General features: G+C 37.6%; 2 protein-coding genes across 2 annotated transcripts; one reads left to right on the top strand and one right to left on the bottom strand.

Moving 5' to 3' along the window:
- Positions 1-10,487: 10,487 nt before the first annotated feature.
- LOC149841789 (glutamate receptor 2.9-like) lies at positions 10,488-15,651 on the top strand. Its single transcript, XM_090001164.1, has 5 exons — positions 10,488-10,798; positions 10,942-12,212; positions 12,795-13,107; positions 14,243-14,637; positions 14,872-15,651. The coding sequence occupies exons 1-5, from the start codon at positions 10,543-10,545 to the stop codon at positions 15,412-15,414; spliced, it is 2,778 nt and encodes a 925-aa protein (XP_089857290.1). The 5' UTR covers positions 10,488-10,542; the 3' UTR covers positions 15,415-15,651.
- A 22,654-nt stretch (positions 15,652-38,305) lies between these two features.
- HK5 (histidine kinase 5) lies at positions 38,306-61,806 on the bottom strand. The gene is made up of 13 exons (XM_089998523.1): positions 61,680-61,806; positions 59,383-60,235; positions 58,591-58,647; positions 58,131-58,358; positions 56,952-57,045; positions 56,622-56,828; positions 50,099-50,229; positions 47,933-47,982; positions 45,810-46,162; positions 45,574-45,677; positions 42,677-43,486; positions 40,843-41,022; positions 38,306-38,431 (listed from the first exon to the last, which is right to left on the bottom strand). The coding sequence occupies exons 2-13, from the start codon at positions 60,085-60,087 to the stop codon at positions 38,306-38,308; spliced, it is 3,045 nt and encodes a 1,014-aa protein (XP_089854649.1). The 5' UTR covers positions 60,088-60,235; positions 61,680-61,806.
- Positions 61,807-72,089: the final 10,283 nt, after the last annotated feature.

Here is a 72,089-nt window from a genome sequence, read left to right as displayed (position 1 = left end):
AGAATAGTTAGAATGTCAATCATTTCTAGCTCACCGGAGATCACAATGAGCCGATCATATTCATTTCTAATCATTCTTGCCAAAACGAGTTTATTTCCTCAGAAATGAGCTTATTTCTAGTTCAAATCCAAGCCAATTGTCTCTAAGTCAGTTATTCTTAGTCAATCTTATTCCCATGAGTCTAGCTTGAGCTCATCAGGAGTTTAAGTGCTCCAGTTTCAGTTCAAATCCATTTCCACAGTCTAGGAACCCACTTTAGCCCATTTCAGCTCATTTTAGCTAAAATTGAGCTAAATCCAATCAGTTAAGCTAGTGTTTGAGCTCCAGTTTTAGTTCATCTCAATATTACTGACCTTTGTTTCAGCTCGAACCCAGTTCTTGTCCACAACTCACTTCACTCGAGTGACCATTTCTCATCATTTCTCTGAAAATGACATTATTTCTCGATCATTCAGTCTGGAAGTTTAGTTAAGCCAGTGTTTTGTCAGTCTATTTGAGTTCTGAAACCCTATAACCCAGTTCATTTCTGTTTAAACCAGTTAAAACCCCAATTTTTAGTGTCACTCTTGGCCCGGTAGGGACAAAAGCCATTTCTTGAACTATTTTGCATGTTTTTATCAAATTTATCACTTTTTAAATTGATACAACTGTCAATCAGGGTCTAATACCTTAAATTCTTAATACAGGGTTTGCATTTCGCATGACATTCCATATCATTTCTCACCATTTTCCATTATTTCATCTCATTTTCGAGATTCAGAACTCCAGTTTTGAAAATTCCGATCCAGATTCGAATTTTAAAGCTTTTCAAAATTAATTTCAAACCTTGGGTTTCTAAAATTGATATTTTTACCCCCAAGACTCTAAATTTAGAAATATTTTCTCGAGAAAACAATATGGATTTCTTTTCAAACTCGATTTTCGAATTTTTAAATTAGATCTACTCTGCAAAGGGTTATAGAATTTCAAATTCTGAGTTTTATTTCAAAATTGCCAAAAATATTTGATTTAATCCAAAAAAAATTCTGAGAAATCATTCTACCCCTTTGGCTTTCAAAATTAAATGTGGGCCCACTCCAAGATGGTGCCACCACTGATTTCAATTGCTTTTCTTTTTGATGAAAAAAAAAGGTTTCTTTCATTCTCTTCCTATTTTCCTTTTATTTTTTTATTTCACTTTATTTTTAATTTAGATAGGAGAAGTGAGTCCCACCAAGGTGGTTGACCCCCTCTTCCTTCTTTCCTTTTCTTTTTTTCCCATTTTTCTTTCCTTTCTCTTCTTTTCCCTCCTCTTTTTCCTTCCTCTCTTCTCTTTTTTTCTTTTTTTTCCTCTTCTTCCTTCTTTCCTTTTCTTTCTTTATTTTCTTTCCTTTCTTCCTTCTCCTTCCTCCCTCTTCCTCCTTGTCGCCAGCCACTCCTCTCTTTCTTTTTCCCTCTCCTTCTTTCTTCCTTCTTCCCTTTCTTCCTTCTTTCCTTTTTCCTTTCCTCCCTTTCTTTCCTTCTTTCTTCACTTCCTTTCCTTCTTTCTTCATTTTTCCTTAAAGCCTTTTCCTCTTACTAAATCACACAAGAAGACCACACGGCTGGGCATTGGAGCCTCTCCCAATCTCATTTCATGCCTATGCTCTCTCTCTCTCTCTCTCTCTCTCTCTCTCGCTTGCCTTCAGTAGCCCTCATTATTGCATCTCTTCCAGCCACTTCAACAGCTTACCTCCACCATCTTCAACCTTCTTCCAGCAAGAAGCAGCTCCCCTCCAACCAGTGCCCCCGTCACCATTGCTCCAGCACCTTAAAGGGGATGCCCAGCCATTGCAGCCCTCTTCGTTGGTGTCACAGCCACCACGGGCCAATCACTTCAAGATCTCCAACCTTCTTTGTGTAGCAGCCATCTTCTGCAGCTCCATCATCACATCTAGTTTCCTCAAGGTAATGAATCTCCGCTCCTTTTTATATTTTACATTGGTTTAGGGCTATATGGATGAGATGATCCATCCATTCAATGAATGAAATCCCTCATTCTGAGTAGCTAAAATGAATTTCAAGCATGCCACCCCGATTGTTTTTCATTTTTTTATTATTTCTCATATAGCTTTCATGTTTTAGACAGTATGTTTAGTTTTATTGTATTGTTTTCATTTATTTAATTTAGTCTTATTGAAGTTTCATTGGTAGTTTATAAATTTAATCCATGTGTGTAGTTCAGTCGTCAATTCATGCTTATTCTTTTGCCAATAAATCCTGAAAATTTTGTTATGAATGCCTCTATTTGTCTGTGATCTCCTGCCAAAAAATTGGATTAATTTGATATATTTAACCTTATTTTAAAAATCTAAAAAAGAACCAGGTTTTCAACTCTGAGAAAATGTTGGGCATATCTGTTGCAGACTTGTTAATTCGAGATCTCCCTCATGGAAGATCTGATTCACCCTCTGTAAAACACAGTGGATTTATGGAAAGACCTACTATTTTACTAGATTTTATGTTATTTTACTAATAAGGCTTACTGTCTGTCAAAATTTGAGATTTGCAGACCACTGTGTTATACCTGTTACAGGTTTGTCGGGGCCTAGATCGACTTAAATTGATCATGGCACTCCGACCGGTAAGTCAGATGCTCTAACTGTCAAAATAGAAATTGTTTATCTTGGTATTTTTTATCATTTACTAGAATTTCAAGATTTTAGAATGCTTATTTCTATTTGTTTTAGATTTTATAAGTTTACTGGTCGATTGTCTATTGTTTCAATTTTGTCAGAATTAGGGGTCTGATAATCCAATGTATACTCTATAACCGTGAGTCAGATGCCAACACCGTAAAAAGAGAAGTTGTTCCTCTGTGTGTATTAAAAATTCTCCTAATTTTTCATAAATTTTGGATGCGGTTTGCTATTTTTTCTATAATTTTTATGAAAACCTATCATTTTGCCTTCAATCTCAAACTCACCAGATTCTGACCTAGGTTGTCGGAGTTGTAGCTCTCCGACCATAGGTCAAATTCCAAGTATGTAAAAGGCAAAAATCATTGCCTAACTGTCCTCTGTCTCCCTAAAAAATTTGGTGCATTTCCATGGTAAGTTATTATTCGAAATTAGGTTATAATTAGAGCAAATATAGGCTAAAAGGCAAAATTCTTGTATTTTAGGGTTTTTTACTGAATTTCCATATTGAAAAATACCAAAAATTTTAATTTTCATATTTCTTTCCATTTTTAGGGTTAATATAGGTGTCCATGCCAAATTTGGTTTCATTTTGAGTTAAATTGCCATGTGTGTTAGTTAAACTATAAAAATTCAGGCGAAAATCAGTGTTTTTGTGACGTTTTTGCATTTTTAGGGTTTTAGCATGCATATAATCATATTATATACTATTATGTTTGATTTCAATCTCATTTGCATTCATTTGAATTTCAAAATCTTCATTTTTGCAAAAAATATTTCTGAAAACCCTAATTTCAAGGCCATAGTCTTGTTATCAGGGGCATTTTAGTTATTTTCACCTCAATTTTGAATTTCCAAACTTTTATTTTTTGTATTTTCATGCATACAATCATGTCATATCATCTTGTATTTAATTTTATCTTCATTTGCATTTATTTGGATTTTAAAACTCTCATTTCTATAAAATATCTTTCTGAAAACCCTAATTTCAAGGCCATAGTCATGTTATCAGGGGGATTTTGGTTATTTTCATCCCAATTCTGAATTTCCAAATCTTATTTTCAAATTTTTCATACTTTAGCATCATTCATTTTTTATGTTTATATCAGGGAGGTATGAATTGGGTTCATATCTGGATAAAATCTGATAATTTCTTAATATTTTTGGATAAATCCAAATAAACTTACATATCTGTGCTAATTTGTTTTCTAGTTTTGCCGGGATATTCAAGTGAAAGACTTTATTCTTTTATTTTTTTCTTATTTAGTTCAATGTAAATATCAGATGTTATATTGGAATAAGAGTTACATTTCTGCATAGAATAGGATGCATTGCATATAATTTGCTTTTTATAATTTTTAATATCTAATTGAATGATGATTCATGCATTTTTGAAATTTACAATGGTTGACACGAATGACACATGCACTAGCTTTTAGAGAGTTGACCAACTCGGTGGAGTTTGTATTTATGGCCATAGTTAGAATACGAATGAGACCCAGATTCGTCATCTTCGTATTAGCCATATTCAGCCTACACTCTTAGGATATCTTCGAAAACCATTGCATATTTCAATTTTTCATAAATATCTTCTCAAAGTAGCATTCATTCATTTAAGTTAGAGTGCATCATGAAAATCTTTCACAGGGCGACACGCCCCTTTTTCTGACTTATTTTCCAATTTCATTTCAGAGAAATCGATTTTCTCAAAATTTTCTGAGTCTTTCTCAGAAAATAATTTTCTCAAAACTCTGAGTTTTCAAATGATGTTTCAAGTATTTTTCCAGTTCAAATTATGATTTTCCAATGTTCTAACATCATCAAATTTCAAAATCCAAAGTTTTTAAAAATCGATTTTCTCAAAAAACTTTGAATTACCTCTGAAACTGGTTTTCCCAGAATTCTCAAATCTTCTTTAGAAATCAATTTTCATTTAAAAAAGCAATCCAAATCTCAAAAAAATCAATTTTCTCATAGTTTCAATTGTCCAGAGAATCTATTTTCAATTCAAAAGTTATTTTCCAATGTAAGTCATGATTTTCTCAAAATCATCACTTTTCCAAAGTATTTTTCAAGCACATTTCAATATTCCAAGCAAACAACATATTTCTCAAATGTGCATTTCTCAAAATTTTTATAGTACATGCCTGATTCTTTGTGCATTTAGGAAATAGAGTATAATTTAGATATTTGAGCCTAGCTAAGCACACTTTTGATCATTGGTTCAATTACCCCTAGTATAGGTGCTAGGAACGGTTGAATCTCGTACCGGCAGACGAGTCTCATTCTACGGAATTTTTCCCCAAATTTCAAAAATGCAGGCGAGTAATTTTCAAAAAAAAACATTTTTAAAACTTTGGTCGAGTTTGACTCACAGAATCGTTTCTCTCTCTCATAGAGGGAGGGAAAAAATTGCGATGATAATAGGCGCCCTCTCGACCTGGTTTCTTGCTTGTCCAGCCCGACCCACCACTGTAAAGAAAAGCAAAAGTCGTATCTCATCCATAACGAAAATATGCAAAGAAAACCAAGGAAACACAAGCCGAAATAGAGTGAAGTTGGACGAAATAGAGTGAGATCAAGCTGCAGTTTGATAAAAAAAGACGTCGGAGATCTGACGAAGACGAAATAGAGTGAGATCAAGCTTTTTCGGAAAAGGAAACAATGACAACGAGGAGGATGATGATGATGATGATACAGCTGGACGTCATAATAGAAAAGGAGCTAGCATGTGAAGCGCAGCTGCAGATCGCCCATTATTCTTGCGAGAGTTCTCCCATTCGACGGACCTCGATGACCTCATATTCTGGCCATCACCTGCGAGGCTTCTCTGGGAAGCCGAACGATCTAAAAGAGAAGCACGTCGTCTGGTGCTTTAATTGAATGACTTTTGGGTCGGTTTAAATTTCGCACGGGGAGAGAGAAAAATTTTTGTGCCTTAGATGGGTCGGTTTAAATCGAAAAGTAGTGACAAAATTTTTTTGTTGCTAATTAGGGACAGATTAGAGACAAAAAAAATCCATCGTTAATTAGCGACTGATTAGTGACAGAATAATTCCATCGCTAATTTTGTCACTAATTAGCATTTTTCTTGTAATGTTTGGCAACAGAAAAATGCCATCGCTAATCCGTCTCGACTTAGCGATGGAAAACTTTTCGTCGCTAAGTTGTGACGGAGTTTGAGACATAATTTTTCTGTCGCGAATCCGTTGCTAATTAGTAATGGATTCACGACAAATTTTTTTTTGTCGCTAATTTTGCAAATATTTTGAATGTTAGCGACAAAGAGTTTTCTCTCACTAATCCGTCGTAAATTTGCGATGGAAAAATTCGTCACAAATTTTCGTCGCTAATTAGCATTTTTCTTGTAGTGGCTCCCATGTGGCCTCATTTTTTTTTTGTGATGGTTTCATCTGACTAATACCAACAATATTTCTTTATTTTTCTGCTTGTGTACTTTTGCATCCAGGGTTTCTATGGGTTTCTCACTCATGCTCAGATTATTCTAGATTTTCACTATTGACTCAACTGCATCCAGTATGAGGGAGAGATCAAGCACATACTTTTGTAATATAGAGACATCAATTATGAATTTGTGATAAAGAATGTAGCAAAGTCAATCACTATGTCGTCTGACCAACTCTCGCGAGTATCTCAAAGGGTCCAATATATCTTGGACTCAATTTTCTTCTTTGCTCAAAGTGCATCACTCTCTTAAATGGAGATATCTTCAAAAATACATGATCACCTTGCTCAAATTCTAACCCGTGACATCTTTAATTTGCATAACTTTTTTGTCAGCTTTCCACTGCCAGAAGACACTCTCGAATAAATCTCACTTGATCTATCATATGCTGCACTAAATCAGGCCTTAACAATCTTTTTTCGTTGACCTCATTCCAACACACGGGAGTTCGATATCGTTGACCATACAATGTCTCAGATAGAGTCATGCCTATGCTTGCCTAAAAGTTATTGTTGTAGGCAAACTCCATTAGAAGTAGGATGTTATTGTACGAGTCACTATACTATAAGGTACATGCTCGCAAGATATTTTCAAATGTCTGAATGGTTCACTTTGACTGCTCGTCTGTCTGAGAGTAAAATGCTGTATTCATTTTTAACTGTGTCTCCATTGTCTCCTGAAAGCTCTGTCAGAATCATAACATAAACTTAAAGTATTGATATGAAACAATCAAATCGGGTACTTCATGAAGTTACAATGCTCGTCAAGCGCACACACAATGCATATGTTTGCTGTATAATGTAATATTTCAAAAATCTCTGCAATTGACTCGATTCAGCCACACTCAAGTCTTGAGCTTCAAAATTGTAACTTCTGTTCCGACGCTCAAGCTACTGCTGCTATGCAGAGTTCAATAACAGAGATGGAGGTTTGATTATGAACTTAGCTTGCACAGAAAATCATGACGTATTCAAGCTGGAGCTCGGCATAACATCAGTAGCCAGAGATGCGATCTTTGCTCAGGTCGGTTCCATATCAACTTTCGGCAGCGTCCACTGACTCTAACAATGTATACCAGAATTCAACATCTAAGCAGTTCAGAAAATTCAGAAAATGACGTCTACAACTTAATGACTTAGCTTTGGTGTTCTTGATAACGATCTAGGGTCTACATTGCAGGAAAACGGGCCCATTAAGTGACGTGGTTCTCTGTGGAGGTTCCTCATCATTGAAAACAAGAACCACGTAAACTTTTGTGCCTATACATGATCATATCATATTTAATTTTTGAGAAGTTCCATTAACCCATGAGGTTGGATGATGGCATAGGCTTAAATCCAATTACATTATCAATAGAACAGTGCCGAATAGTTCGTCAAAATAGAATGAATTCTTTTCTGGCTATATGATGATGCACGAAAAACAAAAGGAGAGAGCAAGCACTAACATTTTCTTCCACCTATTTACCTTCAAATGGGTAAGTCATAGGGCTTTCCTAGCGAAGAAAGCACTTTGAGCTTCCGGGTGAGTTTACGCTGTCTCTCTACCTCTTTTTATTTTTATTTGTAAAGCAAACCGAGGTTAGGCAGACCCCACCAGTTGTTATTCAACGTCCCACTACAGGCAAACGTTCACTGACAGCTCTTATCAACCGCACGGTGCCCCCGTTGGTAGGCTCTCTGCCTCTTTGATTGGTAGAGGACAGGCAAAACCCCTTCTAATAAAAAGGTTAACTTCTCTCTCTTGTTCACACAATCAATTTACATGCCATTACAATCTTTCTAGAACATAAAGGTTTTTAATAATAATTTTATTTGTTAAAAAGTTCAAAAAATCCATGTCCTCATCTTCTATTGTTCAAAAATGTATGAACCCCCAATTGGACTCGAAGATTAATTCAAAATGTGCCACATGCAAATTTATAGGAAGACTAGGACAAGGAGGTAAGGATGCAAAACGAACCGAGCTAGCTCGGGCTCGAACTTGTTCAAAAAAATAAATGAGCCGAGGTTGAACACACGTCCAGGCTCGGTGTGGATAAACAAGCCAAGTTTGATCAAGTTGCTGAGCTTGATTAATCTCGAAAAGCTCGATTAAGCTGGCATAAGTTATATATAAAATATGTTTGCAAAGTATAACTCAAGAGTTGTTTTCTTAATGGGTAGGGTGTTAATCAGCTTTTTAAAAGATGATGAGTTTGAATCTCATTCCGGCCCGTAACTTTTTTCTAGTGCATTTTTAGTATATGTAAATTTTTTGGGTCATAGTATTCACAACTCACAGTGTGGCCTAATGGTGTATCATTTGTCCACTGTTTTGAGTGATCGGGGATTGAATCTCACTTTTTCATAAACCTTTATTGGTAAAAAAAAAAATTGGAACAATGGTCAAGCTCGGCTTGGCTTGAGCTCATAGCCGAACCGAGTCTGAACAATGTTGTTCAAGCTTGGTTCCGAGTTCGAACGGCCCAGACTCGGCTCATGTGCATGACTACAAGGAGGTAAAGAAAAAAGCTAGTGGTCTGCATTCTGGGATTATGTCAACGTAACCATATACAGGCACACACACATATTATATGTGGTATCAAACTGTATAGTTTGTTCAATCCAACAGGCAATTTTATGAAATCATGCATGTAGATCACATCCTTATGGTAAACACTTGAGAAAAATCTGGTAAAAGCCATTTGAATTTTTTTTTAAAAAAGAGTTTGCCAAATGGGTTTTATGAGATTTTTCTTAAAGGTTTACCATATGGATGTGATCTATTTCATAAAATCGGCTGTTGGATTGTCCAATTCCAATATGTTGGTAGATTTCTATAAGGTTTGAAGAATCAACAACTTAAAATCTTCACAAATTTGCAATGCATAAAAAACCAGCCGATTTTTTAAGAAGGGGTGGGGGGGGGGGGGGGGGGGAGGGCGAGTCAACCCCATCATCGTTTCAATAAGGGACCGGTTCAACCCGATTTTAACAAAGCATTAGCCATCGTCATTATCCTAATCTGTTTTTTAATTCTTTCTATTTGAATTAATTGTTACCTTTCTTTAAAAACAATTTTATTTTTTAGAGAAATCAAAGCTCTGAGATTGAATCAATGAGGTCAAAATCATATTTTGACTAATGGAAGTACTTGTGAAGAGACGTGAATGACTGTCTAGTCTTTATCTTTTGATTCAATAATGTATGGGGTTCCATAGGTGGGGTCTACCCAGCAGGCTATCATCAAAAGGAAAGCGTCCTCCCCTTTTATCTGTCCTAGAAAAAATGCATATGGCTGCTAATCACTACAAAATGAATTAATATGTGGGCACAAAGCTGACAAGGACCATGGACCTACGGGAATTTAGGGTTTTGATTTGGTTTTTTATAAAAAATGGCATAAATTTTTATTGTTTCAGGGTTGTGATTGGATACTTTAAGTGTGCCGCTGCAGCTATTCACCTTCCATCTCGGGGATAGGGAGATGGAGGGCCATCAGGTGCTGCGGCACACTAAAAGTGTGCAATCACACTGCACCTTATCCTCCCTCGCCATTTTGAAGCAGTGAAACAGCTAGAATAGGTGAAATCATAGGGTAGGGCATGCCGTAGACATAGACTCAACGAACCAATTTATTAGAGGTGGTTAAAGTGGTAGAAGTCAAAATTCTCCCTAGCCATTTGGACACGAAATTTTTTGTAACTTAAAATAACAAGGGACTTCTTTTTAATCTATACGAACTTTCAAAAAAAAAGCAAAGGAAAATTCTTTGTTGTCCAATTTGAAAAATAACTTTTCCCTTGTTCAAAATCTGTGCTTCGTAGTCTGTTCAACGTACCACTGGGTTTTGAACCTGCAACGTCCCACCAAGGAGATGTGCACTAACAGCTCCAACCAACCACGCCCAGTTGGTAAAAAAAATAACAAAAAAGACAGATACCTTTGTTGATAATAAAAGCAACAAATACCTCTGTCATCCTTCATTAATGCAAGGGGTTGATGCCCACGGGAATGGAACCCACGCAGTGATTTATATTCATTCTATCAAACTAAAAAGCGTTAAATATTACTTTTACTGTCTCAGCTCTATAATCCAAAACTTGGGGAAAAAAAGAAAGCACCTCTCAACGTCAATTTACTCACTTGACCAACAACCACATAACTTCACCGAGAATCATTTATCAAGTTTCACCTCGACCGATAAGATCACAACTCAAGATCGATCATTTATCAAGCTTCCTGTTCTGCTGAGCTGTAACTAAATTAATATTCAAAACTTAGGGTCAAGTCAATTATAAATGGTGATTTCCAAGAAGATTCGTCCCCTCGTGGAGTATACCATCCGTGTATATATACATGTTCGTGAGGTTGAAAGTCTGAAACTCTCGGGATCTCATAAAATCTTTGGCACTGTTCATAGCCACCTAATCTCAAAATGCCGACACCGAAGTTCTTTCTTCTCCTTCTCTTCCTCCTCTTCCCATCACTTCATGTTTTCTCTGCTGTGAACCAATCCGCGATTCCAGTAAAAGTAGGGTTGATTCTGAATATGAACTCTCTGGTGGGGAAGATTAGCAATCTGTGTGTGTCAATGGCTCTAGATGACTTCTACTCCAAAGGAAACCACACCAAGCGATTGATTCTCTACCCTCGTGACTCCCAAGAGGACGCTCTTGCAGCAGCATCCGCCGGTCTGCATGCTTCGCTCATATTTAATTTTTCTTAACAAATCCTTGACATGCTAACTGCCCACTGCACCAATTCTCTTCTTTCACTTTTCCAGTCACCAAATTCTCTGCTCTTTTTTATTCTTTTTCCGTTTCTCAATTTGTAGGCATCGAACTTTTGAAGAACATAGAGGTGGAAGCGATAGTTGGGCCACAAAACTCAGGAGAGGCAGACTTCATAGCCAATTTGGGAGACAAAACTCAAGTGCCCATCATTTCTTTCAGTGCAACAAGTCCCTTAATGTCCTCCATGAAGACACCATATTTTGTTCGAGCTGCACAAGATGACTCCTCTCAGGTCAACGCGGTCGCCGAAGTCGTCAAATCCAAAGGGTGGAGGGGAGTGGTTCTAGTCTATGAAGACAACGATTATGGGCGAGGTATGATCCCATATCTAGCTGATGCGTTTCAGAGAAACGGTATCAGGGTTACCTATAGGTCTCTCCTTCCACCTGCTGCTTCGGACCTGTACATAGAACGTGAGCTCTACAAGCTCATGACGATGCAGACGAGGGTCTTTGTGGTGCACATGGGTCCGGTCCTCGGAGCCCAGTTCTTCAAGCGTGTGCAGAAGGTTGGGATGATGAGCACAGGCTGTGCATGGATCATCACTAATGGTATGGGCGATCTATTGGGCAACATGGACCCATCTGTGATTGCTTCCATGAGAGGGGTTCTTGGACTCGAAACATATGTAAACGGATCCAAAGAATTGGATGACTTCAGAGTGAGGTGGACAAACAAATTCAAATCCGAGAACCCGGAGATCCAAAATCCGAACCTCAATATCTATGGATTATGGGCCTACGACACTGCATGGGCGCTAGCTTCGGCTGTCGAGAGGTCGAATGCCGGAAGCTCCAAGTTCCAGCATCCGAAGGGGACCGCGAATTCGTCGGACCTCTTCTCTCTTGGTGTTTCTCCGACGGGTCCAAAACTCCGCGAAGCGATCTTGGGGTCCGACTTCCAGGGGCTGAGTGGAAATTTCCGGCTTGTCGATGGGGAATTGCGGCCGGCAATGTTTCAAGTGGTGAACATAGTGGGGAACGAACCGGTTAAGGTCGGATTCTGGAGCCCGAATGGTTCAGATCTCGGGTCCGTCGTTTGGCCCGGAGGTGTGAAGGAGGCACCCAGGGGTTGGGTGATACCAACCAACGATAGGAAACTGAAGGTCTTGGTCCCAGTGAAGGATGGGTTCAGTGAGTTCGTGAAGGTCCAAGACAGTTCGCCCAAGGTGACCGGGTACAGCATAGACATATTTGAGGTTGTAGTGAAGGCCCTGCCTTATGCTGTCTCCTACGAGTACGTCCCATATGGAAACAAGAGTGGAGTTAGCGACTGGTCCTACAACTTGCTCATTGATCAAATATATTATAAGGTACGCTCTTCATTGTTCTCTTCCTCTCTCTGGCATTCTATGCTACCAGGCATTACATCATAGGATATGTAATGCAATTCATTAGCCGTTCAACCGACGGTTAGGATCAGTCCACATTCTCACCGAGAATGTAGACTCATTCAAACATAGATGCAGGTGGTTTTTGCTTAGTGTGATGCATAGATTTGTTCGTTTGTTTACTAGAAAACATACATTAGATTTTACAATTTCTATGATCAAACGTGATTTTTTTTTTTTAAAAAATCGTAAATTTTTGCTGCAATATGCGCCGTTGAAATTTAGATCTTCAAAAATCTCATTTAAACATATAAAATTTCCTAGTCTAATACATGTTTTTCACCAAATAATAAATAAACATTGTAGTTGTGGGGTCAGATTAATCAAAAACTCCTGTAACTATATATGACTTTCTAAACTGGTAACAATCATTAGGATATTAATGAGGTTAGGAATTGAAACATCGAAAAAAAAGACAGACAACTCTAATGTGTTGAAGTGGTCTAAGCCGTCATAGTGCATGCGTGAAGTAATTTAATGACATTTATTTCTTGAACAAAGCAGGAGTTCGATGTATTGGTTGGGGACGTGACCATCATAGGGAACCGATCCAATTATGTGGACTTCACCCTACCATACTCAGACTCTGGGTGGACCATGGTCGCGCCTGTCCGAGCATACAACAAGAAGAAGGCATCGGTGTTCCTGGAACCATTGACAACGGAGCTCTGGTGGGTCTCTGGAGTCTCCTTCGTCTTCACCGGGATCGTGATTTGGGCACTAGAACACAGAATTAATCCAAGCTTCAGGGGTCCACCCCTCGAGCAGATCGGCTTGATCTTCTACTATGCCTTCTCCACTATGGTCTTTGCACATAGTAAGCATTTCTCAACCGGACACCACCTAATACTTTACATACCTTGCTATTAGAAACACAGGGACCGTTTGAATCGCGGACAGGGGAGGACAGGGACAGCGTGTCCTGTACATCCTGAGTGCGGTCAGGACAGCATGCACTGTCTTCCCCTGTCCAGATGCCCTTTTTTCTTGGCACGCATCCCGCTCTGTCCGGTCTCCTGTCCTCTCTGTTCCACGGGGAGAGGGGGACCGAACAGTGGAGGACGCTGAAAAAGGGCGCACTTCTGCGGCATTCGTGCATCCTGCGTTTCTGATTCCAGTTATGACTAAGTCCGATGCTAAATTCTGTCATCCCCAATTGTTTTTGTTTTTAAAGCTGGTTTGGTATAATATGTAATTGAGCTCCTCCTATGGAAGAGGTGCCGTGGCAAATGATGCAACTACCATTGATTAATCGCTTACTAGAAGATACTATACCTCTTACATATGTTGAATAACTTGCTTTCTCAGGAAGAAACCCATACGATAAAGTCATTGCCTTACTAGCTCCCAAAGTCAATGATCATTTTAGACTTTTCTTTGTCTCCAAGGAACTATATCTATGACCGTTGACTTTGAAAAATAGGTGATGCTGCCTTGAATGCTAATGGTAAAAAAAAAAAAAACTGTTAAAATTTGTTTTTTAATTATTCAACAAAAAAGAAAATGAAAAAAAAAAGTCATTCACTTGGGTACTCTCGATGACTTTGAGAGTCTAGGCTTGACCGATAGCTCGATTATATTTGACTTGACCAAGTCTTGTGAGTAACCATTTTGGTTTTTTGTTTTGTTTTGTTTTTGTAACAACGGGGTCTCTGATTGTCTGGGACATTGCAGGTTCAAAACCCAATGCTATAGTTGTATAGCTGGTAGGGGTCTGCCTAACCCCAGCTTGGCTTTTAAAAAAAAAAAATCGCAAATGTTATTTTTTTTTAACCACCAAGGAAAACCCGGGTCACTTAATGGGCTCGTCTTCCTGCCAAATAAAACTCTGGGTCGAGGACACGACCACCCAAGGCCCCTTGAAAGAGTTTAATTTTATTTTTTTAATAATTAATTGAAAGAATTTAAATCATGGAACAGCTTTTGATGGAAATGCAATTTCACCAATGCAGCCGAGAGACTTGCTAGCAACTTGGCCCGCATCGTGGTTGTGATTTGGGTGTTTGTGGTGTTGATACTCACATCGAGTTACACGGCTAGTTTGGCATCCATTCTCACTGTTCAGCAGTTGCAGCCAACTGTCACCGACCTCCAAACCTTGATCAACAATGGGGAAAGGATTGGCTACCAGTCAGGGTCTTTTACAAAGGATATCTTGGAGGCAAAGGGTGCCAATGGCTCCCAAGTCATGGGCCTCAGCACTGACCAAGAGTATGCTGAGGCTCTCATTAATGGAAGTGTGGCTGCCATCGTGGACGAGATCCCTTACATCAAAGTGTTCCTCTCCAAACACTGCAATGGCTTTGCGATGGTTGGCCCCACCTACAAAACCGATGGGTTTGGCTTTGTAAGTCTCTCTCTCTCTCTCTCTCATCGGTGGTGCCTTCTAGTCCAACGGATCCTGGTTGAGCTCGGCTTTGTTGTCTGTTGTTTCGTTTTCTTTAGCTTCTTATTTTTCTATTTTTGTTTTCTTTCTTGTTCGGTTCATGGGTTCAACATTTTGTTGATCTTCGTGAGTGGTAATGTTCTCTCTCTCTCTGGTATCAGCATCACCAACAATAGTTAGTGCCATGTTGTGCAGGTTTTCCCAAAAGGGTCCCCACTGGTTGCTGATATTTCCAGCGCAATTTTAACTGTTACCGAGAGTGATTTGATGGGTCAGATAGAGAAGGCTTGGCTTGGTACACAAACCACTTGTGCAGATGCCCAAGACAAGTTGACATCGAATAGTTTGCCACTGTACAGTTTTAGAGGTCTCTTCTGGCTGACTGGAACAGTTTCGTTTGGGGCTGTCATCATCTTCTTCTCTCTCTTGTTACTGGATTACCTTAGGAGCGACAGACCAAGAGGAGTTGGCTTTTGGCAAAAGATACGGTCACTGATCAAGCACTTTGATGACAAGGATTTGTCCTCCCATACATTTAAGAAGGAAAGGGAGATGAAGACTGTGAAAAGAAACAGTTCTAGAGTTGCGCCAATGGAGAATCAGGATGAGAATCAAGGCCTTGGAAGCCCTCCAAGGGCTTCTTTTCAAACGGAAGCGGGCCAAGTTCCCGATGGGGAGACCATTGTAGATAACAGTTCAGTTCACAATGACTCGATTCGTGTTGTGATAGAGCATTGAAAAGTGATCATCCCTGGTACAACCTTCTAGTTCCGGTATAGTACTATCAGGTTCTTTGTGGCAAGCTGAATAGTCCACAAAGATATGTCAATATATCAGTCTAGATCTCAAATAATTGTAACCTGTGTTCTATCCAAAACCCCTTGACAGTATTTAATGCAAAGGGGCTACAAATCTAACCCCTTTTCTGGAGGGACATGTAAAATCTTTAAAACTAAGACTAGAAGTGGCTACTAATGATATTCTTTCGCCATGTCCATGAAAACGCATGCATCAAACTTGCCTTGTGCCAGCACCTCCTTCCGCAAGGCAAAGCAGGAGGCTCCCTGGGGCCGAGGGAGCGCACCCACAAAGTTTTTCACTGCCAAAAAAGTGATCGTAGGCACGGCAAGCTAAGACCAGCGACCAGGTCTCCATTTCGAACGCATATTACTAAGAAACGTTCCACAAATGATGCTGCTTTTCTTTTTCCCTTTCTTATCAGCAATGTTGGGGTTCAGTTCAGTAATAACCTGCTAATTTATATTCAATGACAAGTAGGGAGCCTCCTCTGGAGGTCGGATCAGGTGATATGCCCAAAACACAATTTTTTTATGAAATCATCACTGTCCATGGTCTTCATCTTTGTGCAGTGATTCTTAGTGTTCACGATATTCAATTATCGTGAGACCAGAATAATCCCATGACATTTGGTTTCACGGTAATCATAAGCTATCAACACAACAACCGTATAGCTGAAAATGTGGAAGGACAGTTGGTGAGATGGCGTCAAATGAAAGCAGCTTTAGATAAAGATCACGTCAAACGTGATCAACAGATAGCAGAAAATGTGATAACGATAACAATTATCGTATCTTACTGTTTCTTGTTGTAACTGTCAGATATTTTGTAAATGTATATATGTAACAATGTTTTGCGTTAGTTTAATATATCAAAAATAAATTATATAATGATTTACCGATTCTCTCTAAGTATCAATCTTCACATGGTATCAGAGTAGGTTTTCTAACTCGATGATCTAGCAAATCATTTGCCTCACTCCCAATCCGCAGCAGATCATCTGCAGACCGTCCCTACACAACAGTCGTGATATTACATTCATGTTTCCCTAACCACAACTTTCCATGGTTTGTGAAAATGTTTTAGCCAATATTCAGAATCAAGAGAGAGATCTAGATTCATCTCCATACTACATCCACCACTCCGACAATCCCAGTGCAGTCTTAGTGTCAGCCCAATTAGATGCGAACAACTATTCAACATGAAAACGAGTCATGAAAATAGCATTAAGTGAGAAAAATAAGTATGGATTTGTGAATGGAAGTATCTCTCAACCACCCAGTGACTCTTCTGAATGACCACAATGGAGTTTCTGCAATGACATGATTTTGTCATGGATCCTCAATGCGTTAACAAAAGACATTGCTTACAGTGTCATATATGTCGAGACAACCAGAGATGTATGGGTCAACCTCGAGGAAAGATTCTCTCAAGGTAATGCCACCCGCATATTCCATCTAAAGAAATTAATTACAAAACATCAACAAGAAAAATCGCCCTTGTCTACATATTTCACCGGGCTAAAAGCCTTACGGGATGAACTCTCTTCCTACTCTGGAGTCACCACATGCACATATGGTGCGTCCAAGGAACAAAGTGTTGCCCAACAACAGGAGAAAGTATTTCAATTCTTCATGGGTCTGAACGAGAGTTTCACCAACATTCGAAGCCAAATTCTCACCATTCAACCCTTACGAAACATCAGTAAGGTCTACTCCATGGTTCTTCAAGAAGAAAAACAATGATTACTTCAGCCTATCAGTAATCCATCTGAACCTGCAGTGTTTTATGTCAGAAGTAATGCTCATGCTCTAACCAAATTTGTCCCTAATGGCTGCTACCCCGAAAGAAAAAATCAAAACTAGCCTAAATGTAATCATTGTGGCATGCTTGGACATTACAAATCTAAATGTTATGCCCTTCATAGTTATCCTCTAAATCACCCTAAAAGAGAAAGTTCATCCAATGCGACACTTATTTAAGGACCCAAACAAGGATCAAATATAGTTGATCAAAAGCTTGGATCCTCCCTACTGCTTCCCATGGGTCGACATCAGGCACTAATAATGATCACAATATGCTACAAATATCCGATGAGTAGTTCAAGCAATTTCTTGCTTTTGTTAATAGAGACTCTATACCAGTTTCTGCTAATCTTGCAGGTAATGCCTCACTTAATCCTGTAAATAATGTGACCTCTTGAATCATAAACAATGGTGCCTCTGATCACATGACCTCACAACTTCATTATTTAAGCAATGTGATGACCTTAGCAAAATCAGAACAGGTTAACCTTCCAAATGGTCAAAGTTTGATGGTTTCTCACATAGGTGACACGTTGGTATCACCCAATATAAAACTCTCAAATGTTTTTTTCATTCCAAATTTTCATTTTAAACTTATTTTCATAAGTAAACTAACTCAATTATTGTAATATGCTGTGATTTTTTTGCAGCCTTCTGTGTTTTTCAGGATGTTTCGTCGAAGAAGCTGATTGAAGTGGGTAAAATGCAGTACAGGCTATACCATCTTTCAAATATCCCAAATAGCTAAGCCTTATATGCCAGATCTCCTTCTGATTCTTGCATTTGGCATATGCGACTTGGACACCTAGCCAAAGACCGTATTTCTTTTTTATCACTTGATGATCCTGATATTACTCCCTATTCTGAACCATTTTGTGATGCATGTCATAGAGCAAAGCAAACTCTTTTACTATTTTCGGTTAGCACAAATAAAAGTGATTCTCCTTTTTATTCTATTTATTGCGACATATGTGGTGCTTATGCTACACCATCACACACAGGCGCACATTATTTCTTTACCATAGTCGATGATTCTTCACGTTGCACTTAGACTTACACTACAAGAAAAATGTTAATTAGCGATGAAAATTTATGTCGAATTATTTCTGTCGTAAATTAGCGACGGATTAGCTAGAGAAAACTAGTTATCCCTAAAATTGGCATTAGCGACGAATTTTGCGATAAAAAAAAGTCCATCGCAAAATCTGTCGCTAAGTAGCAACAAAAAAATTCTGTCGTAAAACCCATCGTACTTAATGACAGATTTGGCAATAGAATTTTTCCGTCGCTAATTAGGGACGAATTTTGTGATGAAAAAATTTTGTCGCTACGTTTCGATTTAAAATGGCTCCCCTGGAGCATGAAATTCTCCCTCCCTCTCTCTGGTTACTCCCAAATCAGCCCGACGGGGAAGAGGGTGGCCTTGGAAGGATGTTCGCCCATCGGAGGAAGGGGTGGCCCGGATGGACACTCACCCCAGGAAAGGCCGATGTCGGCGGCGGCAGCAAGAGCTCCGTAGCCGCCTCCTCCCCTGCGATGATTGTGAACCCTAGCTTTGTTTCTTCCTCCAAACCGAACCCTCTCTCTCATCTTCACTGTCGTCCTTCGCTTTGATCTCCTTCCTTTGTCTATCAGTTCTCTTCTTCCAAGCCCTCTGATCTTCCTTTGCTCAGAATCCGGCGAAGAAGCGAGGGTTTTCGCAAACTCTGCCCCGACGATGGAGCCCGCAAAGTCGGTTTCGAGACCCACGCTTGAGACGATTGTGGACATCGATCTGGGGAACCAGAGCTACCCCATCTACATCGGCTCTGGTCTTCTTCACGAGCCTGAGTTTCTTCAGAGGTAGATGGAGATACAAATTCTCATTTTTTTTTCCTTTTTTGGCCATGCTCATTATGAAACTTCTTGAGATGCCATTTCATGAGAGAGAATGGGTGAAATCTTTGAGTTCACCGTAACTTGTCTTATTATTATAAGCCTCAGTGTAAACATTAATGCGAATTACAATAGTCTAAGAATTAATCTTTTTGGAATTCACAGGTCTCACCTTGTGATAAATTTATGATCCTTCTCAACATATGGAATGAAATCGAAATTTACTCCATAACGGACTTGACCCTTTCTTTGCCTTTCTCTTTTAATGTTTCTTTGTCATCTTTTAGGCAATGGATAAAAAACAAATCATCTTTTAGGCACCAGATGTTGAGGGTTCTTCCAATTATGAAAAACAAGTTTTAGAAACACTATCACCTCTGAAGTTGTAATGCCATCTCCCTTTTTCATGGGCGCTTCAACCTATGTCATTTTCTCCTCTTACTGTATTGTTTTGGACCTCTGAAACGTGCCCCAAACCATCTGATACAACACTTCTTAGTTTTCCCTTATACTGGTTTATTACCATGCATCCTCTAATGTATTTGCTTAATTCAACTCTCTAACATTTGCATCTAACCCACATAAACCATCGTGGTTTCTCTATTTTTGCCACCACTTATGCACAAAAATAACTTCTCATTTGTTTATGATCCTACTAAACATGCACTTGTATACTCTTCTTATTTTACCACTTTGTGAATTACATGTATTTTCTCCCCCATAGCATCATAAATTCCATTTCCCTATTTATGTGCTACCCTGCATTTAATAAAAAGTAATCTATTTTCTGTTGAAAAATAGTTTACAAATTAAAGAAAATTACTACCACTGAAAGACGTATATTTCCTCAAGTTTCCATCACATTTATCATGGTGCATATGTGAAAATTACAAATTTATTTTTTTTTTTAGTTTATTTCCAAGAGTGGAACTTTTTTTCATGATTTTCACTTTGTGCAGGTGATCTAGAAAATGTTGTAGAAAAACACACCATCAAGGTGTGGAATTTTCTTGAGATGCTGAGAAGTGTTCCAGGAAATGAAACTAAGGCATTCAAGGATCAGTCAATGTCATGAAATGATTGGAAGGTGTGTTCTGGACTTCTTGTAGCTTCCAATGTCCAACTGATCTGAATATTACTAGCCTAAAAGATTAAGATATTATGCATTGTGGTTGATTTGTCATAATAAAACAAAGCTACACAGTACACACAAGTAACGTAGTCACAAATACAACATTAATTATTAAATTATACTCTTAAAAAATGATAATGCACAACACGTCCATGTATATGTCTCTGAATCCATGCACTGTATTGTTCATTTATTCATACTGGGACTGCTATTCTGAAAGACAAGAAGTGACAGACTGCAGTTGAGCAATATTGTTTCCTAGAGCATATAGCAGGCTGTAATCCTGCTATTATTTATAGTGGCTATCAAGGATATCCCTCTCTCCACTGCAAATTAGTTGTCCTACAAGCCTGCCTGACCGGGAAGAAATAAGCAGGGAGGGTGAATAAAGCTTTCAATTGGAGCTCATGGTCATAGTGAAGCCCTACACCTGTTGAGAAAGTGTGTACTTGTACTCTACACTTATCTGCATGTACAATTGGTATTAGCACTTTCTGATCATCACCATAACAAGAACAAAGTTTTCTTCAAAGAACGAGAATGTGTCCCTCTAGAATATTAGTGTTTCAAGATAGAACAAGGTTCTCTCTTTCTTACCCTTTTTCTTCTGCTGTGGTGACACCACAAAAACCTTGAAGCAGAGGTAGGGGCCTTAACAAAGACCGCCTAGCATGTGCAAGATTTCCCTCATCTTCCTTATTGTTCTTTTTCATGTGTAAATATTTCTATGTGATTGTGCATAAAACAACCACTGCTTATAGCTTATCCATTGTTTTTGCAGGTTTATGTGTTTCATGGGAATCAGACCTCTACTCCAAATGGTGAGAATAATTGTAATTAATAATGTGTGCTTTTATTTTCAGTGATTTTACAAGTGAAAGTTAATAAATATGAGAAAATCATACATTAAAGCTATTTTCAAGCGGTTTTGCTATACAAAAAGTGAACTCAGAAAGAAGCTACTTTAGGTAAGTTCTACTTCCCGTTGCACTTGGGAAATTAGTGAACCATGTTTAGAGAAGCATAGGCTATCTAAAATTGCTAAGAATTTTGGCCTGCTATCTCATTATGCATACGGAATTTTATTTTCCATGTTATCTTCAATTTTTTCAGCACATAGATGAATAATTTTCTCTTTTCAAATGATATCGACAAACTTGAAATTTTCTGGAAATGTAACATCTTATGGAAGGTTTTAACGTATTTCTCTTGTTAACAATGATGGCAGTTTGATTGCTCTGCTCATCGAAAATATTCACAAGTTTTTCATGTATGTCATCACATGTAATCTACGACTGTGGGCCCTTATGATTTATTCTATTACCCTGTTTGCTGAACCATAAATTGCATATGTGAATTTTAGTTCAGAGAAAAAAAAAGAAAAGCCTACTTCCTACATTGATGCAACAGAATTTTTGAGTAGTTGCACATGTTTTCCATTGAATTGCTATGAAGTTGATATATTAAAGGTTAGATTGGCTAATGTCAGGCTGGAGATTCCAGTTCTAGGGTTTGGAGGCCTACCTCTTGAAATAAAGGATAACACGTGAAAAGAATAGAGAAAACACTCAACATGAGTGTCATACTTCTGAATGAATGGTTGAAATAATGAGTAAAAAGGCTTAAAGAATGTGTAGTTTGAATTTTGAAAGCTTTGACTTCTAGTTCCTTGACTTCTCTATTCACCTTTTATATTGCTTCAGGTACACCTTACTTAGCTTTGCATATGATTTACATATGAATGCGAACACAAGACAGGCTTTGAGCCCCACAACATAAGGAAGTTGATATATGAATACCATTTATGTTGCTTCTAAGTCATGAATGATGTTTCTTGTGTGCTTTAAAATTTGAACATATACTGGAAAACTGAACAAACAAGTTCATTCTGCCAATTAAGTTGTGGTTTGTGTACATCTTATTCTTGTCTCTTTGCATTTTTGTTAAAAGAACTCCTTATGCTGCAGAACGATCACAAACTTGGATATGAAGATAGAATTTGTACCTTCTGCACTAATAAACTTTGTAGCCAGGCAACTTGTTGGCAATGGTTTCAAGCTTTATGAGAAGTTATAAGTTTGACATTTTTGTCCAAATTGTTGTCATTATAAGTATGTATTTAAGGGCACAATGTTGTTTTGTTTATATTCTCTTGCCAATACTTTGTGAGTGCTGCTTCTTACCCAAGTTTTTGAGAACATTGAGAAAGTTCTTTATTTGTTGATAGGTATACAGATTTTCTAATTTCTTTCCAAAATTTTCAGTTTATTGGATATATGGTGTAGACTTATGAAGGAATAATTTTTCCATCATTGTTTTATTTATTTTGTTTATTCTCATCTTTTAGCAGATGATGGCTGAATGTCTATTGGTTTAATATTTGTATTATACTATTTAGTAGTATCATATATTTTCCTTACTAGAGGGGGGGTTCGGGGGGTCCACCCCCCCCCCCCTGAAGAATTTTTTTTCTCAGGCTTATGTTTGAGACCCAGTTTCTTATGGATCATACCCGATTTTTTACTAGCAGCTTAGTTAAAACTGCGTAAAAAACCTTAATTTTTGGTCAAATAAGGACTTTGACCCTCATTTGATTAAAAAATTCAAGGCGTGTACTCCTCGGCTTGAGGCGCGCCTCAAGGCGTATGAGGCACACGCCTCGAGGCTCTTTTTTTTAAATTTTGCAATGGATAATATTCGTCGCTAATATTCAGCGATGAATTTTTGATGGTTTGTGATGGATTATATTTCGTCGCTAATTCTGTCTCTATTTTAGCGACAAAATATAATCTGTCGCAAACCTAAATCAATGCTTATTTAATGATGGACTCGCGACGAATCATGTTTGTCTCTAATCTATCATAAATTAGCGACGGAAGTAGCGACAAATAAGTTATGTCGCTAATTAGCGACTAGGATTATGCGACGGACGCTATCCGTCACTAAATTGTTTAGCGACAGATAGCGTCTGTCGCTAATCCACATTTTTCTTGTAGTGTTATTTAATGTGGTATAAATCATAAGCATATTATTTTTTAACAAAGTTCATTGCCATGGTCAAAACCCAATTTAACACACTCCTAAAGAAAATTTACATCGACAACGGTGCCAAATTTCTTTCCCATATAACTCAAAATTATTTTCACCAAAATGGTATAGACCATCAACGAACATGTGTTGGAGCCCCCAACAAAATGCTAGAACCGAACGCAAACACCAACATTTTCTTGAAGTTGCTCGGGCATTGCGATTCCATACTAACTTATCTGTTTCCTTTTGGAGGGAATGCATTCTCACTGCCACTTACCTCATTAACCGCATGCCTACTCACGTTTTGCATAACAAAATGCCCCATGAAACTCTTTTTCAAACCAAACCAAAATACAATCACTTGCGTGTTTTCAGGTGTCTATGTTATGCTCATAACCTCCATGCATCCAAGGATAAATTTTCATTCAGAGCCAAACTTTGTATTTTCGTTGGTTATCCATTTGGGCAGCGTGGATATCACATTTATGATTTGGATACTCATGACATCTTGACCAGTCGTGACGTTACTTTTCATAAAGACATATTTCCATTTCAAACGTTCATTCCACATCCACCTTCTATGACACCCATCATACTTATACCAGACATGACTCTCATCTCTGACTTCCCTTCACCACTTGACCCTCTCATTGGTCTCGTTAATGAGTCTGTTGATGACACAATCTCCTCCCCTTCCCCAACTTTTGGTCCAAGTCCTCCACCGTAGCCTCCTTGCATCGATCTACCCATCCACATCAGCGTCCCAACTACCTCTCCGACCATGTATGCTCTTCTGCCTATACCCAGCCCCCTGCATGCACTTTACTCGGCTCCAACGGTCAGCTCTCTTCAGGTACACCATAACCCATTGCCCAGTTTTTACCTACCCATAAATTTAGTCCTTCTCATTTTGCATTCATCTCTGTTGTTCTTTCTGAGAGGGAACCTCGTACGTTTAGCGAGGCGGTACAGAGTCCACATTGGCAACATGCAATGTCTGCAAAAATTAAAGCTCTTAAGTATAATGGCACTTGGACTCTTATGTCCCTACCACCAGGTAAGCACCCCATTGGGTGCAAATGGGTCTACAAGGTGAAACATCAGGTGGATGGATCTGTTGAGCAGTACAATGCCCGTTTGGTAGCCAAAGGTTACAACCAAATTGAGGGATTTGACTATCACGAGACATTTTCCCCAGTGGCTAAATTTGTCACTATGCATTGTTTACTAGCTTGTACTGCCATCATAGGTTGATGTACGCAATGCATTTTTACATGGCGACCTTGATGAGGAAGTCTACATGCACCTACCGCTCGGATTCTACAATAAGGAGGAGTGTCCAGTGTGTCGGCTTCATAAATCCATTTATGGTCTGAAACAATCCTCCCGTAATTGATTCAGCAAGTTGTCTCTTGCTTTAAAAACTGTGGGTTTTTCACAATCGAAGGTGGACTATTCTCTCTTTACTCACAATACAGGCACTAGGTTTTTCGCAATTCTGGTATATATTGATGGTCTTATCATCACAGGCAATGATGCACCCTTTATTTCTCACTTGAAGAAATTTCTCCATTCCCAATTTCATCTCAAAGACCTTGGCATCTTGAAATATTTTTTGGGCATTGAAGTTACACGAGCACTCAAAGGCATTTTTTTTAAGTCAACGGAAATATACTCTGGATATTTTGGATGATGTGGGCCTTCTTAGAGCTCCACCCACCGATTTTCCTATGGCTCAAAAGCTTTGCTTGGCTGTTGATCAAGGCAAACCATTAAAAGATCCCACTCGGTATTGTCGCTTAGTGGGCAGGTTGATATATCTTACAGTTATCAGACCCGACATTATTTATTCAGTTCACATTCTTAGTCAATTCATGCATCAACCTCGTATTCCTCATTATGATGCAGCTATTTAGGTCCTACGCTACCTGAAATCCACCCCCGGCCATGGCATTCTCTTATCCTCTCACAGTACTCCTCAGTTGATGGTGTATTGTGACTCTGACTAGACCAGCTATCCTATAACTCGTCGGTCCATCATCGAGTATTTTATCATGTTGGGTCGCAGCCCCCTTTCTTGGAAGTCTAAAAAGCAACCCACTGTATTCAGATCGTTTGCCAAAGCAGAATATCGGGCTATGGCTGCTGCTACTTGTGAACTTGTGTAGCTACAAACTCTTCTACGTGATCTTGGGTTTTCTCATCCTCAGCCAATGAAATTATACTCTGATAATCATGTCGCACTTCATATTGCATCTAACCCATTTTTTCACGAACGCACTAAACATATTAAACTTGATTGTTACCTTGTTCGCGATAAGATCCAAACCAGTGTCATTTTCACTGCTCATGTTCCCACCACCCTAGAGTTAGCTGATATCTTCACAACACCACTTGGCAAGGATAGATTTCTTTTTCTTACACACAAGTTGGGCGTTATGGCTCTGCATGCTCCAACTTGAGGGGGAGTCTTAGTGTTCACAATATTCGATTATCGTGAGACCAGAATAATCCCACGATATTCGATTTCATGATAATCGTAAGCTATCAACACAACCGTATAACTGAAAATGTGAAAGGCTAGTTAGTGAGATGTCGTCAAATGAAAGCAGCTTCAGATAAAGATCATGCCAAACGTGATCAACAGATAGCAAAAAATGTGATAACTATAACAATTATCGTATCTTACTGTTTGTTGTAATTGTCATTTATTTTGTAAACAGTGTATATATGTAACAGTGTTCTACGTTAGTTTAATATATCAGAAATAAATCAGATAATGATTTATTGATTCTCTCTAAGTATCGATAGTGATGGCATTAACAATTTTTGGTCGGCCTCACTGCACGATGAATGCTTGTAAACTTATGGTGAAGGCCATGGATGGTGGTGATTTCAAAACACAAAGGTTTGTGTTTATATTCAATAACAAAGTAAGGAGCTTTCTCCCATGATTGAATCAGGTGATAAACACATATTTTTGTGCTTTTGTTGGTGCCTCCTAATTGTGAAACCTCATTGGTTTGTACTTGTCTATCAGTTGCCAACTTTTTTTATAAAATATACACCTTACCAATTAGTTATAAACAATAGATTTAATCTTTTTGCAGGTTTGAATACCTATCCCCAAACTCTTTCTCATTATGGATCTCTTCTTATCTTGTATATTAGCTTAACTATGAAATGAATAAATCTTTGTCTTGAGGGGTCGTCTACTTTGGGAAGATTAGATGTGGCATGTCCATTGTGGGGAAGAGTCATGAGCATGTTGGTGTTCAGTGGAGACAGTACTTCTGGAGTGAGGATCACCATGGAAACGATTGCCCGGCTATCAAGCACCATGGCAGATTAGATGTGACTGCTCCACCGGCTATCTCAAGTTTTGACGGATTAAGACTGCAGACCATTGAGGGAGTCGACTGTCCGGTGATCGACAACAAACCTGCTAGTGAAGACAACGGGGAGGCCTTTGATGATGGTTGCACGCTGCTGAAAAATCTGAATGCTATTAAATTTATGCTCCCACCTTCTTCATGGCAGAAAATTGTGTCGGAGATAGGTGAAAAGAGTGGTCGGCTTCCTTTGTGGCCGAGGTCACCTTAAATGAACATCACGGGGATCAGGTGGACTGCACACACAAAAGAATTTTTGTTTTGAGATTTGGTGGTTCAGTGCGACGAGTTTCTTGGATTTATTGCACGAATGGTGGGATGCGGCTTCTTGCTCGGGAGTATAGGCCGCGCTAAGGATTTACTCTAAGCTATAGTTTGTGAGGGGTAAGCTGATAGAGTGGGACAAAAATAAATGCTCGGCTAAGTTCAAGGACATCAAGGAATGGGAACCCTGATTACGAGTATTCCAACAGCTAGAGGAGAATGTAAATGATAATGTGGAGGCCACTAATATGAAAGAGGAGTGCAAGCAGCTGGTTATGAACATTAGTAAGTGGCGGATGCAGGAGTGCATTAGATTGAGGCAGCGTGTTAAGGCCCACTGATGAAAATCTGAGGAGTTAAACACAAAATATTTTCACTTGTGTGCCTCTATTAAAAGAAGAACCAACATAGCATCTATGGTGATAGGAGGACAGACACTACAAGCTGCAAATATCTTGCCACATGCCACCTCTTTCTTTAAGACCCGTTTTTCAGAGTGTGTTGGTATTGAATATGACATTTCGGCCATGACCTTTAAATGAGGAGAGGAATATAGCGCCATCATTGAGACCTTCACCGTGGAGGAAATCAAGGAAGTCATGTGGAGCTTGCCAAATGGGAAAACTTAGGGCATAGATAGATTTTTTATTGAGTTCTTCAAAAAGTCTTGGACTTTATTAAGGGAGACTTGTTTCAAATGACGGCTGAATTTCACTCAAATGCAAAGGAGACCCAAGTTATGGGCAAATCAATGATTATTCTCATTCCCAAAGACTCACAAGTTGAGAAAATTGGTAGGTTCAGAGACTTATTTCAAATGATGGCTGAATTTCACTCAAATGCAAAGGAGACTAAGTTATGGGCAAATCAATGATTATTCTCATTCCCAAAGACTCACAAGTTGAGAAAATTGATTGGTTCTGAGCCATATCTCTGGTGGGTACAATCTTCAAAATTATCTCAAAAGTTTTGGCTCTGCGAATCAAGAAGGTTATTAGTCCACACATCTGAATCTTAAAGTGCTTTCATTACGGGGAGGAGGTTACATAAGTCGTGCATTATGGCACATGAAGCTATTCACTCCATTACGGCCTCTGGTAAGAAATATTTTATTTTAAAATTTGATTTAGAAAAAATAGTTGATTCTTTTGATTGAAGGTTTTTATTACATTGTATACAAAACATGAGATTTGGTGGAAAATGACACTCTTGGGTTAAGGTATTTTATCGACAACTTTAGTTGTTGTGACAATCAATGGGGAGAAGGGTGATTTCTTTAGGCCCAATAAGAGCTTACACAAAGGTGATCCACTCTCACCCCTCCTTTTCATTATGGCAATAGAGGCTCTTGGGGTTATGCTTTCATCAGTAGAAGCACATGGACTATTTCAGGGTTGCATAATCTCTCATCTCCTATTTGTTGATGATTTATTGGTGTTTGGGGTGGCGTCAGAATAGAACATATAATCCTTATTGGTTGTTCTTAGATGTTTTGCAGAGATCAGGGTTGTGCATGAATGGGGGGAAGGGTCAGGTGCTAGTCCTAAATGACCCCTCTGGTGAGTTGAAACAATTGGCCTCAAACATTTTCAATTGTGAAGTTGGCTCCTTACCAATGAGGTATCTTGAATTGCCTTTACACTTGAGTGTGTCGAGAGAGCTACATTGGAGCATAATGGAAGACCGCATTAGAGAAAAGACACAAACATGAGCAGAACGTTTGTTATTGAGAGCAAGACATATTAATCTGGTAAGATTTAATATATCTTCTGTTGTGCTACATTTTTTGCAACTATTTAGGTTGTCGAATAAGGTTGAGAAAAGATTAGTCACTATCTTCCAAAGGTTCATATGGTTTGGCAAATCTGACGGTGTTGCCACCTCCTTAGCGAGTTGGTCGACCATCTCCCAACCTCTTGATCTGGGGAGATTAGGGATCCACAATCTTCAGAAATTTAATAAAGCACTTCTAGCAAAATGGTTATGGAGGATTTGTAAGAGGGAGGGAAGGATTGCAGTTATCTTTTTGGAGAAATATGATTTAACTAGGTGGCCTTATAGTTGGTTAGAAAATCACAAATAGAAGAATGGATCGGGGATATGGAAAGGATGGATAATGGTTCTTGACGATTTTGATCAAGCCATTAGGGTAGTCATGGGGGTTGGTTTTTGGCAGAATTGTTGATGGAGGGATATGTATCTTAGAGAAGCTTTCATTTTACCTGTATAAGGCAGCTATAGGTAAATTTTTACGAGTCTCACAGGTATGGTTGGCCCCAGAAGGGACATGGGAGATTGTGCTCTGACGAGACCCAACTGATTTGGTATTTCAGGACTCTCATGAACCAATTGTCGCACCTCTTGCTTCAGCACCATTATGACGATGTAGAATGGGCATTAATAAGGGATGATCTATGTATAACCTCTTCTCTTTACAAGGCCTCAGGGAACCCAGCACCTCAATGGCTTCCAAAAAAAGGGATTATGGAGTGGGTGCCTTCCTCTAAAAGGTTATCTTATGGGTTGGTAAGTCTTGGAAGCAAATATGTGCTATGTTAATGCGAAGAGGAATCACTCTCACACTTGTTTTGAAAGTGTACCTATATATGTAGTATGTTGAATCAAGCTTAGAGAGACTTAAACTTCGATTGAAACAGCTTTGACTTCCCTAAAGGTGTTTTGGTTGCAGCACAATTGAATCCAAGAGGTAAGCGCTGGAAATTTATTTGGAGAGTTTGGACTCATGGCATGGAAGCTTCTATGAAACGAGAGAAACCAACGGATTTTTTGGGGTCTACATAGTGACCAAGAAGTCCTTCTGAACCAGCTAAAATGGGAAGTAACAGAAAAGGTGACATAAACCATGTTTCGGGTGAGCTTTATTCATCGCCGGAGGCTGGACTAAAGCAAATGGATCCCAACCAATCTGATCAGGATCCATTACTCGAGCTCCAACATATGCAAGTCACATGGTGGTACAGTCCACATCAACCATGCATCCACCTCAGTCGTGTGAGACCATTTAGACGCCCCCTCACTGATGACAAGTGGGACCCACTTGGGGCATCCCCTCTAGAAGCCTTCATGAAGGCATTGTGACAAAAGTTTAAAATGGCAATTTTTCGGTAGTGAATTTCTCGAGAGATTTTCAACTTTTTGAATATTTCTCGAGTTTTTTTTCGGCAAAATCTTTGGAACAAATTAAAAAATCAAATAAATTCTTAAAAAAATCTAAAAAATAAAAAACAAATAAAATAAACTAACTAAATTTTATATGCAAAAAAATTATAAAATTTATTTCCAATCCCACTAACCATATCTAAAAACTATTAAGCATCAAATAAGTATCAAGCATGTACATCAAATGTACTTTCAAATCACCATACATTAAGTATCAATAATCAAGTATCAAAAACAAAAACAAAATGAGCATAAGTTCATGAAAAAACAAACATCATAATGATTCAAGTTCATACAAGAAAACAATTATTCACTTGCTACTAACTAAGAAATAAAAAATGGAATCAAAAGTGTCTTCATCAATTCCTTGGTCGTCAATGCTTTCATCCTCCTCAATTTCTCATCTTCAATTCTTTTTTCTTCATTCTTTTCTTCAATTAAGCCATATGCAAATGCATCGATGTCATCGTTTACAATGGGCTGAGAATCTTGTTTCTTTTTCAATTGAAGTCTTCTGCATGTGCATGTTCATGTATACATAAACTAAATCAGTAAGAGTTCTTGGCTCAAGAAGATTTCTCTTTTTGGTATGCGCCGCTTCAAATGCACTTCAATTTCTTTCACATGCAGGTGCACCGCATGGTTGACTAAGTATTTTAATTATTATATTCTACAAAATAGGAACATTTGCTCCGCTCATTTCCCACCATATCCCTCATGAAAACAAAAGCAAGTAATGAAAATTTTACAATATATTTTAAAATAAAAAAATTTATAAAATCAAAATCAAAATTAAAAATTACGTGGATGTGAAGTACAGAGAAGAGATATTGTAATATCATTAAAGAACTTTGGATCTTTTGAATGATAATAAGTTAATTCTGAAGCAAGCTCATCCTTCTTATCTTCCTTATCCATCATCTTTTTCATCATTTTTTTTATTCTTTCATGATTTTGTTGTTCATCTTCACAAGACTATTATAAAAAAGTTATAGATTTAAATACCCAACAATAATATATAAGTCATTTTTCAAGTTGACCTCCCATCTACTATCAATGATGTCCTATATTCATAGATACTTATCTACTCGACATTTATAAAAAAAATTTATTTCTTCTTTAACACGATCTATACCTTCATACAAGTAACCTATGGTAGAACCATCCCCATCTACCATCCTCAAAAGTTTTATAAGTGGTTATGTTGTTGCTATTATTTCTCTTTCATTTTCGCAAAACTCCTCTCCTTGTATAATATCAGTCACATATTTGCCTTCTCCTCCTTTCTTAACATTTTCTAATTTTTTTCATTCAGAAGAAGCAACCAAAAACCTCAACTTATCTTTCATTTTCAATATAGATTTCAAACATAAAAAATTAGTAGCAAAACGAGTAACCCCAGGCCTTTGTATATCTCTATCATTTGTATAATTTCTCAAAAGTTACAAAATTGATTGTGATTTATATATGAAGCTTGTAATTCTTTTTTCATCTAATAATGTATGAGACAAATTAGGCAATCTATCACAATCTTCAATCATTAAATCAGTATTGTGTGCAACACAAGATGATGTAAAAATATGAGGGTATCTTACCTCCACTGCAGCCCTTTCTTTTAAGTAATTTGAGCCATTATCTATCACAAATTGAACTACTTTGTCTGATCTAATTTCTTTAATAGTAGTTGATATATACTCCTCAATATATTCACCAGTTTTTATCCCTTCAGCATATTTAGATTTCAAAAATATTGTGTCTTTAAGGCATGAAGCCAAAATATTTATGTGAACGATTTTTTTTATCTGTTCATATATCAGATATTAAAGTGCATCTTGATATCGATCATGACTTTTTGACCTCATCAATAAATGTTATAATTTATTTTTTTAGGTTTTGAAGCAATTTTGTTTTAATTGTTTCACTACTTAGAGAGGTATAACGAAGTCCATAATTTGCAATGGCATTAACCATCTCCTTAAATGCATCATCTCTAGCTAACCTAAAAGGTAAATTGTTCATGATAATACATTTTGCTACACACATATTCTTTCTCTTTCTTCTTTATAAAAGCATTTAGAGTATTTCGTCGATCCATACCTATACTTGGAGAAGTAGAAGAAATTTCTATAGAAATAGAATCTAAGCCGCTTCCAGTAGAAGACAAATAACTTGTGAGTTTTGATTTTTTTCCTAATAGCTTGGACTCTAATTCATAAATTGAAGCCAATGCTAGATGTTTTGCATCTGATGTTATGCGCTCATATGCAACAATATCCTTATTTGGTATGCTTGCAAGATGATACTTAAATCTTGGTATTCCTCTATTAAAGTGTACTTTACAATAGTTGCAAAGTAATCAACCATCTTATTGTAGTGTAGCATGGTTCCATCATGCATTTTCAGGTCTTCCCATATTTTTTCCTACATAGAACACATCAAAACACATCAAAACAGGTCAAATATTTAACATAATGTATCAAAACAGAATATTTTGCATATTTTAATCAAAACTGCACATTTACTAGCCAAATTTGTATATGTTCATGCTTATAACCGAATGTATATGTGTCGCATCCAAACTTAATGCATGCAATCATCATTCAAAACTGGATGTATTGTCATTCTTCAATACTTTTGATTCATGTATTCTCAAACTGCATGTGTTTACATGCTAAAAAAATGATAAAAGCGTGTAAAAAGTGATTTAGTAAAATACATGTTTGTTCCGCAAAACACAAACGCATGTGCTCAGCATATTATATGCCTAAGATGCATGAGCATACTGGTATAGGCTCAAAAAAATAAAAACTCTTTTATTCCGAGTGGCGAGTCCATGGCATGTTTGGAAGCATGAAAATTTCTCATAGGAAAATAAAAGTTTGCCTATGAGAAGTTTTGATATGATAACTTTTATGAATGAATTTTTTTTGTTTGTTTGTGAAAAAAATGGCTGCTCTATCATGAACTGCTTATTTCTCAAAGGAAGAAAGAATAAGAGAAGGCCAATAAAAAATACATAGAGCAAATGGTTTAAGATGAAAATATGTGACCTTGAGAATTCATCCACAAACGGCATATCACGAACTCATACTTGACATTTATCACCACCAAGATTGGTCGTAGAAACCAGAAAAAACTTCAAGCTAAAAAATGAATATAGCTTTTATGCACCATAGGCAAAATTCAAGCAAAAAGAGGATAAAAATGCCTGTTAGAGCAAAAATAGATGCCCAATTATTAAAATTTGTCAAAGACCACGGTTACTACAAGAATTCTACACAATCACCAAGAGGGGTGCACGTCACCATGTGTTGGGACGTTTCAACTTGCAAGTTCAAAGCCCAACGGTATGTTGTGTAACTGGTGGGGGTCGGATTAACCCAGCTTGCCTTAAAAAAAAAAAAAGGAATCCTACAAAATCGAGAACAAGCAATTGTTGCCTTCATTACATAGAAAGAAATTCATACCTTGTTTTAGAAGCAGGAAGAAAAGAAAGTCATATTTGCATACGATGACCAAGAAAGAATCGCAATTCGCAAGATTAACTCTTCCAATGAGGTTGCACCCTAAAAAGAGGAAAGAAACAAAACCCACGATCAGTTGTGCCCCACGAGGAAAGGAACAAGAACCAAATTGAAGGGTTAGCCTGTATTGCTCCTGTAGAATGGATAATTGGATATTGTATTACCAGAGAATAGACAAACAATGAGAGAGAGAGGGAGAGATGAACCGGTTGAAGTCGTCGGCTGTCGCCCCTTGCAGCAGAACAGAGTATTTGCATTTTTGTGTTTTTTGCAAACTTAGGGTTTTAAGAGTTTTGAAAGAACCGTGTACAAAAAAAGGGTGACAAACATATTACGATAATATCGTGAGATTTAGTAAATCTCATGATATTATCGCGAGAAAATGTCACAAAAAAAATCTTGCAAGATTTAGCCGTTTAAAATGTTTAGAGTAATTCTCGCATTTTTTTCGAGATTTTCGTAAATATTGCGAGATTTATCACTATGCATGAAGAGCATGTGGGTCCCACCTTTTGGCGCTGCCCAAGGGCATTCAAGCCCCCTCTAATAAAGTCGTGTAGACCCTTGAGGTCCTTTCTTTTTGAACCTTGGTAAGCCCAAGTGAACTTTATGAGTTGGGCCCTCTTTAAGGTGTTGGGGGGAGGGTTTTACTATGTTACGGTTATTGTTTTTAATTTTGCTTTGTTAGTAGAGAAGTTGCTTAGGATTTTGTAAATGCTTTTATTAGAGTTTCCTTGGCCAATAAAAGGGACTCATTTCTATATTTTTAATGACATAAAATAAAGATTTGAAGTAGACTCACTCTCTCCAAAATTGTCTCCCCTTGTGTGACGTCTCTCTCTCTCTCTCTCTCTCTCTCTCTCTCTCTCTCTCTCTCTCTCTCCTTACCTTTATGAGTCATATCTCCCTTGACTCATTTACCTTTTTTATAAGGGCTCATCTCTTGGTTACGTAAGGTAGTACCAACCCTCTAAAGCCTGGAATTGCCTAAGTTCTCCGTAAAACCAATTCTGCGTAGTGATCATGCGGACGGTGTCAACTTTTCAGTGGACTCGGACCAACCTGCACCAAAAGTGGTTTTTGTGCCATCCTCAGGCAAACCAAACAATCTCTCGGCCTTAGGACAGCTTCCCTAATTTGTGTAAGTCCCTGAAATTAAATTCATATGCCTCTCTCACAACTAAACCTCTCCTAAACCCCAATCTGAAATTAGTATTTTGCTGTGATTTGTTAAAATTAACCGAACTTAAAATTAATGTTTCTCTCAATTTGTACTTAGTCCAGACCTACAAAATTAACCCCAGTTACTCCTACTTGTCTTTAACATACCCACCAAATATCGGATTATAATTTTTTCTCATTTAAGAGAATCAATTCAAACACCAAAACTTGTTCAGCCTAAATCCCATTCTAGAAACAAAACTGACTCAAACCCGTGTCATGACTTTGTCTATTTTTAAATCCTAAACTATACCAACCCAGACTCTCAAATGTTAACCTTCTCTAACATGTTCCAACCTAACTTTATTTTCTGTGATTTTTTTTAATATTATTCTGAGAGAAATTACTCACTCTCTCAAAAATTGTCAGAAATTAAACAGAATCCAGTCCCAAAACAAACCTAAAATTTTTAAAAAATTTATCTCTGCAATCCTGAATCCCTTAAACCTTAAAATTTAATCCAAACTTTCCTAACGTGTTCTTAATCACCTCTTAATTTTTTAGTATTTATTGTGATGTATTTTAGATTCTTTGAACTCTACCAGGCCCATACCCGAACCTGTTACCCAAAATTGATCCTTTACTTAACTCAAACCTAACCTAAACCTTAAGACCCGAGCCTAAGCCCACCGAAACGCATAAGAAGGAGAGGAGATAATGGTCAGGCTGCTTGATTGATTGGATTGGGGGGAGCAGAGCAATCACATGGTGAACGTGACCATTGTGATCAGTTAGCATTCTGCTCTATGCTTTGTTTTATTTTACTTTCTTCTGTTTCTTGACCTCTGTTTTTTTATTTCTATTGTGCCTTGTTTGTTGAGGCATAGGCTGTTAGGTTTTGTTGTATTTTGCTGCTCTTGTAATGCAGATATGGTGGGTGTGATATCTCATCACTCGAACACCAATTCTGCTCTTATTCAGCTCTGTTGATTAATATTACTATTTTTCTTTCAAAAAAATATTTAATTTATTCATGTTTTGCAAAGAACAGATCTCCTTTTTCACTTTTAAACCTCACGGGTGTGTCTGTAGCTTTCGGAGGTGGGCCACGTAAGGCAGGGTGGCCGTGGGGCCCCACCCGGGGTTTTCCTCACTTCGGCAAGGGCTCCTCATCATAAAAAAAAAGTTTCATGTGATTCTAAAATCTTGAAAGTCTTCCACCATAAATACTTTTGAGAGGGTTTGCTTTATTTTGTTGATGGGTGAAAAACCAATTCTTGGGCATATTTCTTAAGTATGACTTACGTCTTTTTATATAATTGCTAGATAAAACTTGCATCATATACGTTTATCAAGATTGAATAAAATTAATGGAAATCATAAAGTACTGATAAATTAAATGCATTATAAAATAATTTCATTTTATGGTTATTAGGAGGGGAGGAAAGACGTTTTGGAGAGAGTGTGAGAGTCCTCATTGTATGCCAATTAAGAAGTGGGGAGAGACGTTTTAGAGAGAGAGCACTTATAAATAGTAATTGATGTTTGAAAAAATTACATGTAAGTAATACTTTCTTTTTTTATAAAAACTCATACAATTTTTTAATTACATTCTCAACTCACATGATAAGAATGCCAATTAAAAAAAAAGTATAAAGCATCCAATTTTTTGCACCTGATACCCTTGCGCTTTTATAATGTTTAATACTAGTAGTTGGACAGTCATCCCAAGCTTGTGGACCCCTTTCATAAATAGAAACATGAACGCATTATTAGAAATACGTGAACTCATATAGGATCTAGATATTGAAACAGGCACTGCTGAATCCCTCGGATTATCTCCCTACCCATGTCAGATCAAAACATTACCTAACGAAAGGTCTAGTGGGATTCAGATGTTTCGGATATTTAGCAAACCTCGTATAGGATCTAGCTATTGAATCTGAAACTGCTGAATCCCTCTGATTATCTCCCTACCCATATCAGATCCATACATTACATATAGAAGGGTCTAGTGGGATTCAGATATTTCGAATCTCTAAGATTGGTTAGCTGTCATGAACGCATTATATTTGAACCTTGACAAGGCAATAAAACGTCTCTCTCCACCCCATTTTGCCCATGGCATGTATCTTGGAATCTAAAGATTATGGTTCGCTCTAAGTACCAACAACAACAGCAATCCAGCGTAAGGTATTTTGACTTGTGGAATTAGCACACCACATCCAGCCTTCCGTGCGAAGAACCTACTGCTTTACATGTGATGAGCGGATTGGAGACCCTCTGAAGCCAACCGCATACATGAATTGCTGATCTGAGTGACGAAGGATCATTTCTGTTGGTGGTCAAATATTTGAGGAATTTCTTTTGTAATTAAAACGTGGACTGAACTGTGATGTTGACCGGGGAAGCCATCTTCCGTCCAATGATGGGCGTTAACCAAACGATTAATGTAAATTGAGCATATGCTTTTCTTGATGCCCAAATTTGCACTCTTGTTTTTTTTTTTTGTAGGCCTATGATGGTGGAGAGGAGCAACGTATTCGATCCAGTCACTGGATGCCACGTATCCACCAAAAGTTTATTAACAATTCAAATTAACGGCCCTCAAAAGAATTGTCAAATAGCCCCAAGGGAGGTTGGCTTAGTGGGGTGGGGCCTTGGCTGCTAGACGGGAAGTCAGGGTTTGATTCTCATGGGTGTCCCCATCGCCCCTCTGCGCAAGCCAATGTGTAGCATAGGCCCCGGGGGCAGGGGTCCCAGCCTTGGAGTTTTACGCTGCTGGCATGATGACCATAGGTATGGCAGGCTGAGCGAGCATGACCAGGTCTTAGTGCCAGGTGCGGTTTCTTCAGGTTATAAATTCAAAAAAACAAGAAGTGACAAATGATAATTAGGTTTTCTCTCTCAAAAAAGAATGGTTTTGTCAGAAAATCATAGTTATATGATGAAAAGGGCTTCAATTCATGCCCCCAACAGATTGATTCTTTTTTTCTTTGTTGGAAGTAGATTGATTGGTCATTATTCATCATTATATTGTGTTCCCTATCCTTAAATTTCTCATTATTTGATCCCTTGATACATCCAAAAAATTTGAGAGAGCTGATCACATGGCTTATTCTTTTTCTTGTCAAGTGTGTCTCTTTGTTCCACAATAATGAACATTTTATGTTGCAAGGTACCTTATTCCTCTCCACGATGGCCAATGCCCGAATGGTGGCATATTGGAAATTCAGTTTATTTTGAGCAATTTCTATCTTGGAGACTGATGGTGCACTCATTTGTCTGGTTAGCATGCTCAATTTCCACTCTTTTCTCTGGTTAGTATGCTCAATTTTCACTCTGCAGCTAATGCTGCAGAAATCGAAGGCTGATGTCAGAACCTTCATCTCCTAAGATCTCCTAAGATGTTACTTCTTTTGAAACTTTTTCCCTTTTTAAAATTTACACATACTAATTTACAGATAATTAAGGCGTCAAAAACTCATCAAGGCAGTGTTTCAACTTTTGAAACGTCACGGGTTTAGATACAAATGAATCCATACCATTTGCGAGGCATTCCGCAGCGCTCTCAGCCAATGCATTAGCTGTCATCTGGAATAACCAACATAGAAAAAAATTATAAACCAGTAACAAATATAACAATATTTTTCATCTCCAAGAAATTATGTTCAGCATATTTTTCATCTCCAAGAAACATAAGAAAAACAAGGTGAACCTAGATGGTGTCAATGCTGAGTGCAATGCCTGAGCAGAATGCTAAAGCCTTGCTTCAGGTTGCAGCCCTATTAATAATTAATATCTATTGTACAACTTAACCAAATCCAGGGGGAATCTAGAAACTGGGGGAGGATTGGATGTGATATTTGATAAAAGATAAAAGAATTGACGGATACGAGCCCCACCAAGAAGTTCAAAGTTTAGGTTCTTCCTGATAGTCGCATCATTACTACAAGTTGGGAAGTATATAGGCAGACATTATAGATTAGATATCAAGAAAGTCCAATTCTAATTACTTTGATTCTCGAAGAATCTGGAGAAGGCCAAGCAGAGACCTTGAGACCAAAGTCATTGAGGGTGAGATCCCCCTTCATCTATGCAGCCAGCCGAGATTAGCTGATGTCCTGTTCCCAAGCCTGGACCTAGGTGAGGCCCATTACTAGGTGCCAACATAGTCATCTAAGCAAGCAATTAGCAGCTGGCAGGTAACATCTTTCTTATCTCATATAAGTCCCAGTCAAGCCACAGTTTCAGGAATTTGTTGGAGGGCAAACCCATTAAGTACAATAGGAGAAGGTGGTTGCCTTTATTGTTATCTTGTAAAGACAAAAATGCTAATTGCAATAAGTAGTTATAAAGTTATATATGATGTAACATATGTCACGTACTGTAAGCTATCATGGCATGCATGATTATGATTAAGCTATTCTTTGCAACATAGCAATTAACTACATGGTTTGTTAGTGCATGCAGTTTTCTTTTCCACAATATGATTATTAAATGATTGTCACCTGTGTTCAGTTTGAAAAACGAGATCCAACAGCTGTCTGTATCGTGCATAGCATAGTCACCAATATCATTCAAGGTAATTTCTCGGTGAGGGTTTTTCTAGGAGATATTTTCAAAAGGTAGAAAATCTTAGGAAATTTTTGGAAGCTTAAAAATTTGAAAAAATATAAATAATAGTAAGAAAGAATAGGTTTTCTATTATTTTTCTTACAAAAATATAAATAAACAAGTTTTAAACTATGTCATAAAGACTCCGTTTTGACTGCCATTTGGTATCCCCTTATATACAAGTCATATTGGGAACTTCACAAAAATGGACAAATCCCCGTATCCGCAGCCCTCATAGGTTTTAAAAGTTCTTAAAATACAAAAGAAAAAATATAGAAAAACTGAACTTAAAATACATAAAAACAAGAATTTTAAGAAGAATTTGCAAAAATATCATGATAATATCACAATATTTTCATTTTAGCAATATTTTGCAAATATCATGAGATTTTCCCGATATTATCGACTACCTTAAAATATTGGTATTTCTCTTGATATTTTCAGAATATCGCCGACATCGGCAACTATACATCAGAATTTTTTGTAGTAGTAGCAGCACAAGAATCAGAGCATGAATTTTTTAGTGCATTAGAAGTATTGACTCCTTCCATCATTACTCTTAAATATATGGCATGCTACACAGAAGCACTTTGCACACATGCATCAGTCCAACGTGCTAAGAAACAACCTACAGGAAGAGTGTTAAAAAAAGCCTAAATTATCATAACAAACTGATTATAAAGCTAAATCTCAGCAATGAAAACGCCCCATGCATATCCTTTTGTTCTTGTATCTTGGGTCATGGATATTCTTCCTTTTACTGCTTTTTTATTGAATTTATGATTACTATTATTATTAATATTTCTGTTGTAAAAAACAATGATAGCAACAATATTGTGTACAAAACAATAATTTATTCCCCGACATGCCTCATTTTTCTTCATTTCAAGACTGGAAGCTTCAATACATGATCCAACTTTTAATGTCCAAAAATATAACACTCAAATTTTTACTTTTGAAAAATATAAAAGAAAATTCTTAAAACAAAAAGAATTTGAAACTAGAGAACATTCCATTATTCTTTTATTGATTCCACTGGCATACCCTGTGTAGACTGCTTATTTGATCAAAATGATCACTCATAGTTCCAGGAAAGGGAAAATGGAAATATGATCTTAGAAAAATGAGATAAAGAGCATATCTACTATTAACAGATGAATATCCTCTAGAAGAAATAGTGTATAAGAGGTTATTTAACTAATACTTTAGGAATTTCATATAGAATACAGTGCAGAAACATCATCTGATGCATTATAATAAACATGTGCAGACTTACCCACAAAGATTTTTGCTAAGTTCATATAACAAAAAGCACAGAGAGAATGAGTCAAACCAAAAGGTTTAATCATGTTTTCACAAGGAACAGAAATTATCATCAAATAAGTTACCGCGATGATGGGGATCCTCTTGCGTGGTGTCACAGTATATGGTCCATTAGACTGAAAGTCTGGGGAGGGAAATGTGATACTCCTTCCTGGTTGAAGGGAATCATCCCATTTTCCAGTCTCTTCAAAAGAACGGATTAGCCTTGTCGCTTCAAGGCCATTCATTACTGGCATGCATACATCCTGCATGAACATGATAACTTATCGTAAGGTGATACGAAAATTTTAAAGCAGATGTTCACATTGAAGGATTTGTAAAAGACAATAGAAAATATATAAACTGTTAAACATATATAGAACAATATCAAATTGGCAAACTACAAGACCACTACTTTAGGAACTCACTGAGATTCAAGACATCATTGTACAGTGAAACAAGAATATTTGAACTTTAGATGAGTTCATTTCAAATTCAAGATGTTCGAGCGAAGTGAAACTGGTTAAATCATTGTCTTAGATATTAAACCAGCAGGGTTACCAGGGGAAAACCCATCAGAATTCCTTGTCTCAACTTTTAACGGAAGACGCCATGGCCATGAAATTATTTTGCAATGAAAAATTGCCTCATAACTTCCTGTTCAAATATAGAAGACTTCACAAACTCATAACCCTCTTTACTTGATCTAAGCCATCTCAAGTAAATGACTTCACTGGTCTTGATTCCTTCGAATTTAGATGATTCAACAATGAACATGCAAAACCTTCCATGTTTGATGTCTAGATATTGCCTTAACTGGTAAGCAAACCAATATACAATTGTTGCACTGAATTACAACCTTGACTCCTACATAAATAGTATCATACAGGTCAATGAGAACAGATATGCCTAAATAAATAATCTGTAGCAAGATTCTCTCAGAAAGCATTCTGGACAAGGAGAATTCAGATCTTCGACTCTTAAATCTGGAACCCATGGAGTGACCACCTAATAATAGCAGTGTTAAATGTTTAGAATATGTTCAGCTCAAGTTCCATTATTTAAGAGTAATCGAATAAAATATGTATTTCAGATATTGCATAAACACTTTTGGTGAAATTCTGTTCATGTTGTCTTTCGTATTCAATGATAAGATTTAACATCACCATGAGGATATCCAAATCAGTCAAGGTTTCCAATTTTACCTCCTACAAAACTAGATCATTTTCATTTTTTTTGACTTACGAATGGACAAATGGACTTGTAGTGGTCTGATCAAAGCTTAGCTAACAAAAAAAAATAATGTGACGCAACATATAAACATTAAGTGAGACGTGTTATATGCAAGACATACAAAATCTTTTTAGCACCTCTGGAATCAAATGAAACATTCAGTATTTCTTAAATTCAATATCAAGAAACTAAAAGATATCTCTTTTCAGCAGAAACCTTAGAGCTGATTTTCATATTAGTCAACTTTCATAAATCAGAAAAGATTCAGCTACGACGCTTATTAGATTTAGCAGATTATTATAGGAAGGTTCAGGAAGCAATTTCATTACCTTTATAAAATAAATTATTGGAGGTAAATACTCTAGGGTTTTAATTATTATTACTTGAGAAAGCATATTTAAATGTCAGAAAAACAATTGTATGGTTACCATATTGTAGCTTCAAGTTTTCACAAAGGTCTGATGCTACCAACATGGGACACAATCACCAGGAAGTAAACTATGACGTGTGCTTTATCCACACCATGATTGCCTCTCATATGTGGTTTGACACATCATTACCTATTTTTAGTGAATGAAAGTGCCTCAACTGCAACTATATTAAAACACTATAGTAATGGACATAAGCAGATTATTCTCACAAATATATTATGTTTCTAATATATTCAAGGAAATTTTTCAATTGTACCATTAAAATTAGATCATATTGGGAACACTGAATGGCATGAACTGCTTCTAATCCATTGTTCACTACATCTATATCATGACCCAGCTGCTTCATCATGGACTGTGTTACCATCACATTGATCTTGTTATCTTCAACAAGGAGGATTCTGGGTTTTGGTCTGGGATTTTGTGGTTCCAAAGTGCTGCTTGTTGTGGTACCAAAGCTTCCAGCAGATTTCTCATGCTCTTGACTCTGATCCTTTCCTTTACACTGCCCGTTGTTCACAACCACCTCAGCAGTTACTGTTCTTGGAGGTTCATGGAGGAGCTGATCACAACATAAAGTTCTTTGATCATTAGCATTTTCATTGCTATTTGTCATGCTTTTATCATCATGATCAAGTTTTGAATGCTTTTCTGAAGAATTTTCGTGGTCTAAAATTGATTCTGAAGCATTAGAAAGTGAGCAACCTTCATCAACTGGTACTGACTCTCTGGTGTCACACTTTAAGGAAGGGGCCGGTGGTAAACCAGGACATAAACCATTTGGTGTGTTGATGCCATTGAGAAGGCCATTATTTAATGGTGAAATCCTCATCCTTCTTCCACCAGAGGACAATAATGATTGGGGTGGAAAATGAAAATGCCCTACTTTGGCCTCCTCTGTATGGGAAAATGATAAAGAGCCATTGTTGGGTAAATCTGAAATTTCATCATCAGGATCATCTGAAAGCACCTCTGTTTGAGGAACCTGACAGGGCAATATAAACGTGAATGTTGAACCAGAATTCTCATGACTTGTAACACTAAGATGTCCTCCCATTAGTTCCACCTGTCTCCAAACATTTTGAACTAATCAATAGGAAGCAAACATCCAATTTCAGGTGTTAAAAATAATCATGAACGACATACCAATTCCCAAACTGAACATCTAGAAAATAGAGAATACTGTAAGTAGTATAAAACAAGGTCGAAACTTTGAAAACTTAATATACTCAATCTAAACTTTCAAATTTTATTATACCACACATCAATAAATTTCAGCGGGGAAAATGATAAAAATAACAGAAACATAAACCAGAGAGGGGCTCAAGTTTGCGGCGATCAAAACTAGACAAACCTTTCACATATTTAAAGACAGACCGATCAGCCGGGGGCAATTACCCAAATAGTTCACCCAGAGTTAATGGGGAAGAAAAAAAAGCTACACAACCTGCATAGGTTTATGATTTATGACCCTTCAGTAGCTTTATATAATTTTCAATATGATTTATTGTTACATGCTAGTTTTTTCAAAACCTTATTTTATTTTCGTATATTAAAAATAAAAAGTGATGTCGAGCAAGTTGAACAGGTTCTGACTTGCAGAGCTTGAATAACAAATAAGACAAGATTCATAAATATAAGTGCAATGCAATCAAACTCAGATGTTTTTAAACACCCATCCCTCTATCCTAGCTTAAAGAACACTATGAGGAGGTGTTTTACCAAGAGGTTCCTAAGAGAAAAGTGAGCAGCTGTTTCATATCCAACTTTCAATGATCCCCAGGAGATAAATGGCTCATCCATGGATCTAGTAAAGGCAAAGTTAAATGTGCAACTTTAAAAAGATTTGCCATAAATAAATAATATCTAGATAGAGGGTCAGTGGACTTCTAATGGACTATATTAGCCCCTATTCACAGGTGTTTTCATTTTTATGCATTGTTTATTTGATTAAGAGAAGTTTATCCATCATGCCATTGGCAGTCAATTGAAACTGGCATCTAAAGATAACAAATTATACAAATTTCATAAACATGTTGAAATAGAAACTATTATAACTTTCTATCAAATTAAAAGGTTCAAATTGGGCAACTGGAAGCTGACACATGGATATGGATGCAGGAACAGTACACGATGTGGACGGCAATTACATATACATATTCATACATACATATATAACCACAGTTCTAAATCAATACACTTAAGAACAAATCACATAATAAACTAAGTTGAATTAATTGATGACAAATTTTAAAAGAAAAAAAACAGAAGTGATTAGAAAATAAGTAATCAAGATCATAAAAGGAAGTAGATAAAGTTAATGACATAGTGCTGATTGTGTCCATGAAGTGTCTTGATGTGTCTGTGTGGTGATGTGTCAACACTGGATATGCATGTTAAGTGAAGCGTCCGTGTGACATACACTGGAAATAATGAAATAAATATTATTTGTGTAGCATCAGAAACCAAGAACATACATACATATACATATACATATATATATATGTGTGTGTGTGTGTGTGTGTGTGTGTGTGTGTGTGTGTGTGTGTGTGTGTGTGCGCGTCCACTTTTAAGTGTTGAACCAAATGAACAGATCAAACTAGAGCCTAAGTTAGAAGCTCAAGCTGACATGAAACTGGCCTGTCATGATCTCAAGCCAAGAGCAAGCTGGCTTCTTTGAATAAAGAAACATTTTCCAATGGAAGGCAATGATCTCAAGCCAAGAGCAAGCTGGCTTCTTTGAATAAAGAAACATTTTCCAATGGAAGGCAAGGGAGGAAACTGAACTCTCAACAAACCAACTCCCCTACATACTGCTATGTAATACACTTCCTACCAACAAACATATAATTTCAACTTTACAAGCCCACCCAAGTCAAGCCGCGTCGAGCAACCCTTTTCCAATCTTGGCTCATTAAACATGATGAGCTCCTAAAACTAAGTTCATTGAGTGGAATGCAAGCCTCTTTCATGAGGACAATGAACTCATTAATTAGCCAAGCTGAGTCGAACTGTGAGCAGCTCACTTGACTTACTGTAGCTACTTCCATCATAAAGCAAGTTGCAAGAGAGACTTGTTTCACACTTCATGCAAAAATGCCGAGAATACATATTTTTTCAGTACAGAAGCTAAAGACAACACTGATAGCTCACCAACTGTTTGCAGATGGCAAGGCCAAGTCCTGTCCCACCGTATTTTCGGGCATGATCTGCACTAGCTTGCATATATTTCTTAAATAATGATGGTAACGCCTTTTCTGTACATGCGACAAGAAACATATCAAACATCACAAAGATTGCAGACAAAAGTAACTAGAGTGAAAGGTGCCGGAGTAAAATGACATAGAATGAACAAAAGACTTCAAACATATAATGTCACAACAAATCACCTGGTATGCCAATGCCAGTGTCATATACATCACAACCTAGCCAAACAACTGTTCCATGTGGACAATGAAGCTTCTTATTCTCTTCATCTGACAAAGATGGAACTTTACTTGTTGAAGATCTGGAACCCTCATCGGGACCATTGTACTTACTTTGACCTTCTTTATCCATTTGATAAGACAAGTCGTGACAAGATTCAGTAGAAGCACTTCCCTCTATCTTCTCTCCATATAGATTCAGCTGCTGGGCATCCAAATGATTTTGGTGACATCCTTTATCATTTTTAGCACAATGTTCTGATAGCACATAAAGATTTATGCCAACTTTTCCTTCATGTGTAAATTTGATGGCATTGCTGCGAAATTCAGCAATCTAAGATGTTAAAGCCTATTAATACAATTACAAAATTAAAAATAAGGAAAGGGACCAAATATTTTAGGTGTCAAAAGGTATGACAACCTTTTGAAAAGCTATAAACAATATCTGTATTATTCACACTGTAGATAATTCTAAAGCTTATCATATAACAGAGAGAAAAGCAACAGAGCTTCATCAAAGTCCACAGCAAGAAATGCAAATAGATCGAGATAGAGAGGACAAGAGAGAGCAAAAAGAGGGAAGAAAGGAGACAGAGAAAGTGCTTAACTATTGAGACTAGAGCAAATGAAATTTCACACACTTTCATTCAGTTATATTAGAGATACTAAAGGCACACATGTATGCACACACGGTGCACATGCGTACATACAGACATACATATACATATATACACATGCACACATGATACATATATATATATATATATATATATATGCAGATTATGATTTGGGCAGACAGAGCTAGGTTCATCATGGACAGCAATGCTCCCCTTCAAGTTGGTGCGAAGATGTCAATCATGTCCAAGTTGAACAGACACACACAGACTGGCCCTTCCAACTCTTTTCATCAGTATTTGCTCTTGTGAATTGCACAATGTATGGTGAAGAAATTTGAAGCGACTTTATTGCAAAGTGGCAATCAACAGCTATATGTTTTGTCCTATAATGAAGTACCAGACTGGCAGCAATATAGGTGGCTGTATTGTTAACATGAAAGTCTCATATGCAGAGGAATCCTTCTACCAAAATTAGGAGGTGCAAACAGATCAATTATCAGCCACTTCATGTTTGATCTGTATCCAAGTCTGAAATATATGCAATAGATGCAAAGCTGAGTGTGGATCCCAAGAAGATCATGTGAAGAAAGATCAAACCTGGAACTGAAACATAGACGGTAGTACTGGATCCACTGAAAGAAGGTTGAAAGCAAGCATTTTACTTTAAAAAGTGCAAATAGATCAGATTTTGATCTGGATACAGAAATAGATCCCATAATACTGATCAGAATCTGATTCGAGTCTGAGACCAACCAATGCAGTCAATCCAAATCCTATGTGGGTCAAAAATAGAGGGTCTAAATCCGAAAATAAACAGTTGGAGTCGGATCAGATATCTAACCAAATCTGATCCATTTTCACCCTAGCCTAAATCCAAGAGGATCCCTTTTACCCACATGCCCACACACATGTCATGAGTCATAGCTCTACTCATCTATAGCTCTATGACCATGCTATAATGCTTTAGTTATTTTCACTTCCATGAAACAAGTTTTTTTCCCACACTTACAGTAACCAAAAGTAGGCCCCCACTCTTAATGAATCAAGTTTTGTGCATACTTGTGCTATAAGAAGCTCACTATTGGTGCAGAATACCTTCATTTAGTTCATTTTTGTTGGCTTAAATGATCCGACTCTACATCTCCAAAATTTTCAAAACATTCAATAACAATTGTAACACTACCAGCCCCTTTAGCTCGTGTCAAACTCCAAGTGATTCATTCTCAAGGCAAACAAACTCGAAATTCTTCATATGAACTTCATTACCTCAAATTGAGACAGAAAAGTTTTGGTCAATGATGTACAAATGAAGATGTTTCATACATGAAACATATAAATCAAGGTGAAAACGTCAACTGAAGGCAAACAACAATCTTTGCAAAGGGATGAGAGGTAAAACCACATAAACTCTACAATATTAGTCTATAAAATAGACAATAGAGAAAGAAGTCTTACAATTAAAGTTCTTACCTGATCAAGTTTGTTAGAATTTGTCGAATCCTTAGCACATCACCAATAACCTAACATCAAACAGTTCTGGTCAATTTAAATAGGACAGATAAATGAAGCTGCACATATATGCTGATTGTAAGGACTTGAACAAAACTGGGATTGATGTGCCCTAATAGTCATAAACTCATATTTTGACTGCCGAAGACACACATAATTAAGTTGTATAGATTGCCTTCAAGTATGCTTCTATTCCATTTCTTCAAACACTTATTAAGACTAATACAACAAACAATCTAAGAAATTTAATCTATCAATTATAACATTTTAAAAATGGCGTTCCATGATATTCCTGCTTGATAGTGACCACCAAGGAGGTGATACTTAAACAGCTCATTCATTCTCAACAGTTGAGAAAAGATAATGAATCAATACACCTCAAAAAGTAACACAGCCGGGGTCAGCTGTGTGACAGAAAAACAAGAATCATATAGTGCTGCTTATCCCCTGCAGATATCAAATACATAATAAGCCGATTGGTATCCCTCTCAACCAAACTTCCTAAATAAAAGTGCAATTGCCTTATAGGTCCAGATGCTTTAGTAATACCTAGATTAGATCTTCCATACTGCTGAGTGTGCTCTTGCATCCCTCTCATTCAAAAACTAAGGAAAGTGCTACTCCTGATTCATTTAGCATGCAAAAGATTTAGAGTTAATCATAGCACTTACAGGTCCCTTTGTACAACAAAGTGTACTTACAATCTTCTCAACTTTCAAACAAAATTTTCACCTCTAAATTCAGAAGCCACCATGTGCATGGGCAACCCTGGAGAAGTAGCATGCTAATATTCACACATGAATGAGAAGAATGACTCATCATTAACTTACTCTTCAGACTTTGTCAATATTTTTCATCGTGACTATAAGGCCCAAGTATTGCTTATCAAAAAATAAGGCCTAAGTACAAGGTTTTGCATGCTAAAGGCCCAGGTGGTATCCCATGTGGTAAATGGGGTCTTGTGTCAAGCTGAAGGCCCAGGATCGAATCCCTCTGCCACATGGGATGGCTGTTTTCTAGTAGGGGTCCGCCTAACCCCAGCTTGCCTTTCAAACAAAAAAAATAAGGCATAAGTACAAGGTTCTGGCTATTATGCACTACATGAAGTGATCGGTGTTCCAGATCAATGATTCTGTCAATCAAGAATTCAAAGATGAAGGTTGTTAAATAAAAAATCAAACACCAATAAATTTCTTGTGTGATACATATCCACAATATTATGTAAAAGCCTAAAAGCTATGGACACAAGAGAAGAAAAGGGGAATCATTAAGGATTAATATTGACGCCCACATACTTTCTTTGTGTGGCTAACTAATTTTACAGTCGCCTACAGTTTTTATGTGTTTTTTCAATAATTCAAAATGATGTCAGCTAATGAAGATAAACAAAATAGAAATAAATTATTAAATTCACATTACCTAAAGAACTGTTCTTCCAATGTTGTTTCCCAACAGAAACTTCCCATGGAGAATAGGTAGTGTCAGAACAAGACTACTTGGACTTAGACAATGCAATCACACAAACAAGAAAATCCAGACACTTATTCCCAATAAGGCCAGGTTGGAACATCCCAAAGCCATATCTCTTGGACACCAACGTGTCCAGTGCCAGACACAGGTAAAAATGTGTGTGGAAACCGTCGAATCTGTATGACACAGTGTATGGAAACAATTGACCAATTTAGCGTGTACTACACACTCTTGGCAATTTGTGCCAGGAAAATTGATTGTAAAGCTGTGTCCCAAGGTATCAGTTAGCCATGTCTAGCATGAATAGATTGGCCAGCTAGATGTGTAAAGTTAGCATAGGTCCAAATCCGCCAAGAGCCACAGACCTTAAGAAACAAAATTTATTAACTTAAACTCTAACGAACTAGTGCCCTCAATAAGAAATTAGCTTAAAACCAAAAGATGAAGCAAGCATGTGTTGCTAATCATTACTAAGGCAATTACGTATCTCATTGATGTACAGAAAATTATAAAAGAACCTAGAGATCCTTCCAATCTCAAGCATGCAAAATCTACAAAGGAAGATGGTAATATTCTGCTATAATAGTTTCCATGATGAGACTTTGATAAAATCAATCACACAAAATTTTCCATCTTCACAAATTCATAAACTCTCACCTCAATAGGCACTTGAGGAGTTACAAATCCTTCCAAAGTCAGCTCCTTTTGCAAGGATGCTGCAGCAGTCTGCAGTACATGTTTCACCACCTCTCTTGGTCGAAACTTTGTTGCTTCCAACTTCATGGCTCCTATATTAAACAATGACAATAAACACAAATACCAGATGACTGACAATAGAAGGAAAAAGGTACTTCATATTGGAAATGAATATTATTCAACTCCATTATCTTAAGAGAATCAGAGCCTGTCTTCCTGCAATATCATTTATATTCTGCAAAAAAAAATCTTCAATTCATGTGCTTTGCCTTTAAATTTCTAAACTGTTGGATCAAGTTCAAAAAAGAAAGAGAGGTTTTAAACAAAAGTATAGTGTCTTTACTATTTTAGTCAATAAGATTACATCACAATAAATGAATCCTAATCCTATACATAAAAAAAAGACAGTCACATAAAGAAAGAACAAAAAACACATGCCATTCTAAGAACCTTACACAAAAAATGGCAAAATAGTATAAATAATGATAACCATATCTGAATGTAAAATGACAACTATGAACCCACTACATATATGCATATACACTATGGCATATCTACCCATTTCAAATATACTAGCTCTAACTGTTTACTTGGAAGAGACCACAACTTTGCCTCTTTTGTAGTCGTTGCAGCTAGAAACTATGCCAAAGAGAGCAAAAAAACTCTTATTAAAAACACCACCCAATAAGGTATACAACCATTGCTTCTTGATCCTAGTATTCTCACCTACATAACATTTTGCACTCCTTGAGCTTAGTACAGGAGGAAGCAAGCACAAGAAGAGCAATAGCAGCCCCTAACTGTTTAATAATCGAGTGGACCTCCTAAACTGGCCAATTTTGCTACCACAATGCCCTCAATTCCTGAACTGATTGTAAACTTGCTTTAAATACAAGCATGCACCTTGGCTTCAAACTTAGTCAAATTTATTGATATTCTCTGCTCATTTGGGCGTAGCAATCATGATTAATATGAGCTTTTTACCTTCCAATCAAGATACCCATTTGTCTAGCTGGTTGAATCTGCTCCTGGTTTTGGCTTCACGCCATCAATGTATTTCCCTGATCCTTTTCCTTCTTTCACTGTTTTTATAAACAAAACAACAAGTACACTTTGCTCCATCTAACTTGACTAGAAGCAATTAAACAGACTAACTTTTGTCCAAGTCGCTTACCAACTCAAGAATCACTTCAATCACAAATAACCAAAGTTTCTAATAGGGATAATTCATCTTATTTGGTCGCACTCCACCAAACCAGCCCTTAATATAAAAAAATGAACTGTTTAACCTCAAATTGACCCAAAACAGCTGCATCCTATACAGAAGTCAATATCAGACTTGATACGCCACTTGAATGACTGGAAGCCATATCTTCCAAAACCTCTATCAAAAATGATAAAAGTGGGACCAATTCTCATAACCAAAGGCATAAACCAAACCATGAGTTCCTCAAAAAATCAAAACAAACAATCCAGCTAAATAAAACCAGAAATTCTTATAAATCCCATTACTCCTCCAATACAGCTCCCAAAATGTTTAATAATCGAGTGGACCTCCTAAACTGGCCAATTGTGTGTGTGTGTGGTTGTACCTGAGTTTTTAAATCAAGCCCATCATTTTATCTTATGGCTCAAGGGGTTAAATAAGGGGAAAATTATTCCAATGACTCTGTAACTCTTAGCATGGCTGAATATGATGAGCTCTTTGCCTTATGTTCATCCACTTTGAAGCCTCTTGTTGCGGAGGTTGCAGGCTCGGCAGGTGATGGCCTTTCTGGCCAAGGTGGTAGGTGGATCATTGATTCAGGAGCATCCAGACACTTGTGTGAAAATTCGTGTAACTTTTTAAATTTAAAACTTGTCTCAGTTCAAAAAAGGGTAGTCCTTGTTGATGGCAGCTCTTCTCCAATTGTAAGGCAGGGAAACATGTCTATTTCCCCTACCCTTCAATTGTCAAATGTTCTTCATGCTCCTTCTTTTCCACAGAATCTATTATCTGTCAGTCGAATGACAAAAGAGCTAAATTGTAGGGTAATTTTTTATCCTATGGGTTGCACTTTTCAGGACTTGCTGACGGGGAAGAGGATCGGTAGCGGCTATGAGGAAGGTGGTGTGTATTATCTACATAAACCAGTGGTACCTGTCTATTCTGCTGTTACTTCTTCCTCAAGTCCTTTATTGTGGCATCATCGTCTTGGTCATCTTCCAGTGCCAAAACTGTCAATTGGGAAACATGTCAATTGGGAAAGTCATTCCTCATATACCTCCCTCAGTTTCTTTTCAATGTGAAACATGTCAATTGGGAAAACATTGCTGAAGCGCTTTTCCCTCTAGTCAAAGTCCATCGAGTCAAAGATTGTTTGATCTTCTTCATGTCGATGTATGGGGTCTGAGTAGGATTCCTAGTAGGACTCAATGTCGTTATTATTTGGTCATTGTTGATGACTTCTCAAGGTTATCGTGGGTGTTCTTGTTAAAAGATCGGTCTCAAGGCCCTGTCATTCTTAAATCTTTGATTGCTGAAATAAAAACTCAAATTGACGTGTGTGTTAGAATTGTTCACACTGATAATGCTCTTGAGTTCAAATCCAAAGACTTGCTTCAATTCTATTCCGCTAAAGGGATTCAACCTTAATTTATATGTCCTCATACATCCCAACAAAATGGTGTGGCTGAGAGGAAACATAGACAAATTCTCAATGTCGCTTGGTGCCTAATGATTCAATCCAATATGCCTGCATCATACTGGGGAGATGCAGTTTTGACTGCTGGTTTTCTTATAAACCGCATGCCTTCAAGTTCTGTAGAAGACCAGATCCCAATCCAAATTCTCCATCCAGAGGTTCCTCTCTTTCCTATCCCCCTTAAAGTTTTTGGATGTGTGTGCTTTGTGCATAAGCTGGGTCCTGAATGAGATAAACTTGTTTCGCAGTCTATTAAATGTGTTTTTCTTGGGTATCCTAAGAATCAAAAAGGATATTGTTGCTATGACCCTATATCCCATAAAGAGTATGTTAGTGCGAATATTACCTTCTTTAAGTCTACTCCATATTTCTCGAGTACTACTCTAAGGTTACAGGAGAGTCAGGGTGATGTCTTTCCTCTATTAATTCCTCCTTTTCCTTTAGAGTCGTTCACTCTACAGCCTTTGGCTCCATCCTCTGGGGAGTCTCGCTACAGAAACCCTCCTATAGTGTATACTCACAGGTTACCACCTACCTCCATGCCCCCATTATCTCCTTCTCCTGAGGTAAGTATCTCTGAGCATACTGAAGTTTCTGCTCTTGATGATGATCTTCCTATTGCTCTGCGCAAAGGGAAAAGACGGTGCACCCTTCATCCCATTTCTCAGTTTGTTTTTGTAGTTAATCTTGGGGCATCTATGAAGAATTTTATCTCGGCTATGTCTGTCTCCTTTGTTCCGCTTCATCATAGTCAGGCTTTATTCGACCCCAAATGGATGCAGGCTATGCAGGATGAGATGGATGCCCTATGCTCTAGGGGCACTTGGGACTTGGTTGATCCTCCTACTGATGCAGATATTGTTGGCTGCAAATGGGTATATACCATTAAATATAACTCGGATGGGTCAATTGAACGGTACAAAGCCCGGTTGGTTGCAAAAGGCTATACTTATACTTATGGTGTTGACTTTTTTGAAACTTTTTTCTCAGTCGCTCATCTTAGGACTATTCGTCTTGTTCTCTCTGTTGCAGTGCACTATGGATGGCCCTTGTCTCAGTTGGATATCAAGAATGTCTTTTTGTATGGGGATTTACATGAAACAATCTATATGCAACAACCCTCAGGCTTTGAGATTCAGGGGGAGTGTCAGAAAGTGTGCAAGTTGAAGAAGGCTATTTATGGCCTGAAGCAGAGTCCTCAGGCATGGTTTCAAAAATTATTTGAGGTAATGTCAGATTTTGGATTTGTCAGGTCAGCCTCAGACCACTCATTGTTTATCAAGAAAACTAGTTCTGGAATTATGGTTATGGTGGTATATGTAGATGACATCATATTAACAGGAAACGGTGCCCAAGATATTTCTGCAACAAAGGATCATCTTCAGAAACATTTTGTTACTAAAGATCTTGGTTCCCTCCGATATTTTTTGGGTATTGAGGCTGCAAGAAACAAAGAGAGCTTAGTTTTGTCACAAAGAAAGTATGTGATGGACTTATTAAAAGAGACTGGAATGCTATGAGCGAAGCCAGCTAACATTCCGATGGATCCCAAAACTTATATGTTCGATGAGAAGTCTGAATATGTGGATAGTACCAGTTTTAGATACTTGGTGGGTAAGTTGTTATATGTGACTGTTATTAGACCTGACATTTCATTAGCTGTGAGTAAAATTAGTCAATTCATGGATAAACCTACCAAAGTTCACTGGGATGCAGCTATGATGGTTCTCATGTACTTAAAGTCATCTCCGGGTAAAGGACTGTTGTTTAAACAAAATCCTTCCTTGGACGTTGTTGCTTATACTGACACAGATTATGCGGGGTATATCGAAGATAGAAAGTCAACAACTGGATTCTGTGTTTTTGTGGGAGGAAATCTCTTTACCTGGAGGAGTAAGAAACAAACTGTTGTAGCCAGGTCGAGTGCTGAATCAAAATACTGAGCTATGGCTCAGACCGCTGCTGAGATCATGTGGGTAAAATCAGTTTTGACCAAACTTCAGGTGAAAGTATCTCTACCTATGTTGATGGTGTGTGACAATAGGGTTGCTACATATATTGCCAACAACCCAGTTTTTCATGAAAGGACTAAACATATTGAAGTTGACTGTCACTATGTACATGACTTGGTTCAGGCTGGTTATATTTGCACAGATCATGTATCTTCCGAAGATCAAGTTGTTGATGTCTTTACCAAGGCCCTTACGAGGCCTAGTTTCTCCCATTGTTGTGACAAGCTGAGCATGATCGATATCTATGCTATGCTCCAGCTTGAAGGGGAGTGTTAAGATTAGTCAACTGAATTCTTTTTTATTCTTAAAAGTGTCTTTTTGATATCTCATTCATAATAAGGGACCCATATGTAATTTCCTCTTGAGACTAACTTCCTCTATTTAAACTAGAGGAGAGTAGCCCTAAATAAAGAAAATTAGTTTCTCTCTCTCTCTCTCTCTCTCTCTCTCTCTCTCTCTCTCTCTCTCTCTCTCTCTCTCTCTCTCTCTCTCTCTCTCTCTCTCTCTCTCTCTCTCTCTGTTCCTGAGTATTCAACAATATATATATATATATATATATATACACACACACACACACACATTGTGGGGATTTTAGGCTAAAACATGGATCTCAAATACTCAGACCGGACGGAATCAGATCAAGGTGGGCCCAATGCCTTGATCTGCATGTCAATGATCTTTTGAGAGATCCATAGCATTTAAACATCCCCTTTGTTCCTTGATCATACATAAATGAATAGAGGCTAAGAGTTGGACCAGTTCCACATGATAGGGGTGGGTATTGAGCTAAAAAGCCCGATGGGCCAAGGTGACTTGGCAATCTTGGGCTGGGTTTATGCCAGGATTTTATGCCTACATCTGCTAAGACCTAGGACAAACCTGAACCATTTATTGTCAGGCTTGGTTCAGACCAACCCAACAAAATACATACATATACATATAAACATACATATATGCTAATAAACAAAAGTAATAAAAAATATCTTCCCAGCATTTTAATTGGGTTTAGGATGGTTCTTGGCCCAAGCTGGCCCAACGACCCTGCTTAGTGTGTCAAACAGGTGGGCATGGGCTATCTCTTAGTGATGGGTTCCATTAAAACTGGAATTGAACCCGGCCCATTCGTTTGTAGGCTGAGCCACTGCAGTTGGTCCAGTGGGCTGCTCCTTATTGCACTTGCATCCTCCAAATTACCGACTCAAGGAAAAAAGCAAAGAAGAAAATAGAAGGAGATGAAAAGAAGATAAAAGATGAAGTTCATGTGCAAGCCCCTTTTCAATGAGTCCTACTCAATGCTAGAGTCAGGGGAACATAATAGGTCGATATCAATATTATGAACTGTCCCATTTTACATGTCCAAACAGAAGCTAAATTACAGTGAGCCCCTGCACAAGGGAAATAAGATGCAAAACAATTGGATGAGAATGGTTCTGGTCAATGGAACTGGTCAATGGTGTTACCCAGTTAAAGAATGAAAATCAGACTCTTGCATATACAGTTAAAAATAATGACACATTTACATCAGTTAGCAAAGATCTTGGAGTTCCCCCAGAGAAGTATACTTTTTAATTGTGAAAAGGTTTTTTAATTGTACTTGAAGTAGTCAACACTATAAGAATAACTCCCATCCTATGCAGGCAAAGATGCATAAAAGATGTTGACTGTATCCAAGATTAGGAATCTCAGAGAACCATTTCATATAGAAAAAATAAGCAGTGGATAGTGATAAATTAATCAAGCCACACAATTTTTCAAACACAACCATTTAAGTAGTATCTGAATCCGCACCTGACTCAACTTTAGAAAGGTCAAGGATATCATTGATAAGCTGCAAAACTAGATCCCCAGAGGACAACATGACATCCAATAACTGTCGTTGATCGGGATCTAGTTTGGTATTGGCAAGAATCTCTGCCATGCTCACAACTCCAGCTAAAGGAGATCGTATTTCATGTGACATGGTTGCCAGCATTTGTTTGGCTCGCATAGTTTCCTCTACAAGTCATGAGCAGGAAAAAAATTAGTACGAACTCAAGATTTTAGTTGCAATCCTCAAAAAATTTCATTCCCAAGATTAAATATCACACTAATTCATATATCCAGCTTATTTTTTCCTACCCGTAATATGTATTGTTTTATTCAGTTCCGTTTCTCTGGCTTTTTGAACTGCTATTTCTTCCCGAAGCTTTGCCATTTTTTCTCTTTTCTTAACCTGCAGTTCACAAATTTTCAACTTTGAATCATCCTAGCAAAATTATAACCTTAGATCATAGTCTATGTTTACACAGCAGATTAAACAGAATTATGAACATCAATTTAACAAGGTGTTTACGTGAGGCATGTTTATTTTAGTCTGCATTTAATAATAGCCTTCAGGTAGACCATCCTATCAAGATTACAATACAAGAGATTCTGTACCTGAACTCTGCTTAACATTCACCAATCCAGAATCAAAGCAGTATTTCATTTATGGATATTTATATATCATATAAGATATTCCAAAGGTCCTGATTTAAAGCTGCTTCCAAGAATAATTTCCTGAATTTTTATAAAATAATCCCTGTTGAAATTTATAATGATGTCAATTAGGCCAATCTATAATCTAGAGATCTTCTGTTTGATGATAATATATATAGTCTATGTCAAGAGGCTGACAACCATGTTTTTTAGTGGGGTCAGGGTCTTGAATTTACTTTATTATAAATGACTTCCCTAATAAGTATATTTTTTCCCTACAATAAGCATAAGAAACTTCAAGTGCAAAGGAAAGAGTAGCACTGAAAATTAAACCCTACAATTGTCAACCGTAGTTCTTCAGAAATAAAATGCAACCGACTTTTCATAAATTTTAAGATGGAAACTGCACTATGAAAAATGACAGCTCATTTATGCTGCACGCATTGACTTCATTATCGATCACTGAACATTGATGCCCTGACATCTATTCATTAGTAATGTAGGGTTATGTTTTATAAATATGATCAATGTATTGCAAAACCCTTCATTGGAATTGCCAAGCTCAAAAATAGTCTGCGCTAAAATATAAATCCTGAGGTCATTGGTACCATGAACAAGACAACCAATGGCTTCTCTATTGATGAAATATATGATTTATGCATAAAACTATCATAGTCAGCAGAAATACCATATCCGACTCACTAACATATATTAAAATATAGAAATTAATAGTCAACACATTGACATTATGGAGCTAATGGAGGAATAACATGGACAAATGAAGACCAAGTGTGAATATGAGAAGCAAAAGCAAAATTACTATATTGAAGAGTGTCTCACCTGATCCGTGATGTCCATCCCCATATAGTTTATTCCAATTGTATCCCCTGACTTGCTAAATACTGGTTCTACATATATCAAAAATGTCTTTGAGCCAAATAATTCTGTATGAAAAGTGAATTCCCTCTTTCCTGCTATTCCTCTCTCTAGGACTTCTCGTTTAAATTCTTCATTTTCCTTGACGCCATCTCCAGAAAAGATCTCAACATCAGTTTTACCAATGACGTCCTGGAAAGAAAGACATCAGCAACTAATTAAAAAAATATTGTCATTAATAAAATCTCTGCAGAAAGAAACAAGTTCCAGTACCCCATGTACCAAAGGTTTTCCCTCAATATAAGCACATGCTTAGATACCGACATGAACAATAAGCAACACCACAGATGGCATGGATTATCTTCATGCAATTAACAAAAAGAAAAAACACAGAACTAGATCAACGAAGTAGGCAGTATATTACCTCCTCTTGAAGACTTGGAAAAGGGTTATATATGAAACGGTAGCGCAACTCTTTGTCCTGCAATGGGATCATAAGAAACATCCTCAATTTGGAAAACCACATTAATTGTATTTGATTGAAAGTGTTACCAAGAAATAATATAGGCTTCGGCATGGCAGAAGCTATAAAATCCCTCATTCAAGTAATCATAAATATGTCTTAATCCCTTTAATGAAGTTTGTAGGATATAATATAATAAATACATAAGCAGATTGTGTTCAATAAGTAGCATGTACTGGAAGGATACCCGCGTTTCTGAAAGTTGCAACATAATAGCTTATCCAAGTGCCATGGTTGTAAAAGTCATAAAGTATCAGGTGAGTCAAATATAGTTGTTAGATCCAATACAATATAATACAACTGAATGCATCTACAAAAGGAAGAATCCATAGACTTCAGAAAAGAATGCAGCCTTCATAAACATTCATCTTTATAAGCATGAAGATGCAACACATAGACCAGTGTAGTGGAAAAGAAATCACTTTAGGTACAACTTCTGCTAGGATGTTGATCATATGAATAACAATGAAAAGTGACTTTGTAAGATGCATTTGTTTCTAGTCAAATGCAAACTTCTCCCTCACTGAATCAATAACAAAATGCAAAGTTTAACTCAAACAAAAGATTCTTTTTTTTTCTAGTGACTTACTATGCATGGAAGGAAATTATCTCAAACCAAAGAGATTGTGGTCTTCATTGTTCTCAGTCATTAAATAAAAATCCGCATAGTAAATCCAAAACCAACAACATTACCTGATGACCAAAAACAACTGGAGCAGTCTGGAGAATAAAATGCAAAAAGTTATCAGCCCTTTTCAGGATCTGAGATAATTCTTCTACTGGAGAGGACTGTTTTGTCATCTTCTGTATTATCTCTTGCAGCTTCTCCTGAAGTCTATGTTCTCTTTGAATGCTTGCCTCCAACATTTTCTCCAGTTGCATGTCTCTTTGTTTCCAGTACTTAACAGTGTCATATTCTGCATCAATCTCTATTTCTTTTCTATGAACAACTACAGCATTCTTCCTTGGAGGAATGGATCCCCATAAGTTATAATCTTCGTCAAATACAGAAACCGATCGCTTGTCACTGGCATATTTCTCTTCAAATTGATGATCCTCCAAGATCTCCAACTTTTTGAGTTCGGCTTCATGTTTTTGCTTGCTTAATGCATCAAGCTCTTCATTGAGTAGCCTAACAACATTAGCTTGTTTATATTCCCACTGCTTTACAAGGTATGTCAACTGAGAAGAGCCCTTCTCACTGTAGTTGGTTAACTCTACAAGACGTTTGAAGTCCATAATCGAAGGATCATCTACAATGTTGACCTCTTTTAACATATCTTGCTCTAGACCTGGCTTTTCTACATTGAACAGCTTCCCAACTTCATTGCCCAAATCTTCTGGCCACATAGAAGGCAGGACTTCTAAATCCGTCTCCATTGAACAATTGTCCCCCATCTTACATACCTCAGGAAAAGGAAAGAACTCACATAAATTCCCTAAGTATGGTACTCTGGGCTAGTCATCAGAAAACACTGAACTACAAGCTTGCAGTACTGCACATGGCGGAGAACATAAATAAAGCAGCACAAGGGATCCATCACATCTGCACTTTGAAAGCCAATAGAAAATATTCAACCCTGATGCTAACTCCTACAGCCTATAATCATCAAAGGAAGTGAGAGACGAAAGCAACGAAATAACAATATGCAAGATTTAATTAAGAGTATCAGTAAATAAATTTCTTAGCTCATAGATGCCACAAGAGACCAATGTCGGATTACAATCCTAAAAAGGAGAAAAAAAAAGGTGACAACAATTAATAAATTCCAATCATTCAATGAAATTCATAATTTCAAGTGAACTTATTCAAACAAATGGAGACAAGGAATCATATTCGCTTGCTTGGTATATGCATATAAAAAACTTATTTTCTCTTAGCGTTCATCAAACACAGTACAACAAAGCCAAGGAACCAGGATGAAGAATGGCATCCAAATATTAGACAATGACCAAAGAAACTGTTTGAGTATGTGATATACTTGCAACCCACAAATTTTAGTGGAGTTGTTTGATGCAGGTCAAATACTTCAATAAGCTTCATGAGGACCTGAATATGAGACACTAGTGACATAACTCATAAGGTACATTATTTTGTGGCAACAGCAACCTACCAGAAAATGATCCAATGGATATCTTGTTTCTGGGACACAAGATGTACGTAATCATCCTAAAGCATGCACACTTTCATCAGACTCATAAATGAAATGTTGCATCTCTCGAGGACGAACAAGAAGGCAATAACATGACTTTGATTGTGCACCTCTAAACATGAGTTTTGATTCGCATCAGTCTCTTTTTGTTGGACGTGGCCATCTTTATCCATCTTATGCCCCTCTTTATGCTTATGATAACTCCTATTTAATCATCTCAACCATGTAAATTGAAGAACTTATTACACAAGAATAAAGGACGACCTAGAACTTCCACCAATCTTCACTTTCTCTTGAAACGCGTGAATAAAACCCCAAAAGGAAAAATAAGCGATCCGTTTAAGAGTTGAATAGTTTCTGCGGATCTAAGATACTAAAAGAAGGTCAGAATAAGATCGTTTTGTAATTTCGAAGTTAGTGTAGCATAAAAGTCAACCAAGTGTCTCCCTAATTACGTCAGAAAGCAAACCAGAAAGAGAAAAAAAATCGTCATATGAAGAGATTAACGTGAAGAAGTGCCCTGATTCAATGTTACGTTAGTAAGATTTCTGAGATCAAGGGAACTCCAATTATTTAGCCTAAGATCAAAAAATTACTCCAAAAAAATTCAAAATCTAAAATAAAAGAACGAAAGAAAGAAAGGTACCCTAATTCAATGGGACGTTAGAAATATTGATGAGATCAAGGGAACTCCAACTATTTAACCTAAGATCAAAAAATTACTATTTCTGTCAAAAAAAACATACTACAAAAAAACTCAAAATCTAAAATAAAAGAACGGAAGAAAGAAAGGCTGACAACAGAAAAATCCTCCAAAGAAACGTCGATTCAACTCACAGAAATATTTATAGACGACGAAGATGAACGATCAACTACCTTCTTCAACGATCAACGTGCTGGAAGCTTCGCCTTCTTCACGACCGCATTCTCTCACTAAATCAAAGCTTCTTTAATCAACATAAACTGAAAAAACAAGAAAAAGAGAGAAAAGATAGAATCGCCCCCGAGAACAAGATCTCCTCCAATTCCCTCCTCGCACCTCCGCCGCGAGTTCAGCCACGCAAGAATCTCACCGAGAGACTTCGGAAAGAGATCGAGAAACTCCCGAGATCCATCAAAATCACACGGAATTCCGCTCAGGAAACCGAACGCGAAGATCACTGAAAATCTTCAAATCCGTGGACAGAAACAACGAAGACGGAGATCGGAGAGTGGGAGCAGAAGAAGAGCGTCTCCGAGAGAGAGGAGGGAAGCGAGGGAGAGGGCACGTGGGAGAGATGAAGAAGAAAAGGCGGAAAGCACTCCCTTCCCCACCCCCATGTGATCCCCCTGTGGGTCAATGCATATTTTATGCACTACTGCCTCTCTCTCTCTCTCTCTCTCTCTCTCTCTCTCTCTCTCTCTCTCTCTCTCTCTCTCTTGCATTAATCGGCGGGTTCCCGCTTGGGCGTTGCTTCGATCCTCACTCTCTTTCTCTTCACCTATTATTATTTTTCCCTCTTCCTCTTCTGGTTCTACTTCCCTCGAAAGGCACCGACTTCATGGAGCCGTTATATAAGGGAGAGACGCATACCGCCATTTTTTTTAAGCGTTCAGGAAACTTTAATTACGTAAATACCCCTAACCTTTTATCGAGTGACAAACTCAGGGCCCTTCGTCTTGTGCGCAATAATGGATCGGATTCGGTCGTAATATCGATCTGAATCCGATACGCTATCCTAGGTGGGTGTAAACGGGTAGGATTTGGTTGGGGATTTCACTGATTCAGTCATTTTCGGATCGGGCCTAATCGGATGTTGCATACTTGGATCTGGAGTGGGGCCCGGATTTGAATGAGAAACGTTAATACTACATCCGATCTGACTAGCTTAAGTAGCTTATTTGGATGTAAGTTCAAACGTATCCAGATTCGGACATCCATCAGATTCAGATGTAACACTCTTATCTAATCGGAATCTGTTTATTAATTGGATATGGCTTGTTCCACCAAATCCAACTAAATGGATTGGGATTAGATCAGATATCTGACCTGAATCCAAACAGTTGTCCTCACTGGGGTTCGGATCATAAAACAAGAACCGTGTTGACTTAAAGTTACATGATTGGACTTTTTAAGGTTCAGATTGGCAGTTTCTGTCGGATCATTTATACCCAAATCTGATCCATTTACACACTTTTTACATGACCGTTGCTTTGACCTTTTAGACTTTTAGCCTTCCTTTTTTCCGGGTCCATATGGGCCATGTAAAAATCGGGTATCCAAACACGCATTCACTAGCTGGTGCACTTTCTCGGCGAGGTCTGTCTTCTTGGTGGGCTTGAACTAGGCTCCTCATCATGATGACGCTTGGTTGGCCATATTTTGTGACCGCCTGAGCTCAGTGAAAGTGGGTGCATTCGAAACCGTAGTCACAAACATCGCCAACTTCAATAGAATGTCGTGATAAAATCCGATATTTTCGAATGTCAATATTATACCGAGAAATACACAACCTTTTCTAAATATCACCTGTTCTGAAAATATCACATTTTTAACCCGATATTAACAGGATAAAAAAGTACTTTTGCCTAGTTTTTATTTATTTAGATTTTATATATCTGTTTTTTTCGTGATTTTTCCAAGAGAAAACAATATAAACCAAATTTTGTTTCCTATGAGAAAAATTTACCTTGCAAAACATCACGTGATTTTTCCTCACTGAGCATTTTCCCAAGAACAAGATTTGTGACTGTGTTCAAACCCCATGAACGTCACACTCCATTGCGTAAGCCAAAGCGACTCCCTGAGGTTGATGCATGCATATGGAGGGGAAAAAACCTATCCGACGCAGATTTCCACATCCATCTCCTGATCCAATTTGATAGAACTATTAACCATAGTCATAAGCCTAGTTATTGGGATTTTTTTTTGGGCAATGGAAAATCTCTCAATAAATTAAAAGTTTTAATTTTATGAGAAAATATTGGTATGTTTATATTATATAATATATATGAAAATAAGAAAAAATATTAAAAATAATATATATATATCATGTTAATAATATGATAATATCACGAGAAAAACTTTATATTTTCAAAATAGGTGATATTTTGAAAATATCACATTTTGGGGGGGATTGTATTGGTCATTGAAAATCGCAATAAAATCGCATGATTAAAAAAAAGACGATATTTGTGACTATGCTATTAACCTAGAAAGGCACACATTTAGGGATGTCAACGGGTGGGGTTTGGTTCGGACCCAGGTGGAACCAGGACTCAAATTTCCAGTATGGTATCGGGTCCTAACCTGAGTCTAATCAGGTCCACTGTAAGAGAAATTAATCATACCCGGACCGGATAAGAACTACATGAACCAACATACCTGGAAAATAATATTTTTTATCATTTTTACATTGTAAAATCATGGGTCTTAATCGGAACTCAGGTCGGGCCCGGGTCCTGTAGAAAAATTCACAAACTATACCCGGATCCATTTGTTAATCGGATATTCATGTCCGGACCCAGATCTTAATCGGGTCTTCTTATTTATCACCATACCCGGACCCTATAGGGCTTGGTTTGGTTCCGGTCGAGTCCGGTAAACCCGACCCGTTGACACCCCTACACACATTAGAATTGTGCCAGAATTATAATTTTTTTTTCTTTAAATCCAGGCAAAAGCTTCCTCACTCACTGAGCTCATTTACTCGCTAGAGGATACACCTAGCTTCAGCCTTACGGGAAGGGATTTATACTTAGTGGGTTTTGAAGTCATGATGTTTCATCAACTTGGACATTCACGAGTTACCGTTGACTGGTAGGAGCCGCTGGTGCACGTCACCTTGTGTTGGGAGGTTGCAGGTTCAAAACCCAATGGTATAGTTGTGTAACTGGTAGGGGTCTGCCTAACCCCAGCTTGCCTTTAAAAAAAAAAACTTGGACATTCACGAGTCACCGCTGCTAGCACAAGCAGTAGAACCAACAACATATTGCAGGAAGAAAATTGTTAAAAACATATAAGATGAAACCAGTGTAGTCAGTATCGATGCGTAAGCCAAAATCGATTCAATAAGGGCCCATTCAGCCCTCAACCGATTTGTAATATTTTAATAATTTTAAAATGTTTTCATATTTTTAAAATATTTAATATTTTTCAGTTTTTTTATGGATTTTTATTTTCAAAGGTAAAAAAGAGCAGATTCAGCTCAGTTCGAGTCCGAATCGGGGTGATTCTTTGAATATCGATTCAGATCTGAAATCGACACTGACAACATTGAATCTACTGATTTCCCGAACCAGTTTATTATTAATTAATTAACATTTAAATTTTCGATGGTGTTCTCCCTGTAAGCAGTTAATCTGTCCCGTATACTTCGTTCAAATTTAATAGGAACAACCGTATCATAACCACTTTGGAAATGCGTTTTATATGTATCACATGCAACCATTGAGTAATAAGACGCCACATTTATGCTCCTAATTAACAGCTTACCTCCTGCCTATGTCAACATTGTGACTTCTTACCAAAAATTTGTAGTTCCTACCTGATGTATGTCCCCTTGATAATAAATATTTATTAAAAGTCTTCTTTCAACGTCACAAGATGGAAATATAAAGCAAGAGCTGCCCATTATTTAAGGAATTTATATTTTGTATATCCTGATTTTTAGTATATAAAAAGTGCCGTGTCTAATATTCTAAAGAAGAATTTGGGAATGGATTTTTCCAAGAATAAATAAGATGAGAACATCGTTAACCTTTTCTCCTTGAATATGATATTGCATTTTGAGGTAGCTTTGAACTGTCAATTACATATTAACCTTCATTTGTTATGTTTTCATTAAAGATATGCTTCGTCCTAATTTTGTTCTTTAGACTCCTTAGCTAAATTTTTAAAAAAAAAAAATAGCGGATAAAAACCTTTTTTTGGATAACCGGGGAAAAACTATACTTGGTCATCCAGCTTTTTAGCATAAAAACCCATGTCCCTCTTGCCCACAAGGGAGTGCAGCCAGCTTTGGCTTCACGTCAAAGCATGCAACCAGAGGGTTTCGAACTCGTGACGTCCTATCCACTTGGTGACATGAACAAATCACCTCTACCAGATGAGGGCAGTCCTCATGGCCCAATAAAAACCTTCTTTTGTGGATAAATTAACCTTATTCTTTTTCATGCATAGTTGAATTATGATATCCATCTATCAAGGACTAAATTTGATAGGCATAACTTTTGTTCCCCATTTTTAACGCAGCGTGGATACTACGCCTGTGATCCCATTTTGCATCTAATGTATAATTGCAAAATTTTAAAACATTTTTATTTATATACACATACGAATTATGACGATTACTTTATAAGTCATTAATCTTCTATGCTGAATCCAGTGCGTCCTCTAGAAAGTTGTCACCAGGCCCCACTAGGATAAAAAGGATGTCCCATTCTATTATGCATTCAATCCTAGCCATCCATTCCATGGCTAAATGGTTCTGCTGGATGGATAGGATTGAATGTATGATGAAACGCATCCTATTTCAAATGATGGGATTCATTTCCCACTACCATCCTCAAATAATGCTCCCCACATTACAAGGATGAGGGTCAATAGCAAAGATTTTTTCTCGTCGCTATTGGCCTAGCTATAACGGCGAGGATTCTTGCCGCCATGGCCATAACACATGTATACCTAAATCCCAACATCAATAGGGGCGGTGTGTATTTATAACATGTTGGTTTTAGTTGCATATGGCACGTTCATTGCACCAAAAATAGCAGTCACATGAAATAGTGGCAGAATAAGTTCTTCAAATATTTGTATGGATTTATGCTTGTATAATTCTTTTCATTCTAGATGACAAAGTTGGAATACAAGCATAGAAGTTTAGGCTCCTACTGTCATTTTCCATTAAAAAAAAAAAAAAGAATAGCAGGTTTGTGCCATCCACTTCTTTAAAAAAACGAGGAAGAAGAAGAAAAGTTTTCCTCCTCATTGTGGTTTGGCGCCACTAGGGCGTTGAGTTGTCTTAAGAGTAATTAAACCCTCAAATGGAAGCACAGCCAATGACATACATGGTCCCCTATAATGCATAGGTTTTGTGTCCCTTGGGATTAGAGAGACACTAGTGCATTGCTATTTTGTTTATTATTCTTATTGTTAAACAAATTCCTAGATGGATAAATACATTGTTTCTCCTTCATGACATCAATTATTTTATCACTTCTAGCTTGGGAATGATGGGGAAAAGCCTTCAAGAGTATGACCATCTGCCTGTTCTTGGAGGTTAATTAACATAGTGTTGGTCTATGCATCTGACAGCCTAACAATTGTGTTGTGGGTGCTGTGTTTTTGAGTTAGAAGTTGCGAAATCTGTGCCCCCCAGATGATTAAGGGCACAGAATGCAGATCACATGTTCATGGATGAGACATGTTGCTGGGAATGCACATACCTCGGCACGATTCCTGAGGTTGGCCGCGAAGGTCTAGCCTCCGCGGGGGGGAGCGATTGGTGCATTGAGTTTCAGTTTGCTTATGGTATCAAATTTAATTTTGATCAAGTCATCTTTGAAGTCAAAAGAATTTGTGGTCCCTAGAAGGTCTGTTTGGGGGTAGGACCATTATGACCAAGTTCTTGAAGTTTTGTGCCTTCTAGTGATCAAAATTCACCTGGAATGTGAACTCTGTGAAACAAGTACACCAACATTTTTTCTTGAAAAGCAAAACTGAACCTTTTTTTGGTGCATGGACAAGCAGAAAGTGACAACTTTTCTTTTGGTACAAGGCCTTGGAGAAAAAAAGAAAAGGCAATGAACATTGGCTTTGTAGTCAGTGTGAGCAGTGGGTATTTTCTATAGAACTACTTGTTGTTGTTGGAGACTTGTGAATACTTAATGTGGGTCCCATGTAACATATGAAAAAAGCCCAAACTGAAAAGTGAAAACTATACGAGACGTCATGGTGGGGCCAAAATAAAAATTATTTTTTAAATAAGTCAATGCATGACAACCTAAGCCCAGGCCTTCACACAAGGAACCAACCAGAACCAGGCATTATGGCTTAGTTTAGCACATTGATTAACGTAACACTTGACTTCTTTCTTTTGTTTCTTTTTTTTTTTTTCTTCTAAGTTCATTTTCTCATGTTGATCTAGCATGGGATTATGAATATAATGATGGATGTTTCCATTTAATTGGACGATTTGAAATTTTGTAACTGGAGTGAATTTGAAAACCAAGTCCTGGTAGTTGTCTGCTGCCACATGTATAGATATGGGCGTTTTTTCCTCAAAACTTCTTCGATCTTTTCTGGTAACTACTTTGTGTGCCACTCATCTTGCACCGATTGCAGCATCAAGCGATGCGAGCTTGACTTTTAGGTTCTTTCTGGTGGTATATCGCTCTTCTTACATAACGTGGCAAACTTTTTTTTTTCGCCAATGTCGACACCACTTTCTTTAAATTTGTAAGTTGTTTTCAATTGCGATTGGTAATGGGATTTAAAAATTAAATGCAAAACACTCATCATTTTTTTGTTGGTATTTTTTTAAGGGAGATTCTTTTGTTGTTTTCAACACGTGAGAAGCAATTTTTTAATTTTCCCCATTTTTTTTCATGCCCTAAAATAACTACTACATTACAAGTTGGCCATGATTCCTAGAAGCACCCTCTGGCGTGATGATTCTGTGCAAATTATCATAAAAATGGTTTAGTTAATAGGCCATGCACTATCATTAGTTGCCGGGTGTCAATGGGTTGGGTTTGATCCAGATCCGACCTGTACTTACCCTATAGGGTCAGGGTTTGGTGATAAATAAGAAGGCTCTATTAGAATCCGGGTTTAGTTAATAGGCCATGCACTATCAGTAGGGGCCGGGTGTCAATGGGTTGGGTTTGATCCAGACCCGACCTGTACTTACCTTATAGGGTCAGGGTTTGGTGATAAATAAGAAGGCTCTATAAGAAGCCTTGTCAAAGTTGGGTACAAACGCACTATCAAGGGCTCCGCTCATCTGGTAGAGGCGACTTGCGGGACGTCACAAGTTTGAAACCCAGTGGTGGCATCCCTTGCTGTAAGGTTGAAGGTGGGTGTACTCTCCAGTGGGCAGGGGGAATCTTAAGGGTTTTACCAACCCGAGGCCAGTCAAGGTGCGGTCAGTGATGGGAGGTTTCGTTGGATTATCCCAAAAAGAAAAAAGTTACTTGGTCAATGATTGTTCTTGTTTCGTTTTTTTTTTCCTTCAAGCTGGGGTGAAGTAGTACAACTATACTATTGGGTTTTGAACCTGCAACGTCCCAACACAAGGTGACGTGCATTAAGCTGCTCCTACCGACCCCCCGTTGGTTTCTTGGTGAACCATAATTCGGAGTGTCAACTCCAGACTTGCCAGAGTTGGGTTGGCCACTAACCGAGTCAAAAAAAAAAAAGTAGTATGCCTTAGTTAGGGGTTAAACTCATCAAAGTCTTATACACGTGTGTATAGCATAGCACAAACACTTGCATACTTTTTAAGTTATATGTATTATTATAAATAATAAAACACAAACGTTATTTTTTAAGTTTTTTATACAAATTATACATTTATTATTTATTTTGAATAAATTAAATAGAAAATCATGACTTGCCCGAGTCACCTCGTTGCATATGGTGGATCTAACCAAGTTCCGATAATGCTAACCATGTGTTGGACACCCCTTACCCAGCTTTGTATTCCAAAGTGATATGATCACACTTGAGTCCAAATCCTGATTCGATAGAACTTACTACACTCGGTACAAAAATTTAGACCAGATCCAGTCAAACCCAACATGGGTAGCATCGACTACTAGCCACGAGAGACTCGCTAGTGGGTACATTTTTATACTCTCAATCTTGTGGCCAGCAGTTTCTTATTCTGCCAAAATATTATACTCTCAATCTTGACTACTAGATATCACATATAATCAAATCATAAACGTGCATATTTTTCATTTTTTGATGTAAGGAACCATTTTTCATCACGAATGAAGTCAAAAGCCACTAGTTCCCATCCCCAAACATGACCATTGAATTACATCATATGTTTGCACAAAAGTTCCCCTTTTCCATTTAGAATTGTTGTCATTTTCTTCATTTCATGTTGTGAAGGTACGTACTAGCTTGCCTCATCATATTGATTGCACCCACGTTCAACCACTCCCGCTTTGTGCAGCCCTTGGTTCAAAACTACATTTCACAAGCAACCATTAAAGAAAGAAAGTCTTCCACTTTTACTGGAATCATTACTGGTTTCTGTGATCCAGATCAAAAGTGCATGCACATCTTTGAGTGAAAGGTGAGCATTGACATTTTTTTTTCTTTCACAAAGTAGAATCTCATTGGTTGCCTTTTCAAGGATACAATAAATAAATACTATTTATTTTGGTGCCTTGCACATCATACATTATAATAATAATAAAAGCTTAATCTACCATAAATGTTCCTTCATCATATGATAGTGTGGCTTAAAGCTAGTCCATGTCTAACCCAGCCAATGCTGCTCAAAATGAGCGTCATGGTGTGCACCATTTATTCCCCACCTGACCATCCTCGATTAATAACGCCCATCCACGTTTAACACGGTTGGTTCATGTTTATTTTATTTTTTTTAAACATGATTGGTGCAGGTTGATTCAAGTGATAACGATCATTATATCCCTTTATTAAGTTGATCAGGTGATATCTCCAAACACAAATTTTTTGTGTTTTGAAATCACCACCGTCGGTGGCCTTCATCACTACCATTCATTGTACATTTACAGTGGGGCCCACCAAAATGCTGATGTCATGCTTACATAAAGATCAAGACTATGGGCTGTGGTGAATTCTCACCTGATCTTACCTCCCTTTTTTCTGTGCTTAATGAAAATCGTCATGTTTTCCAAGCAAATAGTCAAAACACAATACCAAATTTGATGGATATCCGAATTCATTTACTTGATCCTGGTAAACCTGTTGTTATAAGATATCGTAGACTCGAAAATAATGATTGCTTTTCTCTCAAATTTCTTTGTTTAAGGAATTGACAAATCTCAATTTTCTGTTCTTCATGTTACATTGGATTTTTTTATTTTTATTTTTGGCAAGGAACCCACTAGGATCAAGCCCCAGTTAGCTTCATCCTATAGTGATATGTGTGGATTTGATGCTAGGGGAATTCGAGCTCTTGACGTTAGGGCCACCGTAAATCTCTACACTCGCCCTAACGAACTAGGCAGGCGTGCAGGGGGTTATGTTACATTAATTGTTTTAAGTGACCAGAAGCAAGAGCTAACCGAAGGCTGTAGTTAGAGATGTAAACGGGTCGGATTCGGAACGGATGTGGCCAATATATACCATATTCGATTAATCAGATGTTGGTTAAACGGATTCTGATTAGGACGGTGACAAGCTCATACCACCAGATCCACTTTTTTACATGTAAACGGATTTGGATATCCATCAAATTTGGATATTTCTCCAATTCAATAGCAAAAACTCAAAACCATATATGCATCTAATTATAACCAGATATTGTTTTGGCTTACGAAATGCAACTAAACAAAATCGAATTTGGTCGGATATCGGATAAAATCGGGCTCATTGACATCCCTAGCTGTAGTTAAATAGGGTCCGACAGGCCCAAACAAGATCAGAGCCCAATCCATCTCTTGCCAGGTTCAGGCCGGGCCTAATTCATATCAAGCTAAGGCCTAGGTGGGTTAAGCCCTTTAAGCCCAACTAGCAAACGGGCTGGGCTGAGCCAGACACCATTAAGATAGATCTTGACACTACTTGCGCATGGGCCAGCCAAGCCCGACCCATATTGGGTATTTAGGCTCAGTAAATCAAAACCATATCCTAACATCATCCGATTGGGACAGTTGATTTTTGCTACTGAATCCAACCAATATCCAAATCTGATTGCATGTTAAAAATCGAACTCGGTATGAGCTTTTCTCAATCCAAACTTGAATCTGTCTAGCTAATAGCTGATCAGTCAGAACTGATTCTGGCCACATATATCCAACCCCAAACTGAACTGTTTATATATATATATATATATATATATATATATATATATATATATATATATATAATGTGTTCCTTAAGCCCCTTTTTTTGTTAAGTCTCGTTAGGCCCTTTCAAAAATCATAGTTTTAAATCTTTTTTCTCACATCTAACACCGTAGATGTGATCTATAGGTTTTGTTTAGTGGGGACAGGCTTTTGGATCGCCGGAATCTGACCTGTATACAGGTTTTTCCAGTGATCCGA

This window comes from Nuphar pumila, chromosome 3 (assembly GCF_984573655.1).
Source record: "Nuphar pumila chromosome 3, dmNupPumi1.hap1.1, whole genome shotgun sequence".
Classification (NCBI taxonomy): Eukaryota; Viridiplantae; Streptophyta; class Magnoliopsida; order Nymphaeales; family Nymphaeaceae; genus Nuphar; species Nuphar pumila.
The sequence above is the reverse complement of the archived record's forward strand: the minus strand, read 5'-3'. Positions and strand labels throughout refer to the sequence as shown.

Bases quoted from the DNA above. Each gene is read 5' to 3' on its own strand.
- LOC149841789 (XM_090001164.1), top strand. From the start codon at position 10,543: ATGCCGACACCGAAGTTCTTTCTTCTCCTTCTCTTCCTCCTCTTCCCA. The intron at 13,108-14,242 runs GTAAGCATTTCT...TCACCAATGCAG, and splicing joins CACTATGGTCTTTGCACATA to CCGAGAGACTTGCTAGCAAC. The intron at 14,638-14,871 runs GTAAGTCTCTCT...CATGTTGTGCAG, and splicing joins AAACCGATGGGTTTGGCTTT to GTTTTCCCAAAAGGGTCCCC.
- HK5 (XM_089998523.1), bottom strand. From the start codon at position 60,087: ATGGGGGACAATTGTTCAATGGAGACGGATTTAGAAGTCCTGCCTTCT. The intron at 43,487-45,573 runs GTGAGCTATCAG...GTTTGGAGACAG, and splicing joins TTGCCATCTGCAAACAGTTG to GTGGAACTAATGGGAGGACA. The intron at 41,023-42,676 runs GTACAATTGAAA...ATGTTCATGCAG, and splicing joins AATATGATCTAATTTTAATG to GATGTATGCATGCCAGTAAT.